Genomic DNA, 55,695 nt, shown 5'->3' with positions numbered 1-55,695 from the left:
GGATGAGGAGATTACTAATATTAATAATTATTAATAAATTGGGGATTAATAATTATTAATTAATTAAAGGAGTTTAATAATTATTAATAAATTGTAAAACATCGATTAACAAAGTTCTTTTCTTTATATTCTGGTTTTAAAACCTTATTTGTTTTAGTATCATAATGAATTGTGGTCATTGTCGCGCCAATCTATTGTTACAGCGCAATAAATACAACCTGGCACTATACAACATTCATGTCACTGTTATTATCATATTTGGATTGGTATTATAAATAATAGATTTCTGAACAACAGTATTCTGCCAACTGTTTGTATATAAAGATCATTTTGATTTTCATTAATGTATTATTATTGTTTGAAGACTAAAGAAAAATGAGGGTATTTTTGGTACGTACAAACTATTTTATTGATTATTTTCTATTTGTTTTCTTGTAATTAATACGTACAATAAAACAGTGAGATCCGGTGTGTTTATATGTTGAGGAAATAGGTACATATAAATATAGAGGTTTTACTAAAGACGGGTAATATATCTAATGCAAAGCGGAGATTTTTAGAATTCATTAGCCGTACTAGCCCGCTTCGCTGGGCCTTTAAAATTAACATTTTTTTAATTTTTTTTATTGCTTTGATGGGTGGACGAGCTCACAGCCCACCTGGTGTTAAGTGGTTACTGGAGCCCATCGACATCTACAACGTAAATAAATAAATAAATAAAATAAAATTCATTTAATTCAGACCCTCTTAAGTCCATATGTTGTAAGTTGAATAATACTTAGAACTATGTTAGTAAAATTAAAATTAAAATTAGCAATTAATACATTTAAACATTTAATTCATAAATCTGCGCTGCTTTGAGGCACCTGGTATATGGGTATGTATATGAACCCAGTGTCTCAAAACAGCACATTCGGGTTTATTACCTATAACTATCAGGATATTATTAGTACTCGCACGAACCCCACGCATCAGTGAGGCCGTTCGTTTGCGGATGATTGATGAAAAATCATCCACGTGAGCATCCGCAAACATACCTGATGCGCTACAGTACCGCGGGAGCCCCAACAACATCCTGAAAGCATTATTATATTGCACTCGGAGAGCATTGTATGCCCGCCGCGCATATCGAACCCACAGGGTACAGGTATATAAGGACTGGCAAAACGCCTTGAACAAGGTTACCTTAACCTGTGCGGTACAACGGTAGAACCTGCGGGCCAGCATACTGCAGCGGACAGCCAACGCTCTCCGTTCCCTTTCAATATCTGCATCATCTTTAAGGTGCTCAGTTACAATATGGCCAAGGTATTTGAACTCAGTAACCCTCTTCAGTGGAGTACCTCCGAGCGTCACTGGTGGCACATAACTCGGTTTTGTCTTTGCTGCCTTAAAGACGAGCAGTTCACTTTTTTTAACATTATAGCGGAGCCCGTGAGATTCCGCGTACCTCTCACAGATGGACAACAACCGCCGGAGAGCACCGATCGATGGGCTCAACAGCACCATGTCGTCAGCGTAACTGATGCTGTTCACACAGTGACCATCAATCGAGCAGCCGACACGTGCCTCACCGAGTGCCTCGATCAACTCATTAATATACAGGTTGAAAAGCGCCGGTGAGGTTAAGCCCCCCTGCCTCACCCCGCATTCCAACCTGTACTCCTCCGAAAGTGTGTTTGACCATCTTACCTGATTGGTCTGATACTCGTACCAATGGGAGAACAAGTCCACGTAAGGTCCCGGTACGCCCGTCTGCCTCAACTTACCCCACAACAAGTCGTACCTGACTAGGTCGAAAGCCTTCGAAAGATCGAGAAACACTGCATAAACAGGCGTATTCTTCTCCGTGTAGTATCGCACCACATGCTTTAGCGACAGGATTGCACACTCGGTAGATAACATCGGTCTAAAACCGAACTGAGCATCACTTAATTTAAGATGATCACTCACCTGCCGCTCGAGCACTGCATCGAGTACCTTAGCAGTTATGGTTGCCAGGGAGATCGGCCGATAGTTGTTACGATCCGATACGTCGCCTGTTTTATTTTTTAAAATCGGGACAACGACCGTTCTCATTAACGCCCCGGGCAGATACGAATGTCTGATACAGAAGGTATATAAGAGCGCTAGCAATCTAGGTAAATGCGGACCGGCGTGTTGAAAGTGCTCAATGCTGAGGTGGTCATGACCGGGAGACTTACCCTTAGTCATATTCATTATAATTTTAGTTATTTCCTTCGTTGTTATCCGAGGTGGTACTTGCGAGGGTCGACTCGGGTCCACCACCCCAGCATCAGCACCTCTACTTAACTGACCGGGTGATTGTACCCTGAAATGGTAAATGCGCCACCCACCTCGAGATATAAGTTCTACGGTCTCAGTATAGTTACAACGGCTACCCCACCCTTCGAACCGAAACGCATTACTGCTTCACGGCGAAAAGAGGCGGGGTGGTGGTACCTACTCGTGCGGACTCCCAAGAGGTGCTACCACCAGTTAGATGTTATGCAAATAGTGTTGTTAATACTAAAGTAGCTTTGTTGGCGTTGGTTGGGACTTGGGAATAATTGCGTTTGCATCGCGTCCATGATCAAGATGTTAATATAAATATTTTTCAGGTCTTAATGTTTGTGGCAACGTTCTGGGCGGCTGTCCGTGCGATTCCAATGATTCCAGAGGCCCGGCCGGAATTACCGCTATAACCGCGATAATAATGAAAATCAGTGTGGCAGCAATTAAATAATAATAATAAATTAAATACATAATATCTGCCCATTTTTGATAAATTAAATTTATAAAATTATTCCCATAGATAATACACTGATTAAATAATTGATTTGAGATAACTTTTATTCAGACACTGGACTCATACGTGTAAAATCAGGATATTCATTGCACTAAATTAACCTTTTTAATAACATTAATGATTATGTACTTACAAAAAGTAGGTATACAAGATTATTTTTTTCTGTATAAGATGATGATAGCCAAATAAAATAAACTAGAGGTCCCGCAGTAGTCGAAATTCGACTATAATTGTTGAATTGTAAGTTTGTACACTATTATGATTGTATTTTATACTTCTATAATCACAAATTTCACCAAGACTACACTATAAAAATATTAACAAAGACAAACAATATATAATGTATTCTCAATTTGAAAACAGACGTCAAGAACAAAAGTTTGACAATAAATAGTATGCATGCGTGTGTGCGTCAAATACATGGTATGTAGTGTGTGTAATGTTTTCTTTATTGATTTAATGTATCTTTTATGCATTATTTAAAAAAAATATTAGCATTGTGCACTTCTTCTCTATAATCTCTATAAGTGTGGAAAATTTCATACTCCTCCGTCCGCGCAATTTTCGTAAAAAGGGATACAAAGTTTTTGCTTCACGTATTAATATATAGATTACTTCATTTTCGTTTTATTTCTTGATGATTGATGTTTTGGGTGTCAGCGCGGTCTGAAGTTTTCAGTGGCTATTTGGATAGTCATCCGTTTGTTGTCGTAGCGAAATAAATGACTATATTGTGGTTTCCGGGCCAATTTCCTCCTCTTTTTATTGTTATTTATTGTCTTCGTAGGCAGACGAGCATACGGCCCATCTGATGGTAAGAAGTTATCGTTGCTCATGGATGTCAGCAATGCGGGGACGAGAACCCCTGCACGCAACATCCCGAGTAAGTGGAAATACACTCCTACGAAGTTTGAATATGACATGATAACAACTGGATTTTTTTTTATTGACCTTGTACGCAGACGAGCATACGGCCCACCTGATGGTGAGTGGTTACTGTAGCTCATGGACTTCAGTAATGCCATGGACAGAGCCAAGCCGCTGCCTACCGCTTAATAATCTCCACAAGCCTCGTTTGACGAAGGGCATGTCATAGCGCTCGGGAAACGCCGTGGAGGGGAGCTCATTCCAAAGCCGAATGGTACGTGGCAAAAAAGATCTCTGGAAACGCACTGTGGACGAACGCATCATATCTCTCTCTTCCAATCAATCGCCCATTGCTGAGGATGGAGCCCACTTTTGTGGGTGTGGGTCCGAATCCCACTTCTGACACCATATGAAGTCGTGGGATGGCCGCGTTGTAGCGTATAGATATGTTTTAGAGTATAAAGACAAGAGCTCAGTGTGACTTGTTTAATAGCGGATGCACAGACCGGCAGTGTTGCCAATATAAATACATTTTTTACCTAACATTGATTCAACAACATTTCATTCATATCATGATTCAATGAACATTCTGATTTTAAATACAAGGTCAAACAATTCCATCTCTCAACAACCGAATGATCATTGTTCTATACGCTTCGTATATACTGTGTTACTTATAATATTTTGTATTCAAGTTTAACAATATTTGCTATGTGTATGTGCATTACTATAATTCTCATGTTGTATTTGTTATTTTAGCTGTTCTACACACACTCATCACTTTTAATTATTATTCTCATAACAGCAGTGCCTTTGTACATAATTTTCCTATTACTCTATACTGTCTTCTTTTGGTGTGTACATAAATAAATAAAAAATGTGTGCGTGTACTAGTGTACACACGTAAGAAGTGAAACTTCTTTATGGCCTTATTTTTCGAAAAATGATCTACATGCAACTTTCTAGAAATTGGTTAAATAAAGTTAAATTAGATAAAGTTTAAACAAAAGGATTTTATTATCATAGACATGAATACAAAAAAGTTAAATTAGATAAAGTTTAAACAAAAGGATTTTATTATCATAGACATGAATACAAAAAAGATGGCGCGTAACGGAAAAATGTGACGCGTAACCGAAAAATGTGACGGTAAATTTTTTTCCAACGCCGATAAAGAAGTTTCACTTCAATAAATTGACGCGCTCGCCTGAGATATTTTCGTTTGATCTGTAGCTCATTCTTGTATCCAGGTCCTCAGACGCTTGATCACTCCACATTTTCTTACTCCCGCCCTTTTACTCGTCACCATGAGCCTCTCCACGACTCAGGTTTATTTAACTAGTTTCAAAAATGTAAAGTAAAAAAAAAGAACAACGATTTGGACTAAAGATCGAACCCGCAAAATAAATAAAAAAGTCTAGTCTCTATAAGCTCTATTATGACAGGTGTTTATATAATCGCTGTCAGTTCTGTCTTGTGTCATTTAGCGGAATGAAACTCACCGACCAACACGGGAGGAAAGCCCTCCTTATTTATTTAGGTAAGTGAGATATCTAGCCGAGATATTTGCACCGTCTACTATAGACAGTTTTACATAAATATCATTATCATCAGCCTAGTCGTCCACTGCTGGACATATGCCTCACCCAATCCTATATAAATTCTACATATATGCCCTATATTAATCTATAGCATTTTTCTTACATAAACAGATACTCTAGTTTTGCATTTAGCTTCTAGTCCTATGCTATAGACCAAGTTTTCCCCAACTTATTTTGTGTACAGCCCACTTTAAGAATAAATTAATTTTTAGCGCACCTATTTTTTCACCTACCTAAAAACCACTATAGCGAGGGTTCAGTCGGTGTCTAAGAGTCCATCTAGATGAAATTGCAAATCGCCTCCCAATCCTCTACACAACGCCCCATTTTTTCTCTGGGTCTCTTACCTCCCCCCTTTACGTCTGCATCGCCCACAAGGGGGCGTTATCGCTCACTCTGGGAAACGCTGCTATAGACATAGTCTGTAGGTACTGATTAAGGGCTGTTCCCGTGAATGCTCGAACTGTAGCCAGCGGAAAGTCTTAAGCTACTGGTGGTAGGACCTCTTGTGAGTCCGCACGTGTAGGTACCATTACCCCGCCTATTTCTGCCGTGGAGCAGTAATGCGTTTAGGTTTGAAGGGTGGGGCAGCCGCTGTAACTATACTTGAGACCTTAGAACTTATATCTCAAGGTGGGTGGCGTTGTAGATGTCTATGGGCTCCAGTAACCGCTTAACACCAATTGGGCTGTGAGCTCGTCCACCCATCTAAGCAATAAAAAAATCTATTGTTTCGCTTTAGCTATCCATAAGTAATGGCATCGTCGGGCTCATGGCGTGGAGGGGCGCAGCCCAACATCATAGACCTAGACAGGTACATGCGAGCCGGGGTCCGACCTGCAGATGATGTGTCTGACGCACAAGAAAGGTCAGTTACTCTGAATCTTCTTGTTGTCCTTATCACACATTTCGTGAGGTCGACGCAAGATGTCTTAAGCTTTGTTCGGACTAGGCGAGTATTTTAGTCGAGTACCGAGTAATTTAGTAGCTAAATGTGTCTGAACACCAAAAATTTAGTCGAGTAGGTTAGTAAATAATGTAGTCAAGTCAATCCATTTTGTTCTATTTTTTCGGGCGAGTAGCGCCTCCCACCACGCGTCCTAGCTCACTGGCTCACTGACTAAACAAGTCCGAACCTGTTGATTAGTCGAGTTCATTAGTGGCACTTCTCAAATGGATATCTTTGCGCTGAATTTGAGAGTGTATTATCAGAAAATTCACACAACTTTCGGACATTCTCAAACTATCGAAGTATTCTTTGGGATCTCTTCCAATGCTAATTCCTTCAGAAGACATTTAGTAGGTCTTAGTTTATCTCTTCTATCGATCCATTTTCGTACCCGTAACTTATTTTTCTTAATTACAGAAATTTCCTCATTCACCTCTTCTAAAATAGCCATTACGATTAGCTTAATCAGTTTATTCACTCTATTGCGTTGCAGCCTGTTCATCTCGCAAAACACCACTCACTTGTGTACTCTACTGGACCGTAATGCGAACGATTTCTGTGCAGTAGCAAATAGTTTAGCCACTAAATTACTCGATACTCGATTAAAATACTCGCCTAGTACGAACAAGGCTTTATCGTGCTTAGAAACCTGGGATAATTATTAAAACCGCCAGCCTGACGTCATCCCTCTTTCGGAATGCTATCGTTGGCATTAGATGTTAGCCAAAAGAGGTTCCGCTTTTTTCGCTTTTTCGCTTTTTACGACATCTGAGGGTCGTTCAAATTCTAATTCGGGAACCGCAACTATTTCTGTATCTATGATTTATGAAATGTTTGTTAATGGTACTTTAATAATTGCAATTTAATTCAATGAATAGGCAAAAAATAATCGCAGTGTGGCTGGGCGGCGATTGTGCGAAGATTTTCCACTGACCGAGTGATGTAGGCTGGTGTGTGCAAATTCATCTTGTTAATATCGTTGGATTACCCTCTATTATATTATTATTACTAAGATTATCATTTAGTGTTGGTGTACAATAGATTTTTTAAGGGATTTTATGACCTGGTAACTAAGACCTTTAAGTCATGTCTTATTTTAATTTATATTCTTATTTTTATGAAAAATGATAATATGGAATGAAATGAAATGAAGTTGATTAATTTGAAACATATAATCAACTGGGATGTAATTAAATGAGATGATATGGTATGGGATGAATCATCTCAGTAAAATGGTGGACATTTACTGAGATTTTTTCAGTGGACTTTTTAGAGGATTCCGAGAAGTTACGTCCAGCGGCTTTGTTTCGTTTTCCCACATTTGTGCACTTTCACAGATATTAAACAGTTAATAAACCACCCTTACTACACATTTAAACCTGAAGAAACACTAAATAGACAAAATAAAACAAATCACACAACCTCACTCCTCGCGTTCCCGCCAAAAAGTCCTGTGTAATAGAGTTTGCTCTACTAATGTTCTTGTTACCTTTTAAGCTTCGTATACCTTGCGACTTATAAGATCTTGAGAATACAAGTGGTTTATGATTTGTTAATGCAGACGTAATTAGCTTATACAAATTGAAAATCAACTGTAATTAGTTTTCATAATTTAAATCACGTCTTTTTGACAAATTTCGTATTATAGAAAATTCGAAGTCTTCCGCATACTTCTGTGACTTTCAGATGACCAAAAACAGATTATATGTCGTGGAACAAAGTAACAGGAGATAATAGGACAATTTTAGATGTTAACTTTTACCTCATCTAACATACCTACATATTATTATTTTTTGTATTAAGCCATATTACAATATATTACATACAAGCCGTATTAAGGCGATACCGCGAATGGATCAATATTTTTTTTTATTGCTTAGATGGGTGGGCGAGCTCACAGCCCACCTGGTGTTAAGTGGTTACTGGAGCCCATAGACATCTACAACGTAAATGCGCCACCCACCCTGAGATATAAGTTCTAAGGTCTCAAGTATAGTTAAAACGGCTGCCCCACCCTTCAAACCGAAATACATTACTGCTTCACGGCAGAAATAGGCAGGGTGGTGGTACCCACCAGCGCGGACTCACAAGAGGTCCTACCACCAGTAAAGTCAGTTTTGGTTCCTTAGACCTTACTCAGTTACCTGGATAGCTGTGGTAGTTCTAGAGCTAATACATGCAATCAGAACTGACCAGTGATGGGATGAGTGCTTTTATTAGATCAATACCAATCGACGGAGGGCCTCGCGTTCGAAGTCGTTAATTATGAATCTGGATAACTTTTGCGACTCTGTTTCTATAATCTGACGAAGCATGTTGCGGATAATAATATCGACGCTTGAAATTGACAATAACTGCTTTGTACATAAATGATAGGCAATAACCATATTCGATGCGCAAAAAATATATATTTCTAGGTCTATTAAAATCATTTCAATCCTACAGCTACTAGCTAGATTCTACTACAGCTAGATTCGTTAAAATAGAATTTTTTTCAGGTATTTCAACTTTAAATTAGTCTACTGTAAAGTTCACGCATTGTCGCTTAGTCACGTTTGCCTTTCAAGCGTCGATATGTACTTTTAGGTTATTAAACTGCCTTGCATTTTTTTGCTAGCGATCGACTGATCGTGGACGCCGGCGGTCTGAGCAGAGAACTAAGGCGGTCCAGCAGTGACAGTTCAAGGGAGCATACCGCACGCACCCAGTGCAAGAGGTACTCGCATGACTCCGGACTCTCTGACGGCAGCTACGTCAAGAGAAGACACAGAGCACACAGGTACAGAATAAATTTGACGGAATGGCCAAGTAACTTGTCTGATAGCACGTTTGAACTAATTTTTTTTTTTGCCGTATAGCCAAACGAGCATACGGCCCACCTGATGGTGAGTGGTTACCGTCGCTCATGGACGTCAGCAATGCCAGGGGCAGAGCCAAGCCGCTGCCTACCGTTTAATACTCTCCACAAGCCTCGTTTGAAGAAGGACATGTCATAGCGCTCGGGTAACACCGTGGAGGGGAGCTCATTCCATATCCGGATGGTACGTGGCAAAAAAGATTTCTGGAAACGCACTGTGGATGAACGTAGTGGCTCCGGGTAGTATGGATGAACTCTACTCCGATGGCGGGCGGTGCGATGTTAAAAACGAGAAGATGTCGGTATTATCTCGAGCTCATGTTTAAATAGATGTTTTTTCCTTCGATCAATAGTAGTATTATTGATCGAAGGTTTTTTCTAATTGTCTCGCAACTTACAGGAAAAATCTGTCGCGGATCATTTCCCAATTAAATATAAATTAATCTTAAGCTATCAATCAAATGTAATCAAACCTTAGATGTATAATTTTTTTATTATTTTTGTTATTAATGCACTGTCGATTGCACCTATAATTGAGGTGACATCTGCCATGTACTTTTGTCAATTGTTCAATGTTTTGTATCGATGATCACTTTGTTGGTGCAACTTAATAAATAAATAAATGGAATAGCCAAGTACCTCGTCTGAAAACACGTTTCATTGCACCTATAATTGAGGTGACATCTGCCATGTACTTTTGTCAATTGTTCAATGTTTTGTATCGATGATCACTTTGTTGGTGCAACTTAATAAATAAATAAATGGAATAGCCAAGTACCTCGTCTGAAAACACGTTTCAAATTTCTATTTTAATAAGCAGTGTTACTGCTAGTTTTTTTTCCCCTACCTATGCTGATAGCCATGAGAGGATATTTCAGCTTCGCCCTAACGTGTGTAGGTGAGCTCACGGGGCTCAAACCGGAGTGTGGCTAACACTGACCCTAACAAGAGCGGTGCTTCGCAGAATCTACCACTGGATCGGAAACGCGACCCACTGAGAAGATCCGGCGAGAAACTCAGTGGGCGGTTAGTTCGCTCGTCGAGCCCTATACCCGTCGAGCGACGGGCTCGACGAGAACGGTGACCGGTGCTTGTGTTGCCTAAAAGCACCGTTAATGGATCAGGAGGATCCGTAATGACGTGCTTTGGGTGGTGCTAGTAAGGTTCGGTATAAGAAGAAGCAGTTGTGGGTTTTGTCTAAAACTGGGATATTTTGTTGTGGAATTACGACTGCAGACTCGTGTTGACAGACGTCATCCCGCCTCGGACGTGTTGATGAAGAGGCAGCAGCAGCCGTTGAAAGAAGACAGCTCGATCCGTGACTTCAGGGTCGTCTGCGAGAAAGCGCTACTAGAGCAGCAGAAGCAATTGGCGCGCGTCACTCAGCTGTGCGAGAAACTGACCGAGAGACAGGCGACCGAAATAAAGTGTGACAGGACGGTCGTCAGGGAGTCTTCGGACAGCAGCGAGCTGTCTTCGACCAGTCGCAGTACCGGGGATGAGAGGCGGAAGGATCATAACCGCGTGAGTGGCATTTAGTGTTTAGGTTATTATTATGACTAGTGGGACCGCGGTAGTCGAAATTCGACTATAATTAATTGAAATTTTATTCATAAACATTATTATGGTTCTATTGTCAAATAGACTTCTTTAATATAATCACGGATTTCGCCAAAACTACACTATAGATAAATAGTATCAAAGACAAAGAATATTAATTTATTCTCAATTTGACCACAGACTTTCAACGATAACAAAAGTTTGAAAATAAACGCAAAGTATATGTGTGTGTGTATATGTGTTGTGCCAAATACGTGGTAAAGTGTGTATGTTTTCTTTAATCATTTAATGATTTTTTATGCATAATTAAAAAAAATATTAACATTCTGCACTCCTTCTCTCTATTGTCTATAAGTGTGGGAAATTTCAAACTCCTCCGTCCGCGCAATTTTCGTAAAAAGGGGTACAAAGTTTTTGCGTCAAGTATTAATATATAGATTATTAAAGGGGTCTTGTCTTGGCTACTGCCAACCAATTTAAACAAGTCTTGAGATCTTTAGAGGAGACAAGGAGAGAAGGGGTAAGAAGAGAAAACGAATTCCACGGTAAAAGAATAACATCGTGTAAAATCAAACCGGAAAAAATTATAATTTGCGTAATTACTGGTGTTAAGACGTGTTGTGAACTCAATTGTGAGTACCGCTACCCTGTTTATTTCTAGCACGAGGCAGTAATGCGTTTCGGTTTCGCGGCATTGTAAACGCTTATAGCTAAAACTGTTTGGAAAGCGGATGGTGGAGGGTAGTATCACGCATCCGTTTGGACTATTCTCGAAGGCTATCGAAGGCTCTTTCAACTTTAAACATTAAAGAAATCAAGTGAACTTCATTCAATTACAGACGCAGAAATGCAAGACCTACAAAATTATAATGAACAAACTGGACGAGTTGAATCGAGTCTTCGTTCAAAGAGGACGCTCGCCTCCCGCGCGCCCTCCCCTCTGCCCTGTCAACTTCACAGACAAGGTGGTCACCACTGACGTTGACAGGTCTGAAGGCTTGCAGGTTCGTGACATTACTCATAGGTTGCGAGTATTGAGAGCAGAAGTAAGGAGAATCATCTCAGTGTATTAAAATGTGTCCGATAAAAGGGAGCCAATTAAGATGGCGCCACAGTAGCAAGAGGAAAGGTTCAAAAAATAACGCAACATAAACTAGCACAATTCACTCTGCTTAAAACTGCTATATTCATACCATTTTCACTTCCTACACTAGCGTTATTTCGGTGAGTCTTCCATCAATAGCTTGCTGTTTACAAGTTACATAGTTGGGAGGTATTATCACCTTCCAGGATATTAACATTGTATTAGCACTTAGAAAACTTAAAACACTTTAAAATTCTCAATTCGCTTCTTCCGCTTCGCTTCAGGTGATCCGTTCGCTGTTTCGCTTCAAGTAGTTCCGATTACTGACTGACTGCGTGCCATCTCTGCAACGCTTTTATAACCGATACCACATCCCTAGAATTATCGAGAATATTCCACACATTTCGAGTATCGTGTTTCCGCTATCTGGCAATAGATGGCGTTGTACTTCTCGAGCGTCCTAGGCGCTACTAGATCCTTCGATATTCGATCGACTATTCGGCGTATATATAGCTAACGTTACGTTATATATGCTTTACTTGTTCTGAAATTAGTTTGTATTTCCAGAAACCGCAAATAATGAACCAGACCATTTTGAATAAAACCGGGCGGTGTTCTCCGTACGGGCGGGAACACATCGTGATGCGTTCAATGACACAAGCGTACGCTGTGGACATAGCGCCAAAAGAAGTTTCCAAATTCAACGGAGAAAGTCCTAACGTATTAATTGAAAGGTTATAATAATCTGCTATATTCTTTTTTTTATTTATTTCTTAGGTGGGTGGACGAGCTCACAGCCCACCTTGTGTTAAGAAATAGGAAGGACAGTGGTACCTCTCCATATGGCCTTACTCGAAAAAATTCTGCTATACAATAAAAGCTCCTTATTGGCGTTCTCCTAAATAGCGTTTTCACTGTTCGCGGCATAAAAAATGCGACCCAATTCCTATATTCGCGGCTAAAGCTTTCTTTATTCGCCGATCTAATCTGTACATCGGTACATTTTATTGATGTGTGTGTACGCTGTAGATGTCTATGGGCTCCAATAATCACTTAACACCAGGTGGGCTGTGAGCTCGTCCACATTTATCTTTAATTTTATTAGTGTTAGCACATTCTATGAATGTTGTGTTCTCCTGTAATTAAGGGAGTACATATAAAAGTAATTTTATTGTGTACATATCTTTGTTGAAAAACATAGTCATTAATATAATATTCATAATTTCTAGTGTGGTTAAATCTGGACAGAGTTCTCTTGGATCAAGAAACGGTAACTGCGACCCGCGATGCGGTTTCGATCTCAACGACCCAGTGCATGTTAGTGAACAAAACTATACAGACTAGTTATTCGTTAGGATCCCGCCAAGGGAAGATATTTGTATGATAAATATAAATGTCTTTTCCAGGGTTATGGATGTACATTAAATATATGTATGTGTATAATAAAAAACTTACATTTATTTCCGTTATCCGGTACCTGTAACACAAGTTCTTTACGAACTTATCACGGGACCAGTTAACGTGGCGTGATTGTTAGTAAATATTTCTTATTTATTTATTTATTTATTTATTTATTGAGTTATTTATCTGTCAATTCAGATAGACATTCGTGTATAGAGGGTAGAAGCAAGAAGCGCCATCTTGTATAGGGGACAAGTTGAAAAAGTATCCGCCTGTAAACAGTAAGTTATTGTTGGACGACTCACCGAAATAGCGCTAGTGTAGGAAGTGGAAATGATATGAATATAGTAATTTTATACAGAGCGAAGTGTGCTGGGTTGAAAAATATAATATTCTTCGTGCCTTGTGTAGTTAAAAAATATGCAGCATTTAAGATCTTAACTATTGTTACGCGCTGGGGTTCGGGATAAATAAAAAAACTACCGAAGTACAAGTTAGCACTGTATTAGCACTTAGAACAATTAAAACACTTCACAAATACTTTAAAATTATCAATTCGCTTCTTCCGCTTCGCTTCATGTGATCCGTTCGCTGTTTCGCTTCGAGTAGTCCGATTACTGACTAACTGCGTGCCATCCCTGCAACGCTTTTATAGCCGATACCACATCTCTAGAATTATCGAGAATATTCTACACATTTCGAGTATTGTGTTTCGCTATCTGACAATAGATGGTGTTGTATTTCTCGAGCGTTCTAGATGCTACTAGATCCTTCGATATTCGTTCGACTATTCAGCGATAGATGGCATTGTAACACTATTTATTTTTATTACTAATTGCGTAGGAAGTGCCTTCTTAATTTAATATCCTACTCTTATCGTTTATGGCGCTAGTTTTTTAAACCTTTCCACTTGCTGCTACGGCGCCACCTTAATTGGCTTCCTTTTAGCGGATACTTTGTAACACACTGAGCGGATGCTCCTTACTTCTACCCTCCATGCTGTTGTGCCATTGAAGTTTCGTCAGTACATTTTTTTACTGGTGGTAGGACCTCTTGTGAGTCCGCGCGGGTGGGTAACACTATTTCTGCCGTGAAGCAGTAATGCGTTTCGGTTTGAAGGGTGGGGCAGCCGTTGTAACTATACTTGAGACCTTAGAACTTATATCTCAAGGTGGGTGGCGCATTTATGTTGTAGATGTCTATGGGCTCCAGTAACCACTTAACATCAGGTGGGCTGTGAGCACGTCCAACCATCTAAGCAATAAAAAAAAAAAAAAAAAAAAAAAAAAAAAAAAAAAAAAAAAAAAAAAAAAAAAAAAAAAAAAAAAAAAAAAAAAAAAAAAAAAAAAAACATGACATCTATGATTGGGCTACGTTGTATTCGTATTACCACACGAAAATAACATTTTGCCGAGAAGGCGAGGTTCTGTGAATTATTTAATTTTGTTAATTTAGTATTTCTTCAGGCTGAGCTTAGGAAGCTCGCCCGCCAAACTCGACGAAACTTACCATTCGATGCGCTTGACAGAGAGATAGGAGAAAAAAGTTGACAGATCATTTGTAACGTTCAAAGACAGATATAAATTTCTCGGCAGAACATAATATCAATTATTATTATTAATACCTAGTTGATATGACGAGCGTAGTATTTGTGTTTTGACATTCTTATAAATCGATGAATACCGGCTGCACGCACGAAAAAGTGTCACGTTCCGCCTAAGCCTGAACGTGCAAGCGAGAGCGCGGAAAAAGCGATAGAGAGGCACGATCGGCCCAAGCGTTGGCTTGTGACACATTTATCTCACGTCTCGCGTGACGTCAGAGCTGACAGTTCGAATAGTTCTGCTACTGACGTTGTCACGTAAAACTATCTTTTTTTTATATTGCCCTTGTAGTCAGACTGCCCACCTGATGGTGAGTGGTTACCGTCGCCCATGGACTTCAGCAATGCCAGGGGCAGAGCCTAGCCGCTGCCTACTGTTAAGTACTCTCCACAAGCCTCGTTTGAAGAAGGACATGTCATAGCGCTCGGGAAACACCGTGGAGGGGAGCTCATTCCATAGCCGGATGGTACGTGGCAAAAAAGACCTCTGGAAACGCACTGTTGATGAAAGCAGCTGTTCCAGATGATATGGATGAACTCTGCTCCGATGGTGGGAGGTGCGATGATAAAAAGGAGATCCGTATCGTCCGTAAACCGATTTTACAGACCACCTGTATTATTATTTTTCAGTTATATTCACAAGCCAAGAGTCTTGGAACGAAATACACCCACACAGTACCCGGAAGCGGCGTTCGTTGCGAGAATCCTGCTGATGTGAGCTCGCGTAGCATATCCCTGTGCGCCGTCTGCCGAGGATACTGGAAATCGTTCTGGAAATACTTCTCTACACAACTAAACGAGGGGCATTGTAAAAGTTTTTAAGTTTTGGCATAAAAAAAGATATATTAAATTGTTTTGTGAAATTATTTTTGTGGTTTCTGTGTACTGAGCTTAAAAAACTATATTCTAGTTGTTTGATATAAGTCAAACCTTGTTGTAAGTAACCGGGTGTTGCCTGGGTACCACGTGGATTGAATTGATTCTGAGTTAATCAAAATGATGAGATTTTGAGTTCGCTCTAACATTGAAGCCGTCGTGGCCTAACGGCACAGATAACCCCCAACTGTGCCTAACGGATAAGACGTCCGGTGCATTCGTGTTGAGCGATGTACCGGTGTTCGAATCCCGCAGGCGGGTACCAATTTTTCTAATGAAATACGTACTCAACAAATGTTCACGATTGATTTCCACGGTGAAGGAATAACATCGTGTAATAAAAATTAAAGATGTGGTGTCGTGGGACACCAGGTAGGAACGAAGTTCCTTCGGCTAATGTAGAATCGACACAATTTGCAAAAAAGAAATGGTGCTCAATTTTATGTAGGTTTTCTTGGTTTTTCTCTTAAATTTTGCTGATTAGTTTTTATTTAAGTACGGGAAAGTATTTAGGAAATTCAGTATTTTAGGAAATAATAAATTACGTAAAATAAAATAAATAGTAATTCAATTTATCAATTAAAATAACAAAATATATCTCTTTATTTTTGGTTGACAACATAAAATTACATAGAAATAGAAATAATTACTAAATAGAGAGAGAAGGGATTAGAGAACGAAAAGAAAGAAGGAGAAAGAGAAAGGTATTATACACTACTCGCTTGTGTATGCGACTGTCGCGCCTGCGCACGTCTCATTTAACGGTTTTATTCCACGCACTTTTTTCCACGGATTTTTTCTTACGGTTTTACTATCACATTTTTTTCAGTTCGGTCGCGCAGCAAAACCCTATCCCCTCCAAGCCTGCCGTAAGGAACTTCTTTCCAAAAATGAAACCCCCAAATTATAATTTGCGTAATACTGGTGGTAGGACCTCTTGTGAGGCCGCGCGGGTGGGTATCACCGCCTTGCCTATTTCTGCCGTGAAGCATTAATGCGTTTCGGTTTGAAGGGTAGGGCAGCCATTGTAACTATACTTGAGGCTTTAGAATTTATGTCTCAAGGTGGGTGGCGCATTTACGTCGTAGATGTCTATGGGCTCCAGTAACCACTTAACACCAGGTGGGCTGTGAGCTCGTCTATCCACATAAGCAATAAAAAAAAGTAGCATCGATGTTGTGATGTGTATGACCTTTGTTTACAACTTATCAGCAGTTGGGTGAAAGACGTTCTGCTTAATTAAAAAAAAAAACTGCCAGAGTCAAGTAGTACACCCCATGTAGAGTGAAAATTACAACGTCGTTTGCAAAATTCTAAATCTAAACTTCTTTCATTGTCACAAAACTTCTAGCAGAAAAAAAAACAATGACATCGGAACAAAACACTTTCAAAAACCAAACGTCAAATCACAATGGAAATTCAAAGTGGTAAAAAACCCATCAAAATGTAGTTAATTTTACTGGAACAATAAAATCATAGTTTGCCAAAAATTTCCGTTTAATCATGAAGAAAAACAATCGTTTGTGGATTTTGCTTTGCCTGTTACTACAAGTTGCCAGCGCCCTAGCTTGTAAAAAAAAGTCGTCGTGTCGGCCTCCGCGTTGTCCCGGGGGTTGCAAGCCGAAATATTGGTGATTATAAACGAAAAATTTATTTACGAGATAATAAATAGTGAGTATAGTAACAGTTGACAGTAACTGATATTAGTTAGTGGAAGCGCCTCATGGAGTTATTTAGCATGATGGAGACAAGCTATGAACAGCTTTCGGACAGGCGTTAATTTGGCGGTGAAATTGTTGAAATACTTTATAATATGAACGCAATATCTGTCTACTACAATTTATATGATTTTACATTTTCCGAAATGTTTCAAGAATAAAAATCACAAATAAGATCCACACACTGAATGCTTAATTGAATAATGTAGCATTTGGATCTTAACTGGTTCTGAGATAAATAGATTTAATCAGTAATGTCACAATGTAAAATTTTTAATAATTATAAAATAAAAAAGATTGAAAAAGTTAGTATTGAGAATAATTTAATTTAATGAATAAAAATTACATAATATTAATGAAATTAAATAATAAAATAGCAGTCCGAAAACTCAGTCCCTTTTTTTTCCTACCTAAGCTGATAGCCTTGAGAGGCTATTTCAGCGGAACCTTAACTAGTAGGTGAGCTCACGGGGCTCAAACCTGACGACGTTGCTAACACGAGCTCTAGCAAGAGCCGTGCTTCGCAGAATCTACCACCGGATCGGAAACGCGACCCACTGAGAAGATCCGGCGAGAAACTCAGTGGGCTGTGTCTGAGGGTTAATTTACTCGTCGAGCCCTTCGTCGCAAGTGACGGGTTCGACGAGAACGGTGACCGGACTCAAAAGCCGCAGTCGATAATTATGTAAGAAATAATTAAAAAACTCAAAATTAATGGAACAATCTGGCTCGGTCAAACCCGGTCCACGGTCAACCCAAATTCATGACAATGTTATAAATGAGGTGAGATAAAATGAAACAACCTATTACAGATGGCGTCCTCCACTCTTAATCTGTGGTGGTGGTTGGCGTGGCTGTTGTTGAGAACAATTGAAGTGAGCTGCTGTAAAAAGAAGACAATATGTCGTCCGCCTCCTGGTGGTAAAGCCGGTTGTGGAGGACGGGGCAAATAATGACTACACTAAACTCTACGCGGTAGGACTGTAAGAACACTAATAGTTGTTAAATGAGTTTATTTTAAGAGACAAAACGAGAGGTCTAAACCCAATCGTTCGCATGTACCTACGTAAAAATATACACTGTTATGAGGAAATGTGAATTCCGAGAAATTTGAAGTTGCTTACGACATTTGACGTCTACGACGCCGTCGTGCGTCATTACGTTTTTTATGCGGATTTCATGCGGTTTTTATTAGGATAAATGGATTAAAAAAAACCACATTAACTTGTTTAGCATTTTCAATTAATTTATTTCACGGTTATAATTTTTGTTTTTCCAGATGTTAGCATTATATGGTCACCGATTATACACATATGAAACCGCTACATAACAATTTCAATTATAATTATGTAATTTAAATTTAAAAATATTTAATACATTTTTACTGGTGGTACGACCTCTTGTGAGTCCGCGCGGATGGGTACCACCACCCTGCCTATTTCTGCCGTGAAGCACTAATGCGTTTCGGTTTGAAGGGTGGTGCAGCCGTTGTAACTATACTTGAGACCTTAAAACTTATATCTCAAGGTGGGTCGCGCATTTACGTTGTAGATGCCTATGGGCTCCAGTAACCACTTAACACCAGGTGGGCTGTGAGCTCGTCCACCCATCTAAAGCAATAAATCTCAGTGGGTCGCGTTTTCGATCCGGTGGTAGATTCTACGAAGTACTGCCAGTAGTAGGGCCAGTGTTAGCAACACTCCGGTTTGAGCCCCGTGAGCTCACCTACATGTTAGGGCGAAGCTGCAATAGCCTCTCAAGGCTATCAGCATAGATAGGGAGAAAAAAAAAACCTCTCTTATATTATAACAAAGACAAGTTTCAAAGGCATCAGCTGAATGGTTTAGGCATTGAAAGCAGATTGTTTTTTTTAGATTTATAAACAGTGATAAATAGCTCGACGCAACACGTTTTCTGCAGTGGGGTCTAAATTCAGATACAGGAAATGAGGAGTAAAGGTCAAGATTCATCTTGACAGTCTGTAAAATTTGAGCCCTTGTGAACGCCCCGGCCCCTTTAATGTTTTTTTTTCGAAGACGACCATACGGCCCACGTGATGTTAACTGGTTACCGTCCCTCATGGCAGAGCCAAGTCGCTGCCTACCATTAAATAAATTTGAATGCCTGATTATATGACAGCTGCAATAGAGGTTGGCACTATATTGCACACCACCGGCACACATATCATTAATGTTATTCTTGTATTTACAGATATCATTACATAAAATGAAGATTTTTTTAAAGCATTTAAAGTGATGAAATAATATTTGTAAAATGTATTAAATGAAACAAAGAGATGTATTTTTTGTTTTTTATTTTATCTTATAAAATAGTTGTTTGACGAACGAGATGTTAATAGTTTCTGAAACAAAAAAAGTGTCAAATTAATTCAATGCATCTTAAGGTTTATGTTAACGATCCCTACATAGCACACATTATTGTATTTAATTATTTATATTGAATATATAAGTATTAAAAAGGTGATTTTAAAAAATGGGCTAGTAAATTAGGTCACTTGGATATAAAAGGAACATAATGCTGCAAAGTGGCAGAATATTCCATTTGATGATGATAATTGTTTGTAGAATTTTGAATAATCCCTACTGAGGGTCCAGAATTGGAATTGACATAAGCTTTTGTAAATACATAATTTTATGAAAAAAAAAAACCTTTTCTTGGCTAATGCTAAGACATTATCTACAGAAATGTCCACAGAGTTTGATGAGGACAGTGACCAGTGTTTGAAGGGCCTAAAAGCACTGAAAGTGGGAGATCCGACAAACACGTTTGGAGCGATGGCAGCTTTGCATTGCCCCAATGTGGTTGGATAAAACCACAGTGATCAGTCTTTGCTTAATCATAATAAAGAAAAATAGAATTCCATTCATTTGAAACTTTAAGCACTTCAAAAATAATTAAAATACTCACTTAGCCAGTATACCATCTTTCTTTGTTAACCTCACGATGCAATCATCAGACTCTCCCATCCTTCGGATAGCCCCACAGACAACATACATTTTAGATGTGTCAGCAGCACGACCTGTGGCGGGGTCTACGTCAGCAATCACTAGCTGTACTGAAGCATGGTCCTTAGCGTGGATGAGGCGGTTGCTGGCCGAGCTGTAGTTTAAAGTAGACATTTAGCTTCTGCATTACGTGTTAAGTGTAAATAGATTTTTTATTTCTAATGTCTTGTTTAAAGTTTTTGTATTACATGGGTTTACTCCTATTGCAAAATTTTTTTGTTTTGTTTTTTTTTGTGCAATTGTATATACTAGTGGTCCCACAGTAGTCGAAATTCGACTATAATTAATTGAAATTATAACTTTCAACATTATTACGGTCCTATTGTTACAGATTTCGCCAAGACTACACTATATACAAATACTTGTAATATTAAAGATCAACAATACTAACCTATTCTCAATTTGACTACAGACTTTAAGCAATAACAAAAGTTTGACAATAAACAAAGAGTATATTATGTGTGTGTGTCAAATACATGGTAGTGTGTGTAATGTTTTCTTTATTGATTTAATGTATCTTTTATGCATTATTTTAAAAAAATATTAGCATTGTGCACTTCTTCTCTATACTCTGTAAGTGTGGAAAATTTCATACTCCTCCGTCTGCGCAATTTTTGTAAAAAGGGATACAAAGTTTTTGCTCCACGTATTAATAATATAGATGATTCCCTAGTGAACTGTTGAATTAAGTACTTATTTTTTTTATAAATATTAAAAGATTACGGTAAAAGATCAGTGGCTATAATTTGTCAAGAATATTAGCAGTGTCAGGGTGACAGCCAAGTGGCTATCAACAACTACAATGATCTTGTCACGCGAAAAGCACACTTATCACTGATGCCTATGAATTTATGCTCGTCTGGTAGTAAAGTATATATAAATATGTATATAAATATGTAATAAACAAACTCAATTCCGTGTTTATAATGTTAGTATAAAACCCATATTTTGGATATATACTGTATACATACCTATTACGTTCGATACAATACTAAATTTATATGAAGGACTGGACTGGGGCTCCAAGTTGGAGCTCACTGCGATTGTTAGACTTAGGATGTTCCTTAGTTTACATATTATGTGATATGAGATGTTATTAGGGTAACTAATATTAGTTAGGGATTCTACATGATCACGATGACTACATAATTCCTTTTTTAGAAATCAGAATCGTGGTTTTGAATTCATAAAAATGTGGTTAAGTTTAACATAACCTCTGTCGCTTACCATTTCCTCGGGCAGTACAAGTCAACGAATTCACCGGCGTCGTTCTGCATTTTATATGTCTGCAATGGAAAGTTTTTAAGTAATTTCACGGTTAAAACTCGTCGAAATGTTGATAATATGTCAATAAAACATGAAAAACCTACACGTCCACACGGTACACGGAATTGACAGATGCGAAAGAAAGATGGCGTTTCTGCTGTGTAGGATAGGAATGCCTCTTTACCATAGAATAATAGAGAAATCGATTTTTTGACATATATGATCGATTTGTTTTTCAAAATAAAGGAATCGATTCAGAGCGTCGAATCAACGGTTAAAGACTGTAAAATCAACATCCGATCTTACCGTTAGATGTAAAATTTATAAAAGTACACAATATTTTCGATTAATTTAACAGAGCCAAACAAACATGCGAGTCATTTACACGCAGTAAAATTTAAGCTTTCCGAAGTATCATTCTCATCACTACCTAGTCAAGTCATAAATTCTGTCACAAGTTTAATGTAAAATAATTGAAACAAGTTTATTCATTATGTAACCATTCATATACCAAAATGAAATTAACAAAACATAGATTCTTATGACACTAAAGTTTATTCAAAATGACCTCCGTGATTTTGAATACAGGCCTTCAATCTGCGCGGCCAGTCGTCTATCGCAGCACGAACGAGGTCCATGTCAATATCGGCGGCTGCCTTAATCAAGGATGTCTTGAGTGACTCCAAATTGGGATAAGGCTTTGAGCACGCCTTTTCCTCCAAGTGTTGCCATATCTTGTAATCTAACGGATTCAAATCTGGACTGGAGGAGGGCCAGTCTTCGTGCCGGATGAAGTCGATTTCACGCGCCGCCAGCCAGTCTTGTGTGCTCTTCGCTCTATGAGCTGGCGCCGAATCTTATTGAAATACCCAGTGCCTGTTATTGAACATGGTATGAGAAACAGGTTCCACAAGGTTCGTCAGGACTGTATTTTGATACACAACTGTATTCGTTTTTACACGTTTCTCACAAAAATGTACCTCTGTTAAGCCCCAATAAGAAACTCCCAACCATACCATGAGCGAGGATGGAAAATTACCTCGTTGGACACGCGGAATACAGCTGCTCGCTTCTTCACTACTGTGTGCGTATACCTTATCATTTTGTTTGTTGTAGCTCTCTTCTACGGTAAAAATTTTTTCATCCGAAAAAAGAATTTCCCGATATTTTTTTCCCGCGTACCGCTTCAACAAAGCGCGGCATCTCTTCAGTCTCAGGTCCATTAGACGAGCATTCAAACGATGTCCTGTTTTTCTTCGATATGCCCGAAGCCCTAAGTCTTCATTTAACACCCTTTTCACCGTGGTTCTGCTTAACCCCATCTGAAGGGCCAACAGTTTCTGCTTACGTTTGGGATTTCTTTGAATTCGCGCCTTCACAGCTTTTATCACTGCTGGAGTCCTAACAGACCGAGGGCGACCACTTCTTGACCTGTCATCTACACTAGAGTCTTCATTGTATCGTTTGATGGTACGATAAACGAATCTTTTGGTTATATTCAAATTTTTCAGTATGTTAAAAATTTGAATTGGCGCGTAACCCCAACGATGCAACGCAATAACTGCAACACGGTCTTCTTTAAGCGTCCACTCCATATTTAAAAATGAGTAAAAATTCTAAAAGTATACATTTTTATTTTCGTGAACAATTCGAAATTCGAATTCAATAAACTTTTTTGTGGCAAGCATTCTAAAAGAAAAGTTTTTACTGTGTGACAATACTTATGACCTGACTTGGTACTTATTATAAAACAAAGTCGCTTCTCGGTCTCTGTATCTGTCCCTGTGTATGCTTAAATCTTTAAAACTACGCAACAGATTTTATTGCGGTTTTTTTTAATAGATAGAGTAATTAAAGAGGAAGGTTCATATGTATAATAACACCCATTAAATAGTAGAGAATCAATAATAAATTACAGTTTCCGAAGCAAAGCGAGGGCGGGTCGCTAGTGTAGGATAAATCCCATAGATCCCAGGATGGATGAATCCCATATTATATTTGTGGTTATGTCTGTCTTTCTTTAGTGTTTTTTTTGTCGATTATCAAATAATAACATCGATTCTCGTTATATTGTCTCAATAGAAGAAAATATGTACTGTTAAAGATTTAAACTTTAATAAATTTAGGTTCATAGTAGTTCATACGCGGGACAGTGACGTTGACGTAGAAAAATGACATCCCTAGGGTAAGGGGTGTGGCAATAAACGTATTTTATGGCCTTTACTTTCGCAATTTCATCTAAAATTTGAATTAGCGTCCGAGTGGGTACACATACGTTGTCGAAAAAATATACGAAACTTAATGCTGGTGGCATGAAGTTTCGTAAGGGGCGAGTAAATTAACCCTAAGTACAGCCGACTGAGTTTCTCGTCGGATCTACTCAGTAGGTAGCGTTTCCGATACCTACGGTGGTAAATTCGGCGAAGCACTGCTCTTGCTAGGGCCAATGTTAGCAACACCCTCGGTTTGAGGTCCGAGAGCTCACCTACACGCTAGAGCAACGCTGATATGGCCTCCCAAGGCTATCAGCAAAGGTAGGAAAAGAAACAGGCTTATGACCAGCATTGGAAAGCTGTTGCCTGATGATGAAGGAATGATGATGAATCCAGAATCATCGGTCATAATAAGAATTTAGTGTGAGCCTTCACTTGGTACTGCAATTTGCGAAGGCACACGTGTAAGTGTTGCCTTGGCACTGGTCCAATCAGCATGCGCTGTGAGGAAAAAGGAGAAACTCCATGGTCACACGGAGAAGTCACAATAGTTCCACATGGGTCAAAATTACGATAGGTTTATGGTCTTACCACATCCCTACCCTACCCTACTAGTGGTAATAAATAATATGCAATAGCATAAAAACAAATAGGCCTTTTTAACGGCAAGCTGAATTGAAAACTAAAAATAAATAAATTCTGGTCCTGGTTTTAGGGCGAAGTAGAACAATGTTTGGTTAAAGCTGATAGCATCACTTACGGGCATGTTTATACCTGAAGCATTGAAGATTGTCGAAGATAGAGACACGCGAAGATGAATAATATAACGGGTGGTGAGTGAACAGTCGTCAAACTAGACACGACTTTTAGAAAATGAAGATGCCGACTCAGAATAAGAAGAATTTTTAAGTTTATCGGATGTCTTGAATTTGGAAAATATTGCCTTGAAAGATTCCGTTACATAGAAAGCGCGGTAAAAAATAGTAATAAATCTAAAGTTAGGACGTTTCTTTGAATAGGAAAGATTGCTGGTAGCCCGAAGGCCTTTCCAAATTCACCAATATGGGCGAGCGCCATCTAAATCTATGAGCACTGCCAGAGCGCTGAAGGAAGCCTAACACTTCCAGGATACCTGCCTCGTGAATCCATCTATCTAAGCGTATCAGAATTGCGACTCGCTGAGAACATCCGGCGAGAAAGTCAGCGGGCTGATGCCGGGTTAAATTTCTGTATCTATCTAATATATCTTTCGGCCCATAAACTTTTTTTTTGTCCTTGTAGGCAGACGAGCATACGGCCCACCTGATCGTGAGTGGTTACCGTCGCTTATGGATCTCAGTCAGCAATGCCAGGGGCACAGCCAAGTCGTAGCCTACTGTTTAATTAATACTCTCCACCTCTTTTTTTTATTTTTTTTTTATTGCTTTGATGGATGGACGAGCTCACAGCCCACCTGGTGTTCAGTGGTTACTGGAGCCCATAGACATCTACAACGTAAATATGCCATTCACCTCGAGATATAAGTTCTAAGGTCTCAGTATAGCTACAACGGCTACCCCCACCCTTCGAACCGAAACGCATTCTTTGTTTTGGATCGGTTAATGGCAAAGCCAAATTCAAGGATAATTGCTTCAAGCTTGCTCATGAGAGCAGCCGTCTCGCTTTCATTAGCCACGAGAAGAGTGGTGTCGTCGGCGTATCAGAGTTTGGTCAATTTTACGCCACAAATGGTAACACGGGTTAAATTAAGACTCCCATAATTGGTATTTACGATAGACCCAATAAAAAATAACAATGATTTGCTTTTGTTGTATATAAGAGCGAAGAACTTGTTATGAGTTTCTTCGGACACATCCTGTGATCTCCCAGATATGAATTAGAGAAGCTCATAATTTTGGGTCGCATTGAGGGTAGGCGCGCCGTGGGCAGAACACTAGCCAGATGGTCAGATCTGGTTAAGAAAGCGGTTGGTGGAAGTCTATACCAGACGGTCCATGCCACCCATGACCGAACAATGTAGAGGAAAGCCACATGTGGTCGCGATCCTCAGCAGTAAGGGAACGATGAAGAAGAGAGATTTATGAATGGGTGGCCCATCTGATCGGCGCTAACAAGCATGAGAATATGAGTGTCGCGACCACATTGAGACTGGTTGTCCCACCTTTAAAAGCGAAAAAACTTGGCGTTAGAAAGAGACATGACGATGTCTGTCTTTGTGGGTTCACCAGATCCCGTGTTAGGTTCTCGTTCTGGATGACAGGCGATAGGTACATTTTAGTATTAGCACTATATTTTTAGGTAATGACAATTTTTAATGACAGTTATGACAAATTTAAGTTATTTATAGCGTATTTTCCATTGCAACGACTCCCCCTCGTGTAATTTATGGAATAATAAGAACACTTGAACACACAACTGCATTGTACTTATTATTTTTCACACACAAACGCGTTGATTTGACGTGTCATTGTGAAGAAGCATTACAAGGCTGCGATTGTTACTACACTTGTTTTTTTATTTAATATTTCCATAAATTATAATAATATTAGCGTATTTTGAAAAAAAAAAAAACAGCTAAGAGCGCACAAAGGTACCACGATTAGAATTAAAAGAAAGTTCTAGATAAAAATTAAATTTGGTAGGCAGCGGCTTGGCTCTGCCCCTGGCATTGCTGAAGTCCATGGGCGACGGTAACCACTCACCATCAGGTGGGCCGTATGCTCGTCTGCCTACAAGGGCAATAAAAAAATAAAAATACTAAAAAAAAAATAAAAAAAAAAATACAATTTAAATAAGTTTGGATAGCTGCTTACTATTTTGTGTTATTTGTTCCCTTCAATATATTAAAACTCATAATTTGGGACTTAGCGGTATTTAGATCCAAACACGCAGCGCCCTACCATTAAATCTTTTCTTTAATGTTTAAGCAAAGGGCTTAAGCGATGTACGAACTCACAGTCCGGCCTGTTTGAGTGGTTACCGGAGAGAATAGACCTTATCAACGTAAATTACTTTTGTACGTGTAGATGAGCTCTCGGGGCTCAAACCGGAGTGTTGCTAACACTGACCTCCATGACGACCTGGACTTAGAGTTCACCAGTAAGTATATGCAGTCGGCGTCGATGCGCCACTTCGATAAAGCGGCACGACACGAGAACCCTCTCATCGTGGCCGCCGGTAACTACATTCCCGATCCTGCGGACAGAATGGAAAGCAGTCGACGTCGCCCAAAACACGTCATCTCGGATCCTCCCGATCCACTAACGGTGCTTCTAGGTACTTCAAGCACCGGTCACCGTTCTCGTCGAACCCGTCGCTTGCGACGAAGGGCTCGACGAGTAAATTAACTCTCAGACACAGCCCACTGAGTTTCTCGCCGGATCTTCTCAGTGGGTCGCGTTTCCGATCCGGTGGTAGATTCTGCGAAGCACGGCTCTTGCTAGGGTTCGTGTTAGCAACGCCATCAAACGCAACCCACTGAGAAGATCCGGCGAGAAACTCAGTGGGCTGTGCTAATGGGTTAATTTACTCGTCGAGCCCTTCGTCGCAAGCGATGGGTTCGACGAGGACGGCGACCGGTGCTAGCGGTACCTAAAAGCACCGTTAATGGATCGGGAGGATCCATAATGACGCGTTTAAGGCAACGTCGACTATTTACCATTCGGTCCACAGGATCGGGTATGAAATTACCGGCGGCCACGACAAGAGGGTTTTCATGTCGTGCCGTCTTCTCTAAGTGGCGCAATGATGCCGACTGTAGATACTTACTGACTGAGTCAAGCTCCAGGTCATCATGGAGATCCATGTTCCTTAGGAACGCCGCCCATTTTGGGATATGAGCTCTATAATACAATGGCTACCTCAAAGCTGCTTGGATGGCTGCTTAAAAGCGAAACGCATTGCTTCGCGGCAGAAATAGGTACCTACCCGTATGTGCTCACAAGACGTCCTACCTGATCAGACTCATAAAGAAAAAAAGTGATATATATTGATATATAGAACGGACAACAAGAAAATATTCATTCGTATGTATAGAGTTTTATGCAATGAAAATAACAAATAAAAATGATACATTCATTATGATTCTATTGTTGAACTGCATAATAAATTATATGACATGCATTTCGACAGATATCATATTTTCTAAGGCACACCCGTTTTGTGCTAAAGGTAAACACAATCCAACTATTTATTCAAGAAGTATATAAAATACAAAAAACTTATAGTTTTGCCATTAGTTTCGAAAAAAATATCGGCGAATATGAAGTCAAAATGGGTAAATATTAATTTATAACCTGTATTAATTAGATAAATTTAATTAGCTGTATGATCGTGTCCAATACCTTTTTGTTTTATTCATTTATTTATTACACCTCATGTAAAATTTACATTGGGAGACTTAATGCCTAAGGCGCTTTCTACCAGTCAACCAAAGGCAGTGCAGAGTAAATAATAGTATCTTTTAAGGTTTTTTCAGTCGCTATTATTGTCAATGATCCTAATGTACCGCGGAATTTGAGGTCGATTCGCATTTGTACTCCCTTTTAATTAAGTTATTTGCCACTTGAAGCGTAGCTCTGGTTATTTACGTCTTGACAATATTTGTTGCCAACACAAGTTAGTTTCCTAAGGCTATCCTAGCATTGATCTGGACGTATACTATTATATAATTTTCTGGAGGTGTTAAATTTAATCTAGAAAACTATGTAGCGATTTAAAATTGCTTTAATGAAAATAATTCACAGCTTTTTTTTCAACTTTGAGATCCACCAACTATATAGAACGAACTATACAGGGCGTCTCCAAAGGATACAGCGAGCCAAAAACATGGTGCTCTATTAAAATAATCGACTCGACGAATTAAGAAATGTTCTTAACCAGTTTAGAATTATATCCTCTTCTGCAAGCCCTTGAATTATGTTTTAGGTAATGTAGTAAAAAATTAGACTGGCCACTCTCTTCAACTCGCAACGCATTACTGCTTCACGGCAGAAATAGGCAGGGTGGTGGTACCTACTCGTGCGGACTCACAAGAGGTCCTACCGCCATTCGGTATCACCACGAATTAGTAAATGTATTAATAGTGGTCGTTCGAATAGTTATAGTCCCCGTGCTATTGCTATTTAATACGTTTTTATTAACTTCAGACGTATGCTTAGTATGTAACGGAATCTTTGAACATGATTTTGAATCCCTTTAAAACGTCGGATTAACTCGAAATTTGGCATACTTATTTAAGGACCGATAACAATTCAATGTTTTAAGCAGTTTGATCCGTTATCCTTACTAGGATAATCAGGATTAGCGACTTTTTGTATTGCTGATACCCAAAGTGTATGCGTTAAGACCAAGAAGGGAAACTACCAGGCGCGCCGATCACCTATTTCTCGGATAAGCTACCGACTGATTCAGATGAAATTTTATAAAAATAAAAAAAAAGAATCGAAAAAATTAAAATTAAACTAAAAAATGAAAAATAAGTAATAGTTTAAAAAAAAACAAAAAAAAAAACGCTCTTATAGAAAATACAACTAAAAAATAGAAAATAAATTTTAATAAATTTGAATTAAAAATACTGTAAGAAAACATTGAATTTTATTGTTGTCACCGCTCCACATGGACAGTGACAGGGGCAAAGCGAGAAGCCGATTGTAATAGGTAGCCCGTAAATACATATAGCACTGCCGTTAATCTCTGTTTTATTTCCAGTTGTTGCTGTTGGTCGTGGTGGCCGTGACGTATGTCGAAGCTGCTCCTGCTCCTTTGACACTTGACCCAGTTCTAAATACATTAGGCCTTGGTGGTGGTGGTTGTGATGGCGGCCACGGTGGGGGTGGAGATGGAGATAATGGGAACGGTGACGAAGGGGAAGGGGGAGACGATAGAGGCACTGGAGTAGACAACCCTGGTGATGATGGTGATGATGGTGGAGATGGCGGTGGTGACGATGGAAACGATGGTGGAGATGGAGGAGACGGTGGAGATGATGGTGGAGACGAAGGAGAAGGAGGAGACGGCGGTGACGATGGAGGAGATGATGGCGGAGACGAAGGAGATGGAGGAGATGGTGGTGACGAAGGAGAAGGCGGAGATGGTGGAGACAATGGAGAAGGCGGGGATGATGGTGGTGAAGGCGGGGATGATGGTGGTGAAGGGGGAGATGGAGGAGATCGGGATGGAGAAGGCGGAGATGGTGATTGTGAAGGGGGAAATGGCGGAGATGATGGAGACGGAGGAAATGATGGTGGAGACGGCGGAGATGACGGAGGTGACCAAAGAGAAGGTGGAGCAAATGGGGGAGATGGAAATTGCAGCAACTGCCAAAAAGGCAGGCCAGCTGCAGCCGCAGCAGCGGCAGCTGGCGGCGGTGCGGCCGTAGCAGCTGCCGGCGGTAGTGCGGCAGCCGCGGCGGCAGGCAGTGCTTAGCACTGAACCAAGTTTGATTTTTTAAGTGATAAAATCTAAAAAAATACAGTACACCGTTTTGCTTATTTCATTAAATTATATACGTCGATGTTGCACGAACAAATCTAGTTTAAATTTAGCACAATGTCATTTAATTTTTCCCTATGCTTTTATATTTGATTAAACAAAGCCATTTGAACGGTATACACTTGTAATGTTAACTACCCGTGTTTTTGTTTTAATTCTGTATTTTACTTTCCAATAAAAAAATGTGTTGCTGTGATTTGTGGATCATTTAATAAAAGAGAATAAAAGAGTAAAGAACTAGAGTAGACATTTGTTTGTCATCACTTATTCGGGTCATCTAAAACCGTTACTCATGTTGCACTGGTTTTTCATTTTAAAAAGTTTGGCTGCTCCCTGAGTCGCTGTCTGAAACGGACGAATCTTGGCTTTACGCATCCTAAGCTGAAGAGTCTTGTTAGTCTATATTTTGTCTGTTGTCTTCATCATATCCGGTTGCTTTAGATCGATGCGTAGCAGAGTTTGTCGTCTAACGCATGGTACTTTCCTCAAAACTCTCTTCAAAATTGATCTCATCATCATCACTATCATAACTATATCTTTCATCGTCCATTGCGTTCGAACGTTCTCGGCCTTTGTTTGTTAGTTTTTCTTTCAAGATTCAGGGAGCGTTCGTCTGTGTTGATTGACGAAGAGGCGGATTCTACCCCAACTACATTTACTAGGAGACAGAATATCTGCGGAGAAAAATCACGTTTGATTCGTTAAGTGTGCTTAGTGCGAGTATTTTAATACGCTTATAATAGCTGCATACGTATATTAGTATGTAACGGAATCTTTGAACATGATTTTGACCCCCTTCAAAACGTCGGATTAACTCGAAATTTGGCATAGGTATAAATGACCAATGACAATTCAATCTTTTAAACAGTTTGATCCGTTATCCTTACTAAGATAATCAGGATTAGCGATTTTTTGATTTCTTTAGACCCGAAGTGACTGCGTTAAGATCAAGAAGGGAAACTACCAGGCTAACTAATATACTAATATACTATATTTCTTCTACTAGCTATATCGAGTATATATTCTCAAAGCAGCCAATATATACTTAAACTCAGTTTAGTTGAAATAGCTGTAATGAAAAACACATAATAGTTTGAAAAAAAAAAACAAAAAAATACGCTTTTATAGAAAATTCAACTTTTACACTATTATTTGGTAACGTTCTTGATAGCGTAAAAGTTAACTCAACAGTCAACAGTTAGAACAGCGCCCCTAACGGCAAACGCAAAAGCTCCAACTCCATACAAATCTTTTTTTTTTTTTTTTTTTTTTCGGGCCGGGGGCCGAACCTCCTACGAGGTCCCCGCGCCTAGGGGGCGCGCGGGGCATGTGAGACTCAACGATCTGCAGGTGTTGAGAGCAGATCGCGGGCCCAAGGATTTTAGGGCCCACCCACTAAACGACTTCCCTGCACTCTTACACCCGACGTCCGAGCTCCGTCCGGGGTCAGAACCCGTTCAGAGTAGGGGGGTTCCCGCGGTCAACACTACAACCAGACACGCGGCGCCACCCGGAGGACGCCCGACCGACGGGTCATCGAGGCGATAGTCGACGACCAACGACGTCGGTCTCCGCAGTACGGCGGCCCTACCAGGCCACCCGGGCGGTGCCGCTGGTGTTCCGGGATACCCCGCTGGGCCAGAACCAGCCTGCCGGGTCGGAACGCGATACACCGCCGACCGGGTTGCTCTTCGACAGTATGTTCGGCGACGACAGCGACGACGAAAATGCGGACCGCATCGCAGTCCGCAGCCGCCGACGCGCCGTCCCGTCCTCCTGGTGCCAGCGCGCTAGAGTGACGGTAGCGTGCGGCGCAGCCTCAACCCCCTTAGGTCGCCCCGTGACCATCACCGGGAGGAGACTGCCTCCTCATAGGGGCTGGAGCTGGACAAACGCCTTCCTCCGACCCCCGGCCCGACGGCGGCGGCACGGCGCCGAGAGGGAAGAAGAGCTCTCCCTCTCCCGTTCCGCCGCCTCCTTCTGCGAGATGGTGGACTCGCAGAAGTCGAGCATCGCCTGCCAGAACTCGTTGCTGCCGAGCATCGTAGCCACGACGGTCGGAAGCGACAAGTCCGGTCCTATTTTTGCAACGAGGACGCGGCGCTGCTCCGCGAAAGCGGAGCAGTACGCGAGCGTGTGCTCCGCCGTGTCCTCGTTGCAGCCACTGCAGTGGTGGCACTTCGACGCCGGCTCCCTCCGGGCGACAAGGTGCAGGTAGCGACCGAAGCAGCCGTGTCCCGTGAGCACCTGCGTCGCTCGGAAGGTGAGACGTCCTCGGTCGCGATTCACCCAGTCCGAGAGGACCGGGCGGATCGCCTCGACGGTCCGTCGCCCGTAGGCGGGGTCTGCCAGGCGGCGAGACCACGCCTCGAGCACGGCACGCCGAGATTGAAGCTTCCGCGCTCGAACTTCCGCCGCGCCAGGACGCGGCTCCCCCCTGGAGCGAAGATCGCATCGCCACGCGTAATCCGCAGCGAGCGCCTCCGCCTACAGGTCCCAGGGGGGCGTCCCGGCGAGCACGCACGCCGCCTCGAACGAGACGGTGCGGTACCCGCGAACCGCCCTGACCGCAATCGCTCGCTGTGGCCGTCGCAACGCCGCGACGTTGTCGCGGGTCAGGGCGTGGCACCATACGGGAGCCCCGTACAGTGCCATCGACCGCACCACCCCCGTGTAGAGGCGGCGCACCACCGCGTCAGGCCCCCCGACGTTCGGCAACAGCCGACTCAGCGAGCCGGCGGCTGCCATCAGTCGGGGACCTAATCTTTCAAAGTGAGCGCGGAAGCTCCAACGACCGTCCAGTACGAGACCGAGGTACCCCAACCCGGTCGCCTCAATCTCGACGCGAACGCCTCCGATCACGAGGTGGGCCCCCTGAGGCGGCGCTCTCCGGGCCCCGTGAAACAACAGGGCCTGGGATTTATCGAGCGCCACCTCCAGACCCAGCATTCGGATCCTGCCGACGACAAAGGCCACACCCGCACAGGAAAGACGGGCAGACTCGCGTAAATCCTTCCCCCGGGCCACGACCAAAGTGTCGTCAGCGTAGCAAACTACACTCAGACCCGGGAGAGGAGCGCTAAGGGCGCCCCGCAGGACCCAGTCATAGCTGATGTTCCACAAGAGAGGGCCAAGGACCGACCCCTGTGGAACACCGCGCTCGACGGGGAAGCGGAGCACCGTCCGGTAGGACCCGACTAGCCGACGGAGATACGCAGGGACGCCGTGATACTCCAGCGCCCCCGCGATCACCGACCAGGGCAGGGTGTTGAACGCGTTGGCGATGTCCAAGGACACCGCCAGTGCAACCCCGCCCCGGCCGACAGCCTCATCAGAGAGGGCGCGCACGCGCATCACCGCGTCGATGGTCCAGCGGCCCTCCCTGAATCCGAACTGCTCCGCTGACAGATCGGGACCCACCCCCGTCAGGTGCTGGACGATGCGGGCAGCCACCACCCGCTCGAGCAGTTTTCCCGCCTCGTCCAGCAACACGATGGGACGATACCCTGCAGGTGAGTCCGCAGGGCGTCCCTCCTTCCTTAGTAGAACAAGTCTGCCCGTCTTCCACTGCTTCGGAAACCGTCCCGACTCAAGGCAGGCTTCAAAGAGCCGCACGAGCCGGTCCCCAAGGGCACCGAAGGCCAAATCCCAGACCCGGCCGTGAACACCGTCAGGGCCGGGGGCCGCGTCCTTCCTCCGCATCCTCGACACGGCCGCACGAATCTCCTCCTCCGATATGCTCAGAGGGACCACCTCAGCAGGGGCATCACTGTTCACGCTATCGCGTGGTGGCGTGCCCATGGAAGGGGGCTCAAAGCCCCTCTCCATCCGCGGGAACAGCCCGGAGACAATCTCCCGCAGCTGCTGAGGCTGGAGACGCTCCGTCACCGGAAGCGCCCACGGCCGCAATTTCTTGCGGACCGTTTGGTACGGGCGCCCCCCAGGATCTTGGTCAAGCGTCTCCAGGAGCGTCTTCATACTCTGAGACTTGGCCTCGCCGATGGCCCGCCGCAGTGCCTCCTGATTCTGACAGCAGTCGGCATGCAGGCGGGTCGCCACCTCCGCGAAGTCCGCATCGCGAAGGCGGCGACGGCGGTGGCGGGCGCTTCGGCGCACGCATTCCTCTCGGAGGAGCGCGATCTCGGGCGTCCACCAATACGCACCGCCACGCGGAGCGCGACCGTTGACCCGGGGCATCGCAGCATCGCAGACGCGACGCATCGTGCCCCGGAACCATTCGGCCTCCACCTCCACGTACACTAGACGCGCGGGCATCGGCGCCCATGCGGCCACTGTGGCCGCCTCCACCGCAAGCACCTTATTCAGGCGCTTCAGTGCCCATCGCGGGAATGATCGGGGAGCACTACGCGGGAGCTCCTCCTCACCGCGGGCGTCTTCGGCCGGCGCGTTCAACAAGGTGGAAACGGAGAGCTCAAATCGGACGAACCGATGGTCCGAGAGCGTCTCCGCCCCCTCGAGAACACGCCAGCCACGGACACGGCGTGCGGCGGACGGAGACGCGAACGACACGTCCACGTGTGATTCCCCGTTCCACCGCACGCAGGTCGCGACCGAACCTTTGTTCAGAAGACAGAGGCCGGTCGCGAAAGCCCATTCCGACAGGAACTCGTCGCGCGAGTCCGTGCGGGGAGAACCCCACGCCGTACATTTAGCGTTGAGGTCCCCCGCCAGTATCACCGGGCGAGACTCGAAGCGATGAACCAACGCCTCGAGCCCACCCAGCAACCGCTCGAACTCAGCGAGACTCCTGTTCGGAGAGAAGTACACCCCGATCACGACGGTTTCGTCGACCCTAACTACGACGTACCCGGAACCCCTGGCCACCATTCCAAGGGGGGGTAACGCCGCCGACTGTCGCATCACGATCGCCACGGAGCCATCAACATCTCCGGCCCAGGAATCTTCCCGGTCGGGAGGTACGAAGTATGGCTCCGCAACAATCGCGATGTCGATGAACCACTCTGCCATGGTGTGGACGAGGAGATCCTGCGCCCTGGCGGAACTCCATACAAATCTGAGCTAACTTTTACGCTATCGACAACGTTAAAAAACTCTCACTAAGCACAAAGATTGCAAGTAAATCACCAGTCCACGTTAAGCCGTCCCAAAATACGATTTTTACGCAGTTGACGCCCGAAATACATGAAAAAATATAAAAAAGTCTTACCAACAAAAACAGCATGATTTTTTAATGAAATTTTAAAGCAACTATGAAAATAAGTTATCAAAATTTCCATATTTATAGATGAGTATTGACCTACATTATGTATTTAGACAAAAGATTTAGAAAAAAGTGATATATAGTGATATATAGAACGGACAACAAGAAAATATTTATTCGTATGTACAGAGTTTTATGCAATGAAAATAACAAATAAAAATGATACATTCATTATAATTCTATTGTTGAACTGCATAATAAATTATATTAAATGCATTTCGACATATATCATATTTTCTAAGGCACACCCGTTTTGTGCTAAAGGTAAACACAATCCAACTATTTATTCAAGAAGTATATAAAATACAGAAAACTTATAGTTTTGCCATTAGTTTCGAAAAAAATATCGGCGAATATGAAGTTAAAATGGGTAAATATTAATTTATAACCTGTATTAATTAGATAAATTTAATTAGCTGTATGATTGTGTCCAATATCTTTTTGTTTTATTTATTTATTTATTACACCTCATGTAAAATTTACATTGGGGGACTTAATGCCTAAGGCGCTTTCTGCCAGTCAACCAAAGGCAGTGCAAAGTAAATAATAGTATCTTTTAAGGTTTTTTCAGTCGCTATTATTGTCAATGATCCTAATGTACCGCGGAATTTGAGGTCGATTCGCGTTTGAACTCCCTTTTAATTAAGTTATTTGCCACTTGAAGCGTAGCTCTGGTTATTTACGTCTTGACAATATTTGTTGCCAACACAAGTTAGCTTCCTAAGGCTATCCTAGCATTGATCTGGACGTATACTATTATATAATTTTCTGGAGGTGTTAAATTTAATCTAGAAATCTTTGTAACGACTTAAAATTACTTCAATTAAAATAATTCACAGCTTTTGTTTTTCAACTTTGAGATCCACCAACTATATAGAACGAACTATACAGGGCGTCTCCAAAGGATACAGCGAGCCAAAAACATGGTGCTCTATTAAAATAATCGACTCGACGAATTAAGAAATGTTCTTAACCAGTTTAGAATTATATCCTCTTCTGCAAGCCCTTGAATTATGTTTTAGGTAATGTAGTAAAAAATTAGACTGGCCACTCTCCCCCCCGTGAGTCCCCGTGATATCACTATTTAATACGTTTTTATTAACTTCAGACGTATGCTTAGTATGTAACGGAATATTTGAACATGATTTTGAACCCCTTCAAAACGTCGGATTAACTCGAAATTTGGCATACTTATTAAGGACCGATAACAATTCAATGTTTTAAGCAGTTTGATCCGTTATCCTTACTAGGATAATCAGGAATAACGACTTTTTGTTTTGCTGATACCCAAAGTGTATGCGTTAAGACCAAGAAGGGAAACTACCAAGGGCGCCGATCGGATAAGCTACCGACTGATTCAGATGAAATTTTATAAAAATTAAAAAAAAAAGAATCGAAAAAATTAAAATTAAACTAAAAAATGAAAAATAAGTAATAGTTTAAAAAAAACAAAAAAAAAACGCTCTTATAGAAAATACAACTAAAAAATAGAAAATAAATTTTAATAAATTTGAATTAAAAATACTGTAAGAAAACATTGAATTTTATTGTTGTCACCGCTCCACATGGACAGTGACAGGGGCAAAGTGAGAAGCCGATTGTAATAGGTAGCCCGTAAATACATATAGCATTGCCGTTAATCTCTGTTTTATTTCCAGTTGTTGCTGTTGGTCGTGGTGGCCGTGACGTATGTCGAAGCTGCTCCTGCTCCTTCGATACTTAACCCAGTTCTAAATACATTAGGCCTTGGTAGTGGTGGTTGTGGTGATTGTGGTGGCGGCAACGGTGGGGGTGGAGATGGAGATAATGGGAACGGTGACGAAGGGGAAGGGGGAGACGATAGAGGCACTGGAGTAGACAACCCTGGTGATGATGGTGATGATGGTGGAGATGGAGGAGACGGTGGAGATGATGGTGGAGACGAAGGAGAAGGAGGAGACGGCGGCGACGATGGAGGAGATGATGGCGGAGACGAAGGAGATGGAGGAGATGGTGGTGACGAAGGAGAAGGCGGAGATGATGGAGATAATGGAGAAGGCGGGGATGATGGTGGTGAAGGGGGAGATGGAGGAGACGGAAGAAATGATGGTGGAGACGGCGGAGATGACGGAGGTGACGGAAGAGATAATGGAGCAAATGGGGGAGATGGAAATTGCAGCAACTGCCAAAAAGGCAGCCCAGCTGCAGCCGCAGCAGCGGCAGCTGGCGGCGGTGCGGCCGCAGCAGCTGCCGGCCGTAGTGCGGCAGCCGCGGCGGCAGGCGGTGCTTAGCACTGAACCAAGTTTGATTTTTTAAGTGATAAAATCTAAAAAAATACAGTACACCATTTTGCTTATTTCATTAAATTATATACGTCGATGTTGCACGAACAAATCTAGTTTAAATTTAGCACAATGTCATTTAATTTTTCCCTATGCTTTTATATTTGATTAAACAAAGCCATTTGAACGGTATACACTTGTAATGTTAACTACCCGTGTTTTTGTTTTAATTCTGTATTTTACTTTCCAATAAAAAAATGTGTTGCTGTGATTTGTGGATCATTTAATACAAGAGAATAAAAGAGTAAAGAACTAGAGTAGACATTTGTTTGTCATCACTTATTCGGGTCATCTAAAACCGTTACTCATGTTGCACTGGTTTTTCATTTTAAAAAGTTTGGCTGCTCCCTGAGTCGCTGTCTGAAACGGACGAATCTTGGCTTTACGCATCCTAAGCTGAAGAGTCTTGTTAGTCTATATTTTGTCTGTTGTCTTCATCATATCCGGTTGCTTTAGATCGATTCGTAGCAGAGTTTGTCCTCTAACGCATGGTACTTTCTTCAAAACTCTCTTCAAAATTGATCTCATCATTATCACTATCATAACTATATCTTTCATCGTCCATTGCGTTCGAACGTTCTCGGCCTTTGTTTGTTAGTTCTTCTTTCAAGATTCAGGGAGCCTTCGTCTGTGTTGATTGACGAAGAGGCGGATTCTACCCCAACTACATTTACTAGGAGACAGAATATCTGCGGAGAAAAATCACGTTTGATTCGTTAAGTGTGCTTAGTGCGAGTATTTTAATACGCTTATAATAGCTGCATACGTATATTAGTATGTAACGGAATCTTTGAACATGATTTTGACCCCCTTCAAAACGTCGGATTAACTCGAAATTTGGCATAGGTATAAATGACCAATGACAATTCAATCTTTTAAACAGTTTGATCCGTTATCCTTACTAAGATAATCAGGATTAGCGATTTTTTGTTTTCTTTAGACCCGAAGTGACTGCGTCAAGATCAAGAAGGGAAACTACCAGGCTATATAATATACTATATTTCTTCTACTAGCTATATCGAGTATATATTCTAAAAGCAGCCAATATATACTTAAACTCACTTTAGTTGAAATTGATGTAATGAAAAACACATAATAGTTTGAAAAAAAAAACAAAAAAATACGCTTTTATAGAAAGTCAACATTTTTTTATTGCTTAGATGAGTGGACGAGCTCACAGCCCACCTGGTGTTAAGTGGTTAAGTGGTAAAGTGGTCTCAGTATAGTTACAACGGCTGCCCCACCCTTAAAAACCGAAACGCATTACTGCTTCACGGCAGAAATAGGCAGGGTGGTAGTACCCACCCGCGCGGAGTCACAAGAGGTCCTACCACCTGTAAAAAGTGTAAGACAAAGTGTAAGTAAGAGAAGTCGGTCCCCACATTAGCATTAGCGAAAGGCACAGCAAAGTGTGGCCTAATTACACTAATACCTTGTGGGTGACTCACATGTATTCATTTATTTTATAATATTTTATTACATAAATGGATAATCTTTTTCTTAGCGTACTCTATATTTAAAATTGGCGCCAAATTTATTTCTAACAAATATACCACAGCATATATGTACATACAGCCTCGATCTACTGATGGTAGGGTATATTGTGAGCTTGTACGGGTTTGTAACACAGTTCTGCCCATTTATGCCTCGGTGCAATTAGGACGTCCGATTTAAAGTGTCCAATGAAGACAGGAATTCAGGCAACGAGTTCACGTCCAAAGGTGAGCTATGGCTTTTGCTTCGTGATACGAGATATTTTAATATTATATTGAATGTTAAGAAAATTGTCAGTTAAATATAAGCTGCTATATATAATAAAATAAGTAAGTAAGTATAAGTGGCATTGGATTGGTCACACTTTGAGAAAGCCCGATACCCACCTATCAAAGAGAGCACTGACCTGGAAAGTGTCTGGCAAAAGGAAGAGAGGCCGCCCCAGAACAACTTGGCGTCGCTCGGTGGAGCAGGAGCTAGGGGTCTTGGGCATGACGTGGGAGGAACTAGAACAGACTGCCCAAGACCGATATAAATGGAAAAATTTGATTCGAGCCCTACACCCCAGCAGAGGGTAATAGGAAAGAATGATGATGATGATGATGATGATGATGATATATAATAAAATAAATAGTTTATACATGTGAGTCACCCACATACCTAGTTAAATAAAAGTATTTATGGAAAGGATAATGGTTAAATGAAAGTTTCAGATGCTTTGCCTTGTTTATTTCTTAGAATTAGTGTTCAAAAATCGAAGCATTTGTACACAATAACCTTTAGAGGACATAGATTGTGATGCCGGTAGTGCTTGCTATACGTTATCAACACAAATCTCCGTCGCGACATCCTTCATTGTCCTTGCACGGCAATTGGGGTTTCCTTGACTGCTATCCGACTCAATCTTCTCAATCTACGGCCGTTATTGCTTTGACTGTTCGCAGATTAGCGAGGAGTGAGGTGTTAATATAAATTCTTCCTTCTAGTGATTTCCCTCGGATTTAACCTGATCGGTCGGTCTTTATGTGTGGTAGCCGCTGCTGATCCTGGCTACACAAGAGCTACAGTGAAGCCTGTGGTGTGTCAAGCGATCGTCCGTCAGGTAGGAACGTGGGGGGACGCACCGTTTTGCATTTCCTCGAAGGATGGAACACCAGTAGACGTGTTATTCAAAGACTGATTATAAGTGTGAGATTTAAGGTATTAGCAAAGAAGTCTTTTAATTGAGATTAATTAGGTATTTAAATAATTATCAAAATAGATCGAAGGACCATATGATGTTAATTGCGTACTGTTTTCCCCAAGTAAGGTGTGTCGATTGCGCAAACAAAACTACTTCTTATGACAAGAGATGTGACAGATCATTTGTAACGTGTAGCGTGTAACGGCATTTGTTTTTGTGTCATACTTATTTTGTTTCCGTCTCAACAACGTCGGCCGCGCTTTGAGATGCGGCCAGATTCTCGGTAGCGATCGCCCCACTCGAGGCAGATAATATTTTAGTTGGGGTTTCTTTAGTCTGGGATCCTTCTTCCATTTCCTCCATTTCTTCCATTTCCTCCATTTCTTCCATTTCCTTTTTCTCGTTCATTTCGTTGCCTTCTTCAGTCTTGCTGGTGGTGTCCTTTTCTTCAGTGTACGCAGATCGGCCCGTATCGTAACTTGATGCATATCGCTTAGTACGTTTCGGAAGGTTTTTATTGTTCATATTGGAATCGCCTGTCGCCGAACTGGATGCTTCCACCATCAGCATCACGACGAAGCAGGAAACCTGTAGGAGAATCTCGTATTATTCACCTGGACCTTGCTGTGAATGGCTCTAAGGGAAGACAAAAAAAAAACATTCACTGAGTTACGTGAACTAGAAACATTTACGAGACAATTAGGAACTTTATAACGCTGTTTAAGCAGGGAGATTTCCACACGCCTCATCGACGCCTCAGGGGATTCAAGGGCTGGCGCGCATTTCGGACAAATGAGGTCAGCCTGAGTTGAGCCTGGCCATTCAACGGGGAAATGCCGTCAGCCTCTTGTACCCTACCTTGCGAGCGCAGCGATTTGGGGTCGATTTTTTACATTATCTAGTTTTATTTTTAGTTTGGTATAAGTATATATAGGTATCATGTAGCTTGTTGACAATTTTATAATGTTAATTGTGTTTTAGTGTGCAATAAACGTATTTAATTAGACGCTGATAATCGAACCACCGGAGCAATAGACGAACTAGAATTTCAACATGAGCTTAAGCTCTTACGTCACTACGGATCCTCCCGATCCATTAACGGTGCTTTTAAGTACCTCAAGCCCACTGTTAGCCAGTGTTAGCTACACTCCCGGTTTGAGCCCCGTGAGTTCACCATACACGTCAAAGCGAAGCTGAAATAGCCTCTCAAGGCTATTAGCATAGCCAGAGAAGAAAAAATTTGCCCAAGTTAATCATAATATAGACAAGGGTGTCATTGAAGACTGATTTGGAGCCTCTGGGTCTGCGGAGGGACTTCGGTTCCCTCTGTATTTTGTACCGCATGTTCCATGGGGAGTGCTCTAAGGAATTGTTCGAGATGATACCAACGTCTCGTTTTTACCATCGCACCGCCCGCCACCGGAGTAGAGTTCATCCATACTACCTGGAGCCACTGCGGTCATCCACAGTGCGTTTCCAGAGATCTTTTTTGCCACGTACCATCCGGCCATGGAATGAGCTCCCCTCCACGGTGTTTCCCGAGCGCTATGACATGTCCTTCTTCAAACGAGGCTTGTGGAGAGTATTAAGCGGTAGGCAGCGGCTTGGCTCTGCCCTTGGCATTGCTGAAGTCTATGGGCGACGGTAACCACTCACCATCAGGTGGGCCGTATGCTCGTCTGCCTACAAAAGCAATAAAAAAGAAAAATTACTTCAGTTCCCAAGCGTTTGGTTCATAATAGTGCGTATGATATGAAGTCTACAATGTAAGATGATTGAGTAATGTTGAGACGAATTATAGACGGAAACCGAGAATCTGGTAGCGAACGAGGAATTGTTCCAAATGTATTTATCGCATGATGGCGACACACAGACTTGAGCAACAAAAATACACTTACCAACAAAATCTTCATGGTTGTTCGGTCAAAATCAGAACTTGTTATGAATTTAATTCGACAAAGTAACGTATTTATACATTAAATTTTAACCTAGATTAAATGTTTACTCATTTAAGGGCCATCATTTGAATAAAAACAATAGATTCTATTGACAAAACTCTACTATAGATTCGGCTTGATACAATTATTTGTTGTACTGTTCTGACTAGTGTCCTTGACCGAATAAGCACGTGTTATAGGTAACCTTTTGAAGCCTTTTTTTATGATTGAAGGATTACTGGTGGCCCGGAGGCCTTTCCAGTTTCACCAGGACAGGTGGGCGAGCAAAGGCTCAGCCAGGAGGGGTGGGATTTGCTAACAGCTACCCGAGCGCCTCCGAAGGAGACCTAACAGCTCAAGAGTAGCTGCTTCGCGAATGAATCTACCGCCGCGTAGATTCGCCGCGTGAGCGAACACCACACTCGCGTAAGTCATGACGGGACCTTTTGAAGCCGTCGTGGCCTAAAGGATAAGACGCCCGGTGCATTTGTATGTAGAGATGTAACGGTGTTCGAATCCCGCTGTCAGGTACCAACTTTTCTAATAAAATACGCACTTAACAAATGTTCACGATCGACTTCCACGGTGAAAGAATAATATCGTGTGACAAAAATCAAAGTCGCAAAATTATGATTTGCGTAATTACTGGTGGTAGGACGTCTTGTAGGTTTAGGGCACGGGTAGGTATTTTTTTGTTGCTTAGATGGGTGGACGAGCTCACAGCCCATCTGGTGTTAAGTGGTTATTGGAGCCCATAGACATCTACATCGTAAAATGCGCCACCCACCCTGAGATATAAGTTCTAAGGTCTCAGTATAGTTACAACGGCTGCTCCACCCTTCAAACCGAAATGCATTACTTTTTTTTTTTATGATTGATTGATTACTGGTGGCCCGGAGGCCTTTCCAGTTTCACCAGGACAGGGAAATGCATTACTGCTTCACGGCAGAAATAAGCAGGACGGTGGTACCTACCCGTGCGGACTCACAAGAGGTCCTACCACCAGTAATTACGCAAATTATAATATTTGCGGGTTTGATTTTTATTACACGATGTTATTCCTTCACCGTGGAAGTCAATCGCGAACATTTGTTAAGTACGTATTTCATTAAAAAAATCGGCTACCCGCCTGCGGGATTCGAACACCGGTGCATCGCTACATACGAATGTACCGGACTTCTTATCCTTTAGCCCACGACGAACCACTATACAACTACCCTGCCTCTCAAATATATTAAGTGTAATAATCTATGGCCCTGCCTATTTCTGCCGTGAAGCAGTAATGCGTTTCGGTTTGAAAGGCAGGGCAGCCGTTGTACTGTAAAAACTGAGATACTACTAAACTAAGATTTTATGTCTTGTTCGTCTTGACCAGCTTCGAGTTGAAATTAGAATAGTGTTATGAGATTATCAATAAGATCAAAACTAAACTGACAATTGAGTTGCGCACGGAGTAAAAAATGTAGACTAAGGGATCTGTTTGAATTGAGCCAATGATGATGTCGTTTGAGGACAAACAGAGGTCAAATGCATTTGATTAATATACCCAACAACAACAAAAAACCAAAACTAATGGTTTTTCTAAGTCTCATTTTAATTTAAGTACCTACTCCCATATTTTGAAATAGGTTAAGATTTCAAAATAATTCACAGACTCAGCACAAACTTAGCCCTTTCAACTGAGCAAATAGAAATTGTTCAGAGTAATTGGGTTATGTTTGAAAATTGCGTAATACGTATATAATGCGTGTTTATATCATTATGTAGAACCTTATTTATTGTTTGCACACGTATTTTGTAATATTACATACATACTTAAATAGTACCGGTCCATATATTTAGTACCACCAGGTGGTGTAATGCATAAGAGGCCGGGTCAACTAGTGTGGATCTCCGTATAATGACCTTATTCTGACCTTTTTTTACTGGTGGTGGGACCTCTTGTGAGTCCGCACGGGTAGGTACCACCACCCTGCCTATTTCTGCCGTGAAGTAGTAATGCTTTTCGCCCGGTCATCATTCTCGTCGAACCCGTCGCTTGCGTCGAAGGGCTAAAAAATAGTAAAAAATCTTCAAACAAGGTGCGAAAACAGTCTTCACATTAAAACCTTGAAATACATCAACAAAATCTGTTTCTGTGTTTAACAAAATACTCTTAGTTTGATAAGACTTTGACGATATGAGACTACGTCGCATTGTAAAGCCCGCATGCATACCCGGTTTGCCTCAGTGGGGTACCTATCGTAAGCCCGGATCGTAGGGTTTTGTGGCTCCTAATAGTTCCTTGACATCGCCAAGCAATTTGAAGGGCTTTTTTTCTACCTAAGCTGATAGCCTTGTTACCTTGAGAGGCTATTTCAACGTAGCCTTAACTAGTAGGTGAGCTCACGGGCTCAAACCGAAGTGATGCTAATACTGACCCTAGCAAGAGCAGTGCTTCGCAGAATCTACCGCCGGATCGGAAACGCGACCCGCTGAGAAGATCCGGCGAGAAACTCAGTGGGCTGTGTCTATGGGTTAATTTACTCGCCGAGCCCTTCGTCGCAAGCGACGGGTTCGACGAGGACGGTGACCAGGAAGGGGTTAAAAAGCATTAAATTATTGAGAATCTATGTCAATTTAAATTTCATGTCAATTCGTTTATGTAAAGCACTCACATCTATGCGGATCCTTCCGATCTGCTAGCTGTTACTTGACGCCTTCAGTTCTATTACTGGGAGTAGGCACAGAGGCCCTGGTTGTTGCACTCGTCAGACTCGTCGAGGAGTACGACGTGAAACCTAACCGATACACTGCTGGGTTTCTCGCCGGATCTTCTCAGCGCATCGCGGTTCCGATAGTAGACGCATTCGCGATGCAGCTGCTCTTGAGTTATTAGGTCTCCTCCGGAGGCAAGCGGGTCTTCTTCTTGCTTCGGTTTCCTCAATACTGAGGGTCGTGACCACCTCCTCGCAACAAGAGTTTATTACGGATCATTCTACGCCATTTGCCTCTATCTGAAGCCGAGTGTGGAGCAATCGGGTTAGCAAATCCCATCTCTCCTGGCTGAGCTCGTGCTCGCCCACCTGTCCTGGTGAAACTAAAAAGGCCACCAGTAAACATTCCTAAAAAGTAGGTGTAACAGTTTAATAGTGTTTTATACCGGACTAGAGGCTAGATGTTGGTCGGATCTGTTTCTTTTTGTACACTAGAAGATTCGATTTTAGTATAGAACTACAGAAGACTGTCTGTGTTAGTATAGGAGGTTATTTATAGAAGTCTGATCTATGAGCGGTTAGTAAAATTAATGCAGTAATATCAGTCAGCACTGCAAATTGTTCAGCGTTGTTTACAGAGCGCGTCATATATTGTTTCTTCATGAGTCAGAGACGTCTGCACAGCTGCTAACAAACAATCAGAGAACAAAGTTTTTTTTATTGTTACCAACTAAAGCCTGCTACTGCATTCGCGTGGAAATAGACGTGAATAATAATAATAATAATATAATAATGATTATTTATTTCTCTCTTAAGGGTAATGTACAAAAATAAATAGAAATTAACCTTATAAGTTATTTTGTAAGCTTTTGAAAGAGCTGAAGTCTGCACTAGGTTCAAAGACCTGTATTACTGATCTCCAGGCTCCCTCCTTCTTATAATAGATTAGGTTAGCTTTTGGGATGATAATTCTCTGATGATTAAACAAAATAATTTCGATATTATTACAGATAATCTTTCTATAACGCGGTATTTTACAACACTGTTTCATACTAACACGAAAATAAAAACTCCCAAAAACCCCTTTGTTTTAAGTTTATTTTATACAAAAGTTGAGGTCTTTTATTTCTCGATTGAGGCACTACGAAGTCTGCCGGGTCAGCTAGTCAGTCTATAGATATCAGAACGCCAATTCCTGCACCCACCTTGAGATATGAGGTCAGAGACTCAATTAAGTATAACGGATATCTTAACCTATAAATATTAGGACCGCACCCGTGTCAGCTAAGTAATAAAAAATAATGTCGAGAAGCCGCCCAATGCTCTCCAAGGTCAATTGTCCGCTGATCGATTCCATGTCCGAGGAAACATCCACTGCAGTCGAGTCGTAGGAAGTAAAACTGGTGGTAGGACCTCTTGTGAGTCCGCGCGGTTAGGTACCACCGCCCTGCCTATTTCTGCCGTGAAGCAGTAATGTGTTTCGGTTCGAAGGGTGGGGCAGCCGTTGTAACTATACTGAGACCTTAGAACTTATATTTCAAGGCGGGTGGCGCATTTACGTTGTGGATATCTATGGGCTCCGGTAACCACTTAACACCAGGTGGGCTGTGAGGTCGTCTACTCATCTAAGAAATAAATAAAAAAATGTTACAGATCTATTCCCCTTGATACTTAGCAGGCCGCGTGATTTTTTGGCGGGAACGCAAGGAGTGAAGTTGTGTGATTTGTTTTATTTTGTCTATTTAGTGTTTCTTCAGGTTTAAATGTGTAATAATAGTGGTTTATTATCTGTTTAATATCTGTGAAAGTGCACAAATGTGGGAAAATGAAACAAAGCCGCTGGACGTAACTTCTCGGGATCCTTCAAGAAGTCCACTGAAAAAATCTCAGTAAATGACCACCATTTTACTAAGAATATGTTTCATCCCATATCATCTCATCTCATTTCATTTCATTTCATCCCAGTTGATTAGTGTCTCAAATTAATCATCTTCATTTCATTTCATTTCATAATATCATTTTTCATAAAAATAAGAATATAAATTAAAATAAGACATGGTTTAGTTACAAGGTAAAAAAATCCCTAATAAATAATATGTAGCAGGCCGCGTAATGGATAATGCATTTGGCGATGTTCTCAAAATTCGTACGCAAGATTTAAAAGATAATTATTTCTTGATTTTCGGAACATTACCGACGCCGGTATAATAAAATTTGATCACAGTAGATCTTTGGCTGATCGAAGCCAGTCAGTGCGAATGATTAATAACTTATTGAACAAAACAGCAATAAATTACTTCAGTGTCACCACGCTCTGTATGAAAAGCAACGGATTCTGTTATTTCTGTTTCAAATAAAATATATTACAATGAAATACTTGTTGGTGAGTTTATTGTTAATGCATTTGTATAGCTCTGCACATTTATTTTATTTTATTTATTAGGCACACAATACACATCACAAGCTAAAAAGATACATAATGGGATGTTACCACAGTAATTCATTGTGATGTAAATATAACTACTAACATAGGTCCAAGTCTTATTAACAATTTATATGAGTCATGGTTACTTGAAATAAAAACATTATTATTATTATTATAAAAACACAAGTAAAAAGAAACAAAATCTGGCTTGCAACAATAAGCCATGTGCGCACGACCAAACAAGACAGTGCTGAATTTGTACACAATGTTCCTTACAACTATGCGACAAAACAACGCGATAAAGAAAACTAATCTTACTTATAATGTAAGGAAATAATTCTATTCACAATATACAATTAAACAATTACACTACTTAACCTATTATTAATGTGGGGGGTGCCCTTGAACATTTTTACACGCTTTATATAAGCTTCACCTGTATGTTTTTTTTTTTTTTTTATGATTGAGAGATTACTGGTGGCCCGAAGGCCTTTCCAGTTTCACCAGGACAGGTGGGCGAGCAAAGGCTCAGCCAGGAGGGGTGGGATTTGCTAACAGCTGCCCGAGCGCCTCCGAAGGAGACCTAACAACTCAAGAGCAATTGCTTCGCGAATGAATCTACTACCGGATCGGAATCGCGACCCGCTGAGAAGATCCGGCGAGAAACTCAGCGGGCTGATGCATGGGCTAGGTTGCACGTCGACCTCTTTGTCGAGTTCGACGAGTACGGTTACCGAGGTCCCTAAGCCTGCTCCTAGTGTTAGAGCTGAAGGCATCTAATGCAAAGGTTATTGGATCTGATGGATCCGTAAGGACGTGTCTAGGGCGTCGACGGTGACTGGCTCCTGCATGATCAGGATTCGGTGCGTAGTCAGCGGCGGCAACGATAAGGCGATTATCATGACGCATAGCCTTATCGAAGTATCGTTCCGACGCTGACTTCATGTATTTCTGGATTGATTCAAGGCCCAGGTCGTCGTGTAGGTCAACGTTCCTCACGAACCACGGAGCCCCGACGGCTAACCTGCAAAAGCGAGATTGTAGGGATTGGAGGGTGTCTATGTGTGTGCGGGCCGCGTGAGCGAACACCACACTCGCGTAAGTCATGATGGGCCTTATGCAAGTTTTGTAAAGTGTCACCTTGTTCCGAAGGGACATTTTACTCCGCTTACAGATCATGGGATAGAGTCTGCCGAGAATGAATGCGGCACGGTCGCGGACTGTTTTTATGTGTGGGCGGAATGTCATGGATGCATCCAGGGTGACTCCCAGGTACTTAACCTTCCTGACCCAGGGTATAGGTTGGCCGAAGAGGGTGATCGGGGGAGTGATATTTCTCCTCCTAATGCGGGAGGAAATAAGCGGTGAGTTTCCCCTTTGAAATAACACTGCTGTGCTTTTCGCCGGGTTGATGTCTATGCGCCATTTTCGGAACCACTGTCCGAGGGCTAACGCTGCGCTCTGGAGTTTACTCGCGATTAGGGACTTGTTTCTACTTGAGTAGTAAACGGTTGTGTCGTCAGCGAATAAGGCTAGCTGAGTCGACGGCGACCGGGGAATATCATTAATAAATAAACTAAATAAGAGCGGTGAGAGAACGGAGCCTTGCGGCACTCCAGCCGTGAGTGGTCGCGGGGAGGAGCGGGTTCCCTCTACTCGATATCGAAAAGAGCGGTTCGACAAGAAGTCCCGTATGATGAGCACGAGACTATCCGGCACGCCCATGTTGAATAGTTTGAAAATCAAACCGTTGTGCCAGACTTTGTCGAACGCTTTTGCGACGTCGAAGAAGAGAGCTCCCGTGTATAACGGTTTTGGTCGATTAAGTCCCACAAGAATGTGCTCCGTGAGGCGGTACACCTGTTGTACGCATGAGTGATTTGCACGGAATCCGAATTGTTCATCGATGAGAATGCCCTTGGATGAGACGAAGTCTCTGAGGCGTTTGTAGAGCAGACGCTCATACAGTTTGCCTAGAGACATGAGGAGGCTAATCGGGCGATAACTCGTCGGATTATTTTTTGGTTTACCAGGTTTGTGTATGCCGATAACGTCCGCTTCTTTCCACACCGTGGGAAAGATACAGTTAGCCATAGCGGCATTGAAAATAGATGCCAACATCACGATGAGTTGGACGGGTAAAAGTTTAATAACGCGATTAGATATACCGTCGGAACCGGGAGCCTTGCGAGGACGTAGGTCTTTGATCAGGTCTTTAACTTCCATTGAGGTGACGGGCGGTAACGCGTCCAAGGGTGGCAAGGAGGCTCTGCGTTCTACCTCACTGTCTACTAATTCTACATGAACAGGGTCCGCGGATTGAATGCTGGGCATGCACTGGGCTTGCAATGTATCGGCCAGCAGCTCTGCTTTTTCGTCATCATCGAACGCCGCGAGTCGGCCTGAGGGGCCTACGAGGGGGGGCATAGTTACTACCGTATCCGATTTGAGAGTACGAGCTAAGCGGTAGTAAGACCTTTGAGAGGGCGCGAGTCCTTCTAAGAAATCAGACCATCTGGCATCTCGGACTTCGGTGATGCGAGACTTTACGTCGCGTTGTAGGGCACGCATTCGTATACGATTTTCCGCGGTAGGATACCTATCGTACGCACGGATCGAGGCGTTCTTAGCTCTAAGGAGTTCCCTAATATCGTCGGGCAATTTGAAGCGGTGAAGGAAGTCCTCCGCTACAACTTGCTTCGATGACCTATCTAATGTCGAGGTGATGTGTGACGTTACGATGTCCATGGCTTCAGCGGTATCCTGAGGAGACGGGATAGAGTCCGGACTAAACGGAAGCGATGGTGGATCAGATTCAGCCAGGCTGATGCCCAGCGTGTGCCAATCCACCACACCACCACCTCGTGACGGGAACGGAATCGGGAGCGCGACCGAGCTTCATAATGACGGGACGATGGTCTGAATCTAACTCTGAAACTACTTCAATCGAATGTAAGCGCAGAGTTACGTTTTTTAATAACGCTATGTCGAGTATATCCGGGCGATGCGCGATATTTAGCGGGTAGTGAGTCGGGGTCAGCGGAGCGACGATATCGAAGGCGAGATCATCGACTAACGCGTCGAGGCGCCTGCCATTAGGGGTTGAGGTGTGAGAGTTCCACCTGACGTGTTTACAATTTAGGTCACCCGCCAGAATGACAGAGCTTCCCATTCCGAGCAGTGCCTCAATATCACCACTTAGAACAATTTTATCCGGTGGAAGATAAACGGACGCGATAACGATCGGCGCGTGTCCAGTCAGTGAGATTCGGCATACTGATGCTTCGATGTTAGAAAGCGCGGGGGGGTCGAGTGGGACGCAATGCAGGGCTCTTCTATAGTAAATGACGGTACCACCACCACGAGCAGTGAGCCTGTCGTTCCTAACCATGTTGTAGTTCGCGATTTTAGGGTCGCGGCGCGCGGGCTTAAGCAGGGTCTCCTGCACCAAAAAGATGTCAATTTGATGGTCACGCAAAAAATCACAAATCTGATCACGTTGATTTGCGAGACCGTAAGCGTTAAAAAATCCTATCGTTACGGCTAGGGGCTTGATTCTACTTATATACGCCATTGATTACCGGCGGAGTGAGGGGAGGACGTACGTATTTAACGACGCGTATACGTCAGCGTATTCTTGCACAACGGCGATAAAGTGTTGTGCAGTGGAGGCGGCGCGGATGGCGTCGCCCAAAGCATTAACGCGATCAAAGTTGATCGACTGAAAAAAGTCGATCGCTAGAGCGAGATTGTCGGACGCGGTCGGAGGGCAGGCCGCGGGAGAGGGACGAGTCGCGGGGGAGGGACGTATCGCGGGGGTGGGATGAGTCGCGGGGGAGGGAGTTGTAGCCGTGTTCGTGTACGGCAACGGTTTAGCCCAGGCCGAGACGCTGGGCACCGACGCCGGCACGAAAGCAGGCTTAGCCTTCGGCACAGAGGGTGCCGTGGCTTTAATGTCTGGGCCGAAAGCTCGGAGGCGGTTTTGGCGGGCGACGCGGCGATTTATTTTAGGGGCTCGGGGGCAACCACGGTAATTCGCGGGGTGACCCTGTGTTCGGCACAGGACGCAGCTAGGCGGTTCCGTAGCGGTTTTTTGATCGCGAGTGCAAAGGCTCGTGGCGTGATCGCCCAAACACTTGACGCATCGAGAGCGCGCGTGGCAATTACGGGAAGAGTGCCCGTACAACTGACAGTTATGGCACTGGCTCGGAGTGCCTTTTTTATGAGGGGTTTCGACGGTTATTCCGGAAAGCCTACAGACTGTTCGTACGTTGAAAATTTGCTTGCCCTCGGGGGTAGGCTGGAGAGCGACGAGAACCATATTGTATGGATCCCTCCCGCGTCCTGTGTGCATGCGGTGCACGGAATTGACCGGCAGACCTTGTTCTAGAAGGTCGGCCTTGACGAGATCGGCATCTAATTCCTTTGGGATGCCGCGTATGACCGCGCGAAGTTCACGCTCCTCCTGAAGCGTATAAGTGTGGAAACTTATATGCTCCTTTCGGAGGTAGCTTGAGAGGGCCCTATGGTCGTCGGGTGTCGTTACCTTAATTTGAATCCCATTCGCGAGGTTACGGGCGCTGATAAAATTAATTTTTTTGGCCTGAAGGGCCAGGGAAACTCGGTCCCAAGCTGCCTTCTCTTGAAGGATTACCGGGGGAGGGGTCTGAGTTTTATTTTGTGCCACTGGACGCGGTGACGGTGTGGCACGGGCAGAGGGAGCGACGGGAGTCGGAGGGCGAGGGCGCGACGCGTTCGCGGCTTTACTAATTTTAGCGGCCGCGGGAGCTCGGGATTCCGCAGCGCGCTTCTTACCCTTTACCAGGGTGAATCCATCCGTCGATGAGGCGGGGGCGAGGTCGACCTCCATGTCCGAGTCAGAGTCGGAGGACGAGGAGGCAGCAGGCGACCTACGGGCAGATGCAGGACGTCCGTTGGACCCTACGGAACCCACGGATGATCGCGCCAGGGGAGCGGCGGTCACGGCGGACGACGCAGCAGTTTTACCCACTAGTATAGGCGACGCGGGAGCGGCAGGCATGGCGGACGCTGCGGTGTACGTCGCGGGAGCGACGAGCACGGCGGAATCCGCGAGAGGGCTCACGGCGTGATCGGCCTTGAAAGCCAGAAACTCAGAAGTGAGCTTAGGGTGGCGAAGTCGGAGGAATTCTGTAAATAAAGCTTCCATGATGTCTGACCCAGGTGGGGCTGTCCCGGGTCTTAAACACACTCGCCTTGCGGCGAGGCCCCAACTTCTCGGTACTTAGCGGTTCGATTGAACACAGGTGGCGATGCGGCACAATTACTGCAGGAAAAAGAAAGAACAACAAAAAAAAAAGGAAACTACAAAAATAAACCAAAACAAAACAAACACTTCCAGGAACACACTTTGTCGGCAGATGTGCCACGAACAAAAGCCGGGTGAACAAAGGCCGGGCTAACAATAAAACCAGGCGAACAATGGCCGGGCGATTGAGTGGTCGATGAGCACGTCCGCAGGCGGCGGGTGCTTCTGTCGGACTGACTTGTATGTATGTTTGTAACTGACTCCTTTAGACGCGATTTTGACCCACTTTAAACGGCCAGATTTCATTCAAACTTTGTAGATTCATCGAGGACCGATGACAATTCAATATTAAAATTTTTTTTAGTAAAATAAGAAATGAAAAAAAAATTGAAATTCAACTAAAAAATAGAAAAAAAAAGCGCGGTATGCATGGTGTTATTAGTTATAAATATTTTTCTAACAGATATGAGTAGAAGAATTATTATTAAAATAATATCTTAAAAAGCACCCCATGCTTTTTTTACATATATTTTGTAGTTGAATTTTATATAAAGCGTGTTTTTTGTTTTTTTAAACTATTATTTATTACTAGCTGACCCGGCAAACGTTGTCTTGCCATATATAAGATTTCTAGAGAATTTCTAGTGTAGAAAAAAAATGACTAACTTATTGGAAGTGTATAAGGATGTGGAATATGAGTGAAAAAGGCCTGGAGCGCTGTGAACGATGAGGGAATGTTGTTTAAAAATAACAAAACACCAAACATTAATTGTTTTAATTTATTAAAAGTAATAATTATATATATAATTAATTCATTACATAATAATAATCTCTTAATGCTGCAGCGTGAACAATATTTTTTGTTAGCCCGTCTTTAGCTAATAATAATAATAATAATTTATTTATTAACCTTGAAAAACATTTACATGTAACAGTTAATAATAATTAATACAAACAAACTTGATGGTTTACCCACTCGAGAGCATGCAACGTATAATAATTGTCCGTGTGAAAAACATGGTGTGCTCAAATCTATGCCACAAACAGACATTGTTTGGCCTTGGGATTTATTAATAGTCATTGCAAATGCTAATCTAATCGGAAATTGAATACGCTTAAATTGAATTGGCACATCTGTGGGTATAATAGGTATTCGTGGTATCAATATATTTTCACCTCGAAACTTGCCATTTATAATGGTGCCTTCGATAACTTTTTCATGATTTTTTTAATGACTAATCGCGTACCGTTGCATAACCGTGGCGGGTTCAAATTACGAAGCAAAATAATTGGAGATCCAACCTTCAATTGTAAGTTATGTGGTGGCATGCCTGGCAAATCCAGTGAGTTAAAAAACTCTGTTGGAAAATTTACAGATTCAGTGTCATCGCAAACTGTATCAATAGATTTATATGATACCAAGTCCCCTGGCAATAACTGTGGTATCTTCAGATTTAAAATGTCAACGTCCACATTTTTTGCAGCTAACATTGCTCTTTCTGCAAGCCACTCGAGATTTATGTAATTCGTGTGTACATCGGGAAATATTTGTTCAATGAGAGCATCTTGCGAATCAATGATAGTGCAGAAATCATTCGCTAATTTTATGTATCCAGTTTCAGCTATAGTGACTTTTCCATCGCCGATATTTAAGAGTTGTTTTGAGAATGTTTCAGCGGATGGATCTTGAAGCATTTGAACGCGCATATTTACTTTCAGCTGTACTATTTCAACATTACGCCACATTGTCGATGATTTTAAGCAGGCGTTGATTTCACCAGCGTATGTTGAACGTGGAATGACGGGAAGTGTTTGTCTAAAGTCACCTGAAAGGACTAACCGAGTGCCACCAAATAGTTTGTCGTTCAATGTCCTGTTCAACGCCTCAAGCGAATGTTTGTGTGCCATGGTACATTCATATTTTCCACTCTAAGCACCTTCATGTAGTGACATGGACATAATTGCAAATGTATTTGATGCTTTTCACAGAACTGCAGAACTCAACATTAATATGAGCATTGTATGTTTTGCTCAGCAGGGGTGAATATGGCACGACCTAACGATTGTCAATATCAATGTCTGTGTTGCTGATGTTTTTAATAAATGATTTTCCGCCATTAACTGGATTCCTTCGGCGATATGTTGGATATCCGTCGACATTTGTGATTGTATCGTTAGTGAAATCTTTAGGGATTTTTTTTTGTAGATTTTCCATGTGACATGCAAGGCGATGAACTAAAAATGTTTAACTACTGCGCTTGAAGCATAAACACTAATAATAGCCGAAAACTGTAGAGGTAACATCCCTACTCCGTGCTGTTTACTGGGTCAGAAGTGACACCTGTAGACATCTGGCGGGGATAACTAATTAAATGACGATTGATCAGTTTTCGACCGGAGAGGAAAAATGATTAAATTACTAAAATGGCTATTAAAAAATAAGGGTTGATCGTAGAAGAGTGAAAATTGAGGATTGTATGTATTTTTGTATGCTGTATCATAAAAAAATAGAAATTAAAAATTTTGTCTAAAAAATAAATAAAAACATTTAGGGGTGGACTACCCCTAACATTTAGGGGGATGAAAAATAGATGTTGGCTGATTCTCATAGATACCGGATAAGCACAAAAAATTTCATCAAAATTGGTCAAGCCGCTTCGGAGGAGTATGGCAACGAAAACTGTGACACGAGAATTTTATATATTAGATAAACGTCACTAACCTACAAGTAAAAATATCCAGCTCAGTTGACGACCTTGTCAGTTCGTTCGATAGGTGGTATTTATAT

At 42.3% G+C, this 55,695-nt stretch overlaps 5 protein-coding genes and 1 long non-coding RNA gene across 7 annotated transcripts; 4 read left to right on the top strand and 2 right to left on the bottom strand.

Annotated features, from left to right (window-relative positions):
- The first annotated feature begins 5,083 nt into the window (after nt 1-5,083).
- LOC101736617 (uncharacterized) lies at nt 5,084-15,597 on the top strand. The gene is made up of 8 exons (XM_038017387.2): nt 5,084-5,216; nt 6,020-6,145; nt 8,844-9,005; nt 10,334-10,607; nt 11,483-11,647; nt 12,295-12,461; nt 12,957-13,044; nt 15,362-15,597. The coding sequence occupies exons 2-8, from the start codon at nt 6,033-6,035 to the stop codon at nt 15,551-15,553; spliced, it is 1,161 nt and encodes a 386-aa protein (XP_037873315.1). The 5' UTR covers nt 5,084-5,216; nt 6,020-6,032; the 3' UTR covers nt 15,554-15,597.
- Nucleotides 15,598-16,951: 1,354 nt separating this feature from the next.
- On the top strand, nt 16,952-19,626 carry LOC105841716 (uncharacterized). Of its 2 annotated transcripts, none has more exons than XR_001139692.2 (3): nt 16,952-17,278; nt 18,138-18,300; nt 19,537-19,626. It is a non-coding gene; the product is annotated as an uncharacterized LOC105841716 (long non-coding RNA). The 2 variants fall into 2 exon arrangements; XR_002430589.2 differs by having other exon boundaries at nt 16,971-17,278; nt 18,138-18,308.
- Nucleotides 19,623-21,637, bottom strand: RpS21 (ribosomal protein S21; the record flags this gene model as incomplete). The annotated part of the gene is given in 3 exon segments (NM_001043742.1): nt 19,623-19,687; nt 20,254-20,445; nt 21,579-21,637. Coding segments are annotated over 3 exon segments (252 nt in total). The 3' UTR covers nt 19,623-19,677.
- A 6,307-nt stretch (nt 21,638-27,944) lies between these two features.
- LOC101743716 (uncharacterized PE-PGRS family protein PE_PGRS20) lies at nt 27,945-30,518 on the top strand. The gene is made up of 2 exons (XM_038016952.2): nt 27,945-28,106; nt 29,540-30,518. Exons 1-2 carry the CDS (start codon nt 28,092-28,094, stop codon nt 30,254-30,256), a joined length of 732 nt encoding a protein of 243 aa, XP_037872880.1. The 5' UTR covers nt 27,945-28,091; the 3' UTR covers nt 30,257-30,518.
- A 5,259-nt stretch (nt 30,519-35,777) lies between these two features.
- LOC101745473 (uncharacterized) lies at nt 35,778-38,096 on the top strand. Its single transcript, XM_012690884.3, has 2 exons — nt 35,778-35,934; nt 37,223-38,096. The coding sequence occupies exons 1-2, from the start codon at nt 35,920-35,922 to the stop codon at nt 37,832-37,834; spliced, it is 627 nt and encodes a 208-aa protein (XP_012546338.1). The 5' UTR covers nt 35,778-35,919; the 3' UTR covers nt 37,835-38,096.
- A 1,997-nt stretch (nt 38,097-40,093) lies between these two features.
- On the bottom strand, nt 40,094-43,140 carry LOC101745332 (uncharacterized). Its single transcript, XM_004926707.5, has 2 exons — nt 42,461-43,140; nt 40,094-41,150 (listed from the first exon to the last, which is right to left on the bottom strand). The coding sequence occupies exons 1-2, from the start codon at nt 42,473-42,475 to the stop codon at nt 40,788-40,790; spliced, it is 378 nt and encodes a 125-aa protein (XP_004926764.1). The 5' UTR covers nt 42,476-43,140; the 3' UTR covers nt 40,094-40,787.
- Between the last annotated feature and the right edge of the window lie 12,555 nt (nt 43,141-55,695).

The sequence above is a fragment of the Bombyx mori genome, chromosome 2 (assembly GCF_030269925.1).
Source record: "Bombyx mori chromosome 2, ASM3026992v2".
NCBI lineage: Eukaryota > Metazoa > Arthropoda > Insecta > Lepidoptera > Bombycidae > Bombyx > Bombyx mori.
The sequence above is the reverse complement of the archived record's forward strand: the minus strand, read 5'-3'. Positions and strand labels throughout refer to the sequence as shown.

Coding starts and splice junctions, on each gene's coding strand:
- LOC101736617 (XM_038017387.2), top strand. CDS start 6,033: ATGGCATCGTCGGGCTCATGGCGTGGAGGGGCGCAGCCCAACATCATA. Junction 6,146..8,843: donor GTGTCTGACGCACAAGAAAG/GTCAGTTACTCT, acceptor TTTTTTTGCTAG/CGATCGACTGATCGTGGACG. Junction 11,648..12,294: donor ACAGGTCTGAAGGCTTGCAG/GTTCGTGACATT, acceptor TTGTATTTCCAG/AAACCGCAAATAATGAACCA.